This window comes from Chenopodium album, chromosome 21 (assembly GCF_948465745.1).
Source record: "Chenopodium album chromosome 21, dcCheAlbu1.1, whole genome shotgun sequence".
NCBI lineage: Eukaryota > Viridiplantae > Streptophyta > Magnoliopsida > Caryophyllales > Amaranthaceae > Chenopodium > Chenopodium album.
In genome coordinates this window covers 13,666,813-13,738,901 of record NC_137854.1, presented here as the reverse complement: position 1 = coordinate 13,738,901, position 72,089 = coordinate 13,666,813, and the positions used below count along the sequence as shown (strand labels likewise).

General features: G+C 33.4%; 3 protein-coding genes and 1 pseudogene across 3 annotated transcripts in view; 3 read left to right on the top strand and 1 right to left on the bottom strand.

Moving 5' to 3' along the window:
• Nucleotides 1-21,233: 21,233 nt before the first annotated feature.
• LOC145602955 (pentatricopeptide repeat-containing protein At3g29230 pseudogene) lies at nt 21,234-23,081 on the top strand (annotated as a pseudogene).
• Nucleotides 23,082-32,284: 9,203 nt separating this feature from the next.
• LOC145601600 (caffeoylshikimate esterase-like) lies at nt 32,285-35,542 on the top strand. The gene is made up of 8 exons (XM_081657643.1): nt 32,285-32,676; nt 32,841-32,870; nt 33,243-33,372; nt 33,468-33,614; nt 33,725-33,855; nt 34,581-34,718; nt 34,893-34,991; nt 35,068-35,542. The coding sequence occupies exons 1-8, from the start codon at nt 32,383-32,385 to the stop codon at nt 35,281-35,283; spliced, it is 1,185 nt and encodes a 394-aa protein (XP_081513769.1). The 5' UTR covers nt 32,285-32,382; the 3' UTR covers nt 35,284-35,542.
• Nucleotides 35,543-41,974: 6,432 nt separating this feature from the next.
• LOC145602262 (uncharacterized) lies at nt 41,975-62,527 on the top strand. The gene is made up of 6 exons (XM_081658446.1): nt 41,975-42,364; nt 43,895-44,027; nt 44,122-44,225; nt 45,097-45,268; nt 45,387-45,527; nt 61,745-62,527. The coding sequence occupies exons 1-6, from the start codon at nt 42,315-42,317 to the stop codon at nt 62,135-62,137; spliced, it is 993 nt and encodes a 330-aa protein (XP_081514572.1). The 5' UTR covers nt 41,975-42,314; the 3' UTR covers nt 62,138-62,527.
• Nucleotides 62,528-71,478: 8,951 nt separating this feature from the next.
• The window catches only part of LOC145603003 (uncharacterized), a 3,073-nt gene continuing 2,462 nt past the window's right edge, over nt 71,479-72,089 (bottom strand). The window contains exon 5 of the mRNA XM_081659138.1: nt 71,479-71,943. Coding sequence (XP_081515264.1) covers nt 71,598-71,943 — 346 coding nt within the window. The 3' untranslated portion in view covers nt 71,479-71,597. The remainder of the gene's footprint in view (nt 71,944-72,089) is intronic.

The window sequence follows — 72,089 nt, the reverse complement described above, 5'->3', positions numbered from 1 at the left end:
ACTTTCTCTCTCTTACATTTCCGATGTCTGACCTTTTTTTTTGTTTTTTTACAAAAGAGCTTTCAAAGAAAAAAAAACAAACTGCAACAGAAAGAAACAAACTAAAACCGAAAAAACAACAACTGTTGTCACCGAGTGCAACCTGCCAACCAGTGACCCGAAGAAACCCAGGATCGAGGAACCTTACAAATTTGACACACCAAAAAAGACTCAACAACCGCTCGCAATTCCAAAATAAGCCACCAAACCAAAATGTCCATTGAACCTGAATTCATCGGAATCAAAGAAAGAAGGGTCGCACATGCACAATCTGAATGAATTCGAATCTTCAAGAATCCTTTGCGGCCGCCTAAAGTCCCCATAAACAAGTCTGTAGCTCAGACTGTAATGCTGACCCATCAGACAAAAAGGCCCTACTTCCTCCACCCAGAACCTTCGATGAGTAAAGGTCATGGATAACCCAACCTGCCCCAACTCTACAAGTAGAGCAATCCCAAGCTCCATCGACGGTCAAATAAACCGTGGGGCATATGCAAGGTAATCCGCTCAAACACAACCATGGATCACTTAAAAGCACAGGCAAACTAGGCGAGCAGTATGTCTAACTTAATCATTAGAAGTGAACATTTCGATGATTGAAATATTCATTGTTCTTGTAGGTGACATCGCTTCGATGATCTCCAAGGGACTAAAAAAAAACCCTAAACTTGACCAATATTATTGCTTTCATATTAAAGGCAAAATCTCTCCCCCACATGTCCCAATTTCATCCTATTGCGTAATATAATGTCTTCTATAAACTTGTTTTAAATACAATAGTTAGTGGGGAGATTTAAGCTCTTTCTTCATAAAGTATATCGGAAAAGTAGAGTGGTTTTAATTTGTTTCAGAAATACTAATTACGAATAACACTTTGATCAATCTTGATAGTTTTCAAATTATATGAATTCATGTTTCACAATACTTAGGGCCTGTTCACTTCAGCTTAATTTCAGTTAGTTCAGTTCAATTTAGTTCAATTCAGTTCAGCTTCAATCAGTTCAGTTCAGTTCAGCTTCTAGTTTCCTTCTCTCATAAATTATTCATTTCAGCTCTATTCAATTCAGTTCAGCTCCAATCAGTTCAATTCAGTTCAGTTCAGCTCAGCTTAGCTTAGCTCAGCTCAGTTCAGTAAATGTGAACAGGCCCTTACTTATTCCTTGATTTCATGATGATTGCATTATAGACTTTTAACACTATTCTCATACTAACTTTGATCATGTTTTTTTTTTTTTTGAAACAAACTTTGATCATGTTTAATTACTACTCTGTAACATGTTAGAATGTATAGTGCTCCATAAGTCAATATATCATTTAAGCTAATGAGTATTGGGTTAATCCGTTGGCTTATAGTTCCTATGACTTCCATGGACCACAAATTGAGATTTGGTCATAGAAGGATAAAATTGTATCCGAAGAACAAAAGAATACACAAAAAGTAATAAGAGAAGCGTACAGACCAATTAGTTGTATCGATCGTATTCTTGAATTTGGAATGAAAAGAAGAACAATGCAATTCTCTATCTAAGACGGAGATTCTCCATCTTTTAGGCTCATTATACATTATCAATATGTATTTTGATTGACGCAACTATTATGATCAAAGACTCAAAGTATTGCATCGAAATACATATATAGTTAAAATGACGCAACTATTATGAAATAGTGAAGTACGAAGTATTATTTTGTGCCCTTTTGCCTCCTTAAACTTATTTCTTTGATATTCAGTTGAACTTGGTAAACAACGACATAACTAATCTCTTTGTGGGACAAAGTGTACAAATACGGATCGATAGTATGACTACAGTATTTGGGCCGGACCTGATGGGACTTTTCAGGCTTTTGGATGGTCTTCGGGCTACAATTGGGCTGACATATAGGGCCCACCTCAGTTAAAATCTATGCATGAATATGTTTTTACCATACACTCCCATAGTTGTGCTTCCAAAACTATTTCGTGTTCTTCAATCTTTACCTCAAAAAGATAGTTTATTGTGCCTATCAAAAAGTATGTGTTAAAAGTGCAACATAAAGAAATAATTATATGGCCTACAAAATAAACAAGCTAAGCTAGTACAAAAATTCAGGCAGATGTAATTTAGACTTTGTTCAATCTTCATACCTACAAAGTTGTGATTGTAACTGCTACCAACAATACATATTCTTCTTTGTGCCTATCATCCACCCTTACTTCTCTAAAGCTATACCATCTTCGATATTCAAGTCAAATGTAATGTTCATTCAATTTTAAAATGATTACTTGTATTAGAGTTGACAAAAGTTAACATGATATAACAATACGACGTATCAAACACAAAATAAGTGGTTTAGTAAAAGGGGGGATTTTTGAAAGTGGAGAGAAGGTACCCAAAAGCCCCACAATCAATTAAGTAGTTAAATTAGTTATTGTAGTTCATTCCCACCCGATAATATCATCAACATATTAAATTTATTTTATTGCAAATGCACGAGTCAACTACAATTGTTTACAACTTTATCTTCCCAATCATGCACTTTAGAGTTCATTGACTATCCCATAAAATACTTTATTAGTACTCGTACGTACTATGTAGGCCGATAATTTTTTTAAAAAAATGTTTTTGAGTGCTTAATCTTATAAGAAGAAACATCTAAGGAAATTTATACTTATTTTGATTGATTAAAAATGTAATAATTGTTTTATATTAAGACCAATCACATATCACATTGCCCCAACTCATCATAGTTAAGTATATACAAACATAATTTTACAAAAAGATCTTTTATACTTCAATTATAAAGTGCAATAGTTGGGTCTATCCTTTATAAATTTTAATCTTAATGACAGTATTAACAAATCAAATAAAAGTCATCACTATTATTAAGAAATATGACAACTTATTCCAAATATTCTAAAGCATTTGCACAGTGAGATAGACTATAAATTGGGACGGAGAAGATATTAATTGAAATCCAATCACACTTAAATCTTAGGGGATCGATGATATCCATGCAAGACATGAGATCGAATTTCGTCTATATCATTATTACTCTTACGACTCTCTTTACACCAATAAAAAAGATTACAGTTCATGGATACATAAATTAACAAATGCCGTACCCTATTACACTGAAGCCTAACCTAAACACAAATCAACAACATCAAAAGTGCATAATTCCAACAAAACCTGTCTTATAGCTTTAGTTTTTTTTATATGTTTAGTACCAAACTAATTTTCAAACTTCATATTGACACTGCACATTTAATAATATTAAACTAACTTTGTCTTATTTATCTCCAATTTTAGGAAACCAACTTAAGTATAAGATGCTGGCAAAGAGTACAAAGACATAATTAAGATACCCACCTTCTGACCTTTATTATGATGTTAATTGGATACACTGTATGTAGCTTTATCTTCGAGGTCATTAAGGTTTAACTATATTAAGCTTCATTAAAAACTTCAATTACAAACTGGATGTTGGAGATCCATTAAGCACTTCATTGTTGAATGTTTAAGTTTGAATTAGCATGGAATGTATTAATGACATGCATACCAGCTAAGCTCAAATCTTTAATGACATGATTTTGAGGATTTGATCTCTCAAATTAAGTTGCCTAATAATGGTTTAATTGGCAAAGATAGAAAGTGGTTGCCATGCGACCTTTGCCCTTGGAGGTATTTTTATTTTTAAAGAGATCCTAATAAATTAAAGAATCTCTTCGAATTACACTTGTCAACCCTAAAATTTTTCTATCACTAAAATGTGAAGGGATTAACAATGTGACAAAGAAATAAAGAATTGTTGTTGAAGTATATCCTACCAAATAACACATGTAAGTGTCCCACGTTGATAATAGTTGAGAGAGTCAAACATTTTATAAGGCTAAAGGGCTAAACTACCTATTGCTATATGGTTTTGGGATGGAACCTCCTTTAATCTTGTGAAGTGGACTCTCTCTATATATTGGTTTGCGAATGCAGCCTAGATCCGTATTTGACTTGGTATCAGAGCTAGGCCCATGGTTGGGACCTTTAATGGCTTGAATATATTGCTAGACCCATAGTTTGGGACCTTTAATGACATTAAGTGTTCTGCGCCAAATGAATTGGATCATGTGATCTTTGAGTTAAAAAGACCTTACATGTGAGGGGGAGTATGTATATCCTACCAAATAACACATGTAAATGTTCCACATTGATAAAAATGAAATAAACACCCACATTATCTCAAAATATAGAGACTATAAGATTTAGGGCTTATTCTCATTGACTGAACTGAACTGAATATTTTATAAGAGAAGGAAATTAGGTTCTAAACTGAACTGAACTGAACTAAACTGAATTTCAACGTAAGAGAACAGACCCTTAATAACACAAAAGAACTCGATAGGCTAAGACCCTATGATTAGGTTTAATCTCAAATACAACAAGAATGCAGAAATGCATATACAAATAATAAAGTCCAAATTGAAATTAATACAAAATGAAAGTTTTAATATGCTAGAGTTTAAATTTTACAAACAACAATGGTAATAGGGTGTCAAAATGGCCCGTGACTAAGAGGATGATCAACAATAGAGCGCCATCACTTTAAGGAGACATCATAACTCCATCCTCATTACCTTTACTTCCAGGAATGAAGCTCAGCTCAAAGTCTCAAACGATCAAATGTGTATGTATGTATGTAACCACAAACTCTTGAAGACGAAGGTTTTAAGTTTTTTGTTTTTTGTTGTATTGTACGAGCAACTGAAGCTCAATGTAGTAGATTACCAAACTTTACTCCTATTGTGTACATTATGCATAGACGGTCTTTATACTATGACTGACATCTTAAAAAGTCGGATAAGGCAAATTTTTTGAACCAAGCCAGAATTCATTGTTTGTTTTAATTTAGGCCCATTCTTTTCACTCTATTTTTGTTGAATTGAAATTATTTTTACTAATTTGCTAAACTTAAATTATTTTTACTGAACTTAAATTAATTTTACTGAACTCAAATTATTTTTGTTGAACTCAAATAATTTTTACTGATTTTCTATTATAATTCTTCTTTAAAAAAATTGAATTGTGCTGAACTGAACTTATTTATACTAAACTGAAATTATTTTTGCTGAACTGAAATTAATTAAACTGAACTGAAATTATTTTTACTTAATATTATTTTATTAAGGTGAAGAGAACAGGGCCTTAGCTAAACAGCCAAAGTCTCATTTTCAGTTAAAAATTTGGCCCATTCATCAAAAGTAGAGTTTCCTTACAAACAAAAGTAATGTTAAAGTAAAGGGCTTTTTGTCAAAAAATATTTTGTGAGAAACTACTTAGTAAAAAAAAAGTTGTAATAAGCTACCTAATAAAGGTAAAATGTTGTAATAAAAAACTGCCTAAAAAAGGTAAAATGTTGTAAAATACTACCTTTACCGAGTATTCTCTGTTAATCGACCTCACAACACTCTCAAAACTACCGCTTTCATTCCCAAAACTATCATAACTAGCTTGATATCGTCTCCACCACATCTAAACCACCTTTCAACTCCAAAACCAGGCCACCACCTCTAACCCTAAAAACCACCATCTTGAAGCACTAATCTACCCTCACTAACTCAAAATATCCTCCAACCAGTCAACCACCCCAAAAATAACATTACCGCTTTGAAAACTAACCCTCACGGTAGTTTTGGGGGTGTTATAAGGTGGATCAACATCTTAAAATTAAGTCAACGATGGATCGGAATTTCGGTCAAAGGTAGTATATTGCAAAATTTTATCTTTTATTAAGTAGATTCTTCCAACATTTTTTTATAGGTAATTTCTCACAAAATTTAGGCTTTAATAGGTAGTTTCTCACAAAATGTCCTAAAGTAAATGATAAGAGTGAGTGAGTGCCCAATTGGTTAGAAATTTTTTTTTTCGATTTCAGGAAATTCTAGGATCAATTCTCATTACTTGTTCTCATCTCTTTTAGATTTAGAAAGTTGACGCAAAATTGTCTTTTCCTAGTGTTGCATCATTTCTTTTAACTAAATATATACTAGGGCCATCGGTATTCGACTATTTTCTTAATGTATTAAGAGCCTATTCTAATTGACTGAAATGAGTTGAACTGAATTGAAAATAATTTGAAGAGAACATGGGCTAAAGAGTGGGAAACCAAGCTTGCATTATACTAGTCATTCCAAGCTCTCAGTATGGAAATTGTTATTGAAGTACTGTAATAATTGGATCTTTATGTCTTATCAAATTTATGGGGCACGTACCCTGAACGTTGACAACTTGGCAATTTGGCATGCCTCTTTATCCAGATCGAAGTTCTTCAGTTCATACAAATTCAACACATAATGCTTCGGAAAGTTGCACCAATAAAAATGCTTTAGAAAGAACTTATCGAAAATAGCTCAGAACATCTACAATTTTGTAACATTTGCACAGAAATTAATGAAGAAACAACAAAGAGCATACAAAAACTTACTAGGTGTATATGTGGTTTGCTAACAATGAGTTAGCTATATATATACAATTATTTATTTATTTATTATTGATACAGAAATTTATAGACTACACAATTACTTTATGTTAAGACATATAATTAATGTACAAATCCCAAGTAAAAATAGAATATATCTCCTAATCTCCATATGGAATCGTTTGTATGAAGAGACCAAATTAATTCTAAAATCGTTGGTTGTTCTAGCATGTACATCCTTCGTTCTCTTTTTATTAAAGCGTTGAGCATAATTTCATGCTTATTAATTCACATCCCATAATTAACATTAATAATATTTAAATACATATTTTTAATTAAAAAATAATATACATTTATATAAAATTAACAAGATTTCATAATTATGTTTTTCCTTAAAAATAAATAACAAAAGATGATAAAAAAAAGGAAAAATTGATAAAAATAATCTTAACTTTCCTCCATTCGCTCAAAATAATCCCAACTTTGGATTATTTTTAAATAATCCCAACTTTAGGGGTCATTCGCTAAAAAATGATCCCAATCGGTTATTTAACATGTTTTAACAGGTTAAGGTGACACGTGTCACTATATAATTGGCTGAAAAAAAAACTTTAAAAAAAATTTTAAAAAAAAAGAAAAAAAAAACAACTGACGGAACCTCTCCACGACCACCTTCTCCGCCACCTAGCCACGACCCCTCTCGGAACCCGCCATGTTTGTCGGCGCCTAGATGTTCCTCCCCCACCCTGGCGCCGGCGACGCCCCTCCCCTAAACCACCTAACCGCCTAAAATGCCCACGATAACCCGATCGAACCCTCAAAAAACCCTCTGCCGCCACATTAAACCCCCAAATCAGCTCTCCCCACCCTCGGAACCCTGACGACTAGGGGTTCTGAGGGTAGGGGAGGGCCGATTGGGGGTTTAATGTGGTGGCGGAGGGTTTTTTCGGGATTTCGGGTTGCCGTTTTGGGTGGTTTAGGGGAGGGTTTTAAAGGGAATTCAGGTTGCCGTTTAGGGTGGTTTAGGGGAGGGGTATCGCCAGCGCTAGGGGGGTGAATATCGCCGGCAGGGTTGGGGTCGGGCAGATCTTGGCTGGGACTGCTAGGATGGTGGTCGCCGGCCATTAAGTTTGAGTGGTTATAGGTTGTGGGATTTTTTTTTTTTAAATATTTTTTTCAGCGTATAATGTGTTGACACATGTCACTTAAAACTAAAAAAAACCTCTTTTACAGGTTAACGGTCACTTGGGACCGATATAAGCGAACGACCCCTAAAGTTCGGATTATTTAAAAATAATCCAAAGTTGGGATTAATTTGAGTGAACGGGTGAAAGTTGAGATTATTTTTGTTAATTTTTCCTACAAAAAATGTATGTAAATAGTAAAATAAGACGTTACAATTTTAAAAGAGCGAAGAAGTAAAGTAGAAGGGTAGTCCAATCTCCAATGTATAGATCAAATCTCGTCTTTTATAAAGTCCCCCCATTTAACCTAGCTTTCACGCCTTTAGGCTAATTATTCAATCTAATGATTGTTAGCTGAAATGCTACGTTATATCAATGTAAAAGAGCTGAAAATAGAAAAGTATATTTTATTAAAGGATGAAAGTAGGTTTTTAACTATATCACACGATTTATGTGGCTCGTCATTCGTCAATCAACCGCATGTTATTACATTCAATTTGTCTTTATTTGACTATAAGTGAATTGTGAAGTAGGGTGAATGTACGCAATGGAAAAATAACAACCATCATTCATACTACTATACTACGCAATAGAAGTAACACTCCGGTCGTTTCGATATTTTTCTTTTATTGAAGTCGTTGCCAATTTAATCGCAACTAGTATATATTGTGCAATAAATAAATTTTTATACTTTCTCCATTTTTTTTTAAATCGCAATATTAGGAATTTACGTTTGTTAATGCACATTTTATATCTTAATTTAAATATATTTATTATATTTCGAGATGAATCTAACAGGATTTTAGTGACTATAATTATTCCAACATATAAATCACAAAAAACAATAGGGTCTGTTCTCTTACGTTGAAATTCATTTCAGTTCAGTTCAGCTCCCAATTTCCTTCTCTTATAAAATATTCATTTCAGTTCAGTGCAGTTCGGCTCAGTTCAGTTCAGTGCAGTTCGGCTCAGTTCAGTTCACTTCAGTTCAGCTGAATTCAGTTAATGAGAACAGGCCTTAAGAATAAGTATTGCTTACAAGTTATAAGACAACTTTTTATAAACGGGCTACAAATAGTTTATTTTAAAAGTGGAGTAAATAAAGTCTCACAAACATATGTAAAAAAACTCACAGTGACATATTCCATCATCAATCATCATAAAATGTACTACGAGTACAACGCAATTATGTACCTTTGGGACTAAGTAGCTAAAAGCAGCTGATCACTTTCATAGTTTCATATCATATCCACATTATAATTTCTAAGCAAGTAAGCACTTGTACTACTGTTTTAACGCAAGTCTTCAAAAGATGAACTTCTTTCAATGATTCCGCCGCTCATAATTAACATGTCTTTTCTAGCCAATAATTCAAACAAGATATACATGATTAAATTTGCCATTATCAACTTATCAGTTATCACTCCTTGAGGTCTTTTAGTACACTTTTATAACGTTTTAGGGCCTGTTCACATTTACTTAATTTCAGTTCAGTTCAGTTCAGTTCAGCTCTAATCAGTTCAGTTCAGTTCAGTTCAGTTCAGTTCAGCTCTTAATTTCCCTCTCACATAAAATATTCATTTCAGCTCAATTCAGTTCAGTTCAGTTTAGTTCCAATCAGTTCAGTTCAGTTCAATTCAGCTCCAATCAGTTCAGTTCAGTAAATGTGAACATGCCCTTAGTTACTTGATGATGATGATGATAATTAAAAAGTTATTGGTAATGGTAAATTGGTAATAAAAAGGATGTGTTTGTATGAAAATAGGATAGTACACCAAGGTGTGCCATGTCCACGGTGCACCCGATAAATAAAAAAAAAAGGCGAAAATAACATACTTTGGTTTAACAAAGAACATACTTATATTATGTTTGACAAAAAACACGCCTTTATATGTTTGATAATATGTTCTTTTATACTTATGTTCTACTTGTATAACATATATTGATTAAACATGTTTTTTGATTTTCAATTATACAAAGTATGTTCTTTGAATTTGGCTCATATATTCTTTAAATTTGGCTCGTATGTTGCTTGAGGTAATGAGTGACGACGCACACATTGTATTTTTTTTTTTAATTATCATATATCTAAATTATTTTTTATTATCGTATGTTTTTTGAGTTTGATCAATGTGTTCTTTAAGTATGAACTATATGTGCTTTACATTATAACTTATGTAAATTTAACATATGTGATTTTGAATTTAAAATTTGAAATTTAATTTGAAAATGAAATCTTGAAATTTTTTTAGTTGAAATAATTTTTGAGAGTGAAAACTAAAATTATTATGGAAAGTTAAATTTTTAAAGAGAGAAAAACTATTTTTAGGGACATGATATCTTTGGTAAAAAAAAAAATATTTATGTTTATGTGTAATTTTTCATGAAATTTTAATAAAGTTTTATCACGTTCTTTTGTAATGTCTTTATGTTCTTTGGTAATGCATGTTCTTTGTCAAACACTATTATATTCTTTTTCAAACACCGGTATGCTCTTTCCGCCCTTTTTTGTTATATAACCAAGTGCACCATGCAGGTCAAGCATTAGTATTTGTAAGGCTTCATTCATTTCACCATACAAAAATCTTTTGTAAAAAATAATTTCCGATCAGTACTATGTAGTTTCAGTTCAATAAAAATAATTTTAGTTCAGTATAAATTGGTTACTTTAGAGTATAAATATTTCAGAGAATCAATAAAAAATACTTTAAGTTTAGCAAAATAATTTCAGTTATGTGAATAAAATTTTAGTTCAGTAAAAATAATTTTAGTTTCGTACGAATAATTCACTTCAACAAAAAACGTGAAGTAAATACGGCCTAAATTTGTTAGGTACTTTATAAGAAATAAACCTGATGATAATGAACTTTTTTTTTTAAAAAAAAAAAAATGGGTAGTATTGTTTTACTTCACCTTTTTTTGCCGGAATGAAATTATATTTACTGAACTGGAATTATTATTTATGAACTTAAATTATCTTTACTTAACTATAATTAATTTTACTACACTGAATTTATTTTTGCTGAACTGAAATTATTTTAATCGATTATCTAATATATTTTTATAAAGTTATTAATTTTTACTCAACTGAGATTATTTTTATTGAACTAAACTGAATTTGTATTTATTGAATTGAAATATTTTATTGAATTAAAATTAATTTTATATAAGGTGAAATGAACATGACCTAAGTAGATATTTTCTTCAATATTCTGTAAAACTCAGTTTTGCCTCTAAATTTAAAATGAATAAAATGGTAAGAAGGGAAATATAAATATAGTTAGGTTATGACCTTCAATAAAGATATGATGAATATTACCCCTTAAAAAAATGGTAAACATAAATTCAGCTCAATAAAAATAAAAATAATTATACATCGCTCGCACATAATTTATTTTCCTTCGTTTAATAGATATTGCACAATTGTCTGGTACATCTCTCGCACATATCGCTAGCTAGATTATTCAAACTTTTAAGGGAGACTTTCAAAAGATTATTTATAATCAAGAGAATGAATTTCAGTTGATTAACTTAAACATATTTGAAAACTTGACAACCTTTGTAATCCCGTATTCTTTATCAACAAATCAATTATAATCATATACATATTTCCATAAGAGGAATGAACAACTACATCAACTTCGATCAACAACTCCACCATAGGAGATATTTATATGAGTAAGACAGTAAAATCTATGTATGTAAGTGACTAAAATATATAATTGATAGGCAAGGATTATTTGATATGCTGAATATATTGAGAATCTTGTAAATAACCAATTGATGGATATATAGTTGTTAGTTTAAAATTTTTACTTAACTAAATTTATTTTTATCAAACTGAAATTATTTTTGCTTAACTTAAATTAACTTTATTAAACTGAAAATACTTTATATTTTTATTGAACTAAGATTATTTTAAATGATTTTTTTCATTGATGTTTCTGTGTATTTAATTTGTTTTTTTCAAATTTACCAGTTTTTACTTATTTGATCAAAAAGTTGTTTTTATTGAACTGAATTTTTTGCCAATTTGGTCTTATTTTTACTGTATTAAAATCATTTTTATAAATTGAAATTATTTTTATTAAATAGTACTTCGTATCACTTTAAGGTAATCTAATCCAATATATACAAATAAAGTAGACATTTTTGGAGAACATTTAGAGCGCCACATAAGCAAAGGTACATTTTCGACCAATTAAAAATTAGATTTCTATTTTATTTTAGAATTAAAAAATTCACTTACAACCTAAACAAAATTGACGAATAAGATTTAAGAATTTTGCCATATAGGTAAATTAACGAAAAATAATTTATTAGAATTTAATTTAATTAAAAAACCAAATATTATCTTTAAAAATCATCTTTAGATATAGGATTTATACCTACCACTATAAGATAAATTTTAATGGTGTTTACTATAGAAAATAAAAATTATTCCATAATTATAATTAAAATAAAATTTGTGATTAAATTTGTGATATTTACCATTATAAATTGACGCATCATACGACATCAACAAAATTTGGTATCAATACAAAACCAAATCAAACCAATTTTGTGTCAGTTTTATTAGGTCATCAGTGGATGGGTTATTTTTTAGCTTAATTTTTAAATTTCATGTTTAAACGTATATTTGTGATTATTGTTTACATTGCGTTTATTTGAAATACTTAATAATTAAAAATTTCTGTTTTGTTTACTAAATTTTGTTTTTACATGCAGATCTAATTTAATTAGAGAATTAAATTAGAGCAAAAATGATTGGAAAAACAAAGTACAAATTTCTTGCTTGATGGTCCTATTAGATGAGGAGGTATTTTATATTATATTTATAAATTTACATATATTAAATTTTTTAATAAATCTTTGTTTTTATTAATTTATTTTATGATTAAAATAAATTTTTGTGATTTAGATAGCTTAATCAAGTCATCATAACAAGGTGATTACGTTCATGCCTTAACTAAAGCAAACTTTGCTCAACAATTTCATTTTAAATTGATTGAAAAAACTATAAAGATTAGTTTTCTTACAAATTTTATTCTATTTATCCTTTTATATTAGATGGAAAAGACATGGTGCAAAGTTGGTGATTATATCGAAATACAAGATAAATAGTATACATGTTATGTTGCATATGTTTATGTATATTTTTTTTTAATGTTTTTATCAAAATATTTTATTAGGGGAATAAATTACATAAAATAAAATAAAAAATTATCATTAACAATTACTTTAAAAAACCGTGAGATATTAGGATTAAAATTTTTTAAAAAATTAAAAAATTTCTTATAGAATTAATGGTTTTATCTAAATATCCGATTAATAAAATGTTTTTTCCATTAAATTTTTTTAAAGTTGTACCTTCTTTAAACATTTATGTGAAATTTATGTCAAAATATTTAATTAGACAAATAATTTGTTAGAGATCAAGAATGATATATAGATTTGAGAGTTTAAATTCAAGTACGTTTAAAAAATAACAAACAAAAATTTAGGATTAAAGTTATTTTAAAAATAAAAATTATTATGTTTTCACATTAAAGATATTATCCTAATATATAATCAATGAAATATCATATTTACAATTTTGTTTTTTGAAATATATCATATTATCATCATAAAACTAACAACAATGAATAAAACACAAAACAACTATAAATAAAGTCGTATTATCAATTATATTAAAAAATTACTTTTGTAATAGACAATAACATTTTTATTAAATTATTATGTGTTTTTTTGTCTGAAATTATTTAATAGCAAATAAAATCAAATAATTATTAAAAAAAAAAAAAAAAAAAAAAAAACTTAGAGTCTATAAGAAAAAAGGGGAAAAAACTATTTCTAATACTTTTTAAATTTTTAACTACCTCCGGTCCAAATTAGGGCCTGTTCATATTTACTGAACTGAGCTGAACTGAACTGAACTGATTGGAGCTGAACTGAACTGATTGGAGCTGAACTGAACTGATTGGAGCTGAACTGAACTGAAGTGAATTGAGCTGAAATGAATATTATACGTGAGAGGGAAATTAAGAGCTGAACTGAACTAAACTAAACTGATTGGAACTGAACTGAACTGAACTGATTGAAGCTGAACTGAACTTAACTTAACTGAAATTAAGTAAATGTGAACAGGCCCTAAGAGCTGAACTGAATTGATTGGAACTAAACTGAACTGAACTGAACTGAACTGATTGGAGCTGAACTGAATTGAAATTAAGTAAACGTGAACAGACCCTTACTCACAACTTTGGGGTCTTATTTGTGAAATATAAAATATTTTAAAGTTGCGAGTAATTTGAACCGAAGGTAGTATATTATTACATTACATTCAACTTTTCCATTTTTGGTGCTATTCTTTGTATTCTTCCCACAATTGAAAATCTAGTATATTTTCCCAAATAAGGGATTGAACGTTTCCATCAAAAATTTAAAAAGATCATTGGGAGATTGTATTAATCTATGGTGATCCACGGACTCTCGGAGAGATGGAGACATAAAATTAAAAAGCATATCTTTGATCCATGATTCAACGTTATCGAAGCTTCCTTGATTTGATTTAATTTTGAATGAAACAAAATGTCTCCGTAATATAATTAAGCTTTAAGTTTTGTAACATAAACTAATTTATAGTTTATACATCTACTAGTATAATAAGGTCCTGTTCAATTCACCTTATTTTTGCCGAACTGAAATTATTTTTACTGAACTTAAATTTGCTGAACTTAAATTATTTTTACTGAACTGAAATTATTTTTACTGAATATTATTTTTTTAAGATAAAGTAAACATGGCCTAAAAGTGAAATCAAGAATAAAACATGTTATTTTGTATATATATGCATCCAGTCAAATATTCTTTCATATCCTCCAAATATTGTATATAGGCTACACACTCGTATTATGATTAATCCTCTTGGCAATTTTTTAATATATAATTTTTGTTGTCATATTATGTATAACAATTTTATTGTATCTTTATGATCTTGTATCATAAGAAGAAAAAAATTGATCTGGTCAAAAAGTGTAACTAGAATGATATAGGTGGAAAATGTAACTATGATTTCTTCTGAATTGGATCTAGATTAAAGCGTTTTTTTTTTCTTTTTAATACATCATAAAAATGTACTCATAAATTAATATAAAATTTTAGATAACCGTGTATGACACATGACTTTAGCTAGTTTTTGTGAAATAAAACTAATAGCTTACCACAGGGAAGATATAATGATATACAAAAATCTTAGGGTACCTAAATGGACTTACTTGAGTTTTTTTTTTTTTTTTTTTTTTTTTTTTTTTTTTGGTAAATTCTAATTTTAGTTGAGTATTAACAGTCAAATAATGCATAGTTATAAAAAATATACCCATTTGACTATCAACTATTCACATTACACTCTATGTTTTAACTTGTTAAGGGCATGTTCTGATTTATTAAACTGGAGTGAACTAAATTGTTTATGAGAGAAGGAAATTAGGAACTGAATAAATTGAACTGAAATGAAATTAAGTTGAAGAGAACATGCCTTGATTATATGAAAAATGATGAATTACTCGTAAATTTAATTTGGTCAAAAATATTTCCAAATCGGATGTACATTAAAATATTGTAGATCTGCTACAAAGTTACCTTACAATTTAAAATGTTCAAAAGTTACGTTGTAGTGATTGAAAGTTACCCAATATATATAAGTTACACAGATAAAAATAAAAATTATTTATGCATTATTGATAAAAGTTACCCAAAAAGCAATTAGTTACCCTAAATTCAATAAAAGTTACCTCGATGTATAGTAATATTACTGCATCGGATGTATACAAATTTTTTTTGCAATATGTTTACACTATTTTTTTTATTTGTTTATTTAATTGATATAAATTGTTCAATCAAGTGTAAAAATTATTCAGCCTTGTTCTCTTATTCAAATACTATTCAATAAAGAAAAAAAAAGTTCAGTTTATTGGGCAATTTTAATTTTTAATTAGCAAACTTTAGTATTATTAATAAACATATAAAGAAGAAAATCAGTTAAAAAAAAATAAAAATAATAATAATTAATTAGTAAAAATACTTAAAGATCAACTAAAATATTTGAATTTCTGCAAAATAAATTTTAGTTACTTAAAAATAATTTTATTACAGCAAAAATAAGGTGAAGATAACAAAAACTTAGCTAAATGACATTAAATTTTATTTTATTTTATTTTTTTATTTTTGAAGAACTTTAAATATTCGGCCAAACTAACAAGCTTACTATTGCAATCAGCTCGAAAGAAGGAAATTCCTTTTATTTGCTTATAAACTCCATATTCCTCCCTCTTTATCAAAATAAATGCCTTTTTTTTTTTTTTTTTTTTACACTATTCACATAATTTATTTTGACTATTGTTAATGATTAATCATAAGAAAACATATATATAGTCATACATATTGAAATCGTCTTAAACTCTTAATGTATAATTTCCAAATATCAGCTTTTTTTTTTTTAGTTATCGATAAGTATAGTTATTACAATCAATTATGTATTGGGATTAAATTGACATATGTATTCAATTAAATTGGAACATTTATTTTGAAGCAAAGTTAGTTAAATTATCTATGGCTTTTCCTATAGTGGAATGTAAGGCTTCGTAAGATTTACCCAAATTCTCTTTTTGGTTGGTCAATAATCCACATGTTACTACATCTTGAATTCTTGACCATAGTATATGAAATTATGAAGTACGAGTAATAAAATGATTACACACGTGGAAAAGGAAAGGTCCACCACCAGCCATCATATATTGAATGCAATCATATACCTTTCCGACTAAGTTATTTCTTGTACTTGATGCAATCATTTGTCAAAATGTCATATCATCAACTCGTGTAAACTTTCTACTAGGATTGTGCTATATATTGTTCAAAAGCACAAGTCCATTCAAAGATTTTGGTCAATTCATAAGCACTTTCTTCTAATAATTCAAGCATGTATACATGATATACATTGAATTTAATTACTTTGCTATTTTCAATCGTTATCACTATCTTTACATACTATTTCAATCATTGTTCACCAATGCAAACATTGAATTTGTTGTACACGAGATTAGTACTCCGATTTTAATTAAAATAAAAAGCAAATTTTTTAAGATATTACTCCAATCTATAAATTAAGTGAACATTTAACGAACAACACAACTCAAATCTAGTATGAAAAACATTCTACACGAGGATCATGTACGAGTAAACACATTTACCTAATGAACTGCTGCATGCATTCAAATTATCAGTTATCCAATTTTATATTAGGTCTTTACGTCACTTTTATTTATTTTGAGTTACTTTTTGATAAGTTTAGAATAGCTTTACAATAAATGTACAATATTTAATTAATTTATTTATTTTATTTAAAAAAAAAAAAAATCTTTGTGTTCATTATTCTTATCAAGCATTAAGAGTTAAGATACACTAACATCAGTACTCTTCACTTTGTAATAATATTAAATAAAAAAATAATTTTATTTCAGTAGTAAAATTAAGTTTAGTCTGTCTTATATATGGCTGGCCAAAATGTGTGGCCACTTATAAAAGAACAAAGTAACCCTCATAAGACTCTGTTCAGTTCACCTTAAAAAAAAAAAAAATTCAGTAAAAATAATTTCAGTTCAATAAAAATAATTTCAGTTTAGGAAAAAAATTTCAGTTCAGTAAAAATAAATAACTTTAAAGAAAAAAATATAATAGAGAATCAGTAAAAATAAATTTCGTTCAGCAAAGTTAATTTCAGTTCAGTAAACATTATTTCAGTTCAGCAAATTTAAGTTCAGTAAAAAAATAATTTAATTTCAGTAAAAATAAGGTAAAGTGACAAGGCCTAACACTGATCAAGTAACCCTTGTAATACTCACTGAGTAAAACCCCTATAACACTCACCGAGTAACTCTATGACACTGGCGAAGTAACCCTTTAATATTGACCTAGTAACTCCTATTATACTAATGAAATAACCTCTAAAATAGTTGGCCTATATATAAGAATTTGTGAAATAAGTTTAGTTCATTATAAATAGTTTCAGTTCAATAAAAATATTTAGTAAATTTTAAGAATAAATATAAAAAAGAATTAATAAAAATAAATTTTAATTAGTAAAAATAATTTTAGCTTAGTAAAATTATTTTAATTTCAGTTTAGTATTAATGAATTATTATCAGTAAATATTAGTAATTTCAAAGAAAAAATATAAAAGAGAATTATTAATAAAAATAAATGTTAATCAGTATTAATTTCAGTAATAATAATTTCAGTTTCGCAAAAATATTGTCAGTTCTGGAAATATAAGGTGAAGAGAACACGAGGTTCCCTCTAGGGATTCTCCTTTTGGAAGATTTTTCTAGCCTCTATTGCTAGGTTTTTTTTTTTTTCTATTTTTTTTTAAAAGGTTTTCTTTCACTCTTCTTCCTTTTCTCTCATTCTTGTTCACCTCTTTCCTCCTGGTCTCAGTTGTGAATCTTTGTAGGCATTCAACTAGTGTTGTTATCGATAATAAGCCCTAAAACTTTTCAATTGCTTTGTATAAATATATCCCATCCTTGAAATGATGATTATTATATTGTTGAATTTCTTTATTTGTTCATGTGGTGAGGGTTGAAGGTCTAGACTTTCATAATCTTTTTAAGAATCTAGAGGGACACATAGGTACTTTCACCCAAATTATACACCAGTAGATTTCTAGTCGAATTAATACTAGCTCACAATTTTTTTTTTATCAAGGCGATTGTTGATCGAATCAACAATTTACTTAATTCTAAGGTGTTATGTACTCGTGTTAAAATTATAGATTTTTGTAAAGGGAAAGGGGCCTAATTTATACTTCGTATTTGGTAGAAATTTTAAAACTTTGAAAAATAAAAATTTAGTTACTCAAACCAACTTGTAAATTTTGGACAAGGCAGACTACATTTTAGATTTGACCCACTTATTTTAAGTTTCTTCAAGTCAGTTACAAATTTTTACCTAGACTCTACGGCAGGGAAAACTGCCTGCACTCCCCACCCCTCCACGCGTGCCCCGCCCCCGTCCCTTTTCATTTATGAATTTTTTGTAAATTTTTATAATATGTTCATTTCTATATTGGTAAATGTTCATTTATAAATCATTAGATGTTCATTTTTATAATTAGGAGTTTTTGTTCAAACTAATACGAAGTACATTTTATGAATTGCATTTTAAGAATTTTTTATCAATAAAAATGAGAGCAAATTTATTTATTTATATGGATTGCTGCGTTCAAATCATTTTTATTATTAGAAGTATTGCATCATCCAATGTACATTTTTGTTTATTTGTGTTTCAACATATGTTCATTTTTGTATCATTAAATGTTCATTTCAAGAGCTATGTGTAAGTTTTATAGTAAGAAGTATAAAAATACATACGTCTTAGAATTGTATTTATATAAATAAAGAGTTGTTAAAAATAATTTCTAATATAAAACAAATTCAATTTAATTACAATAATAATGCATTTCCATATAGCTATACTATTACATGTAATTGTTTGATAAACACGAAAGTGAACATTTTCATCATCCAATGTTTATTTATGTTTAATGTTTGTTTTCAGTAGTTAACTATAGGTTTATTGTGATTGTATTTGAATATAAATGTTGTACACGTGAATTTCAATGATTTTTTTTATTCTTTTAAAGATGCTCATGAATATTTTAACTAGTGAACATATTTTAAAACGACACATATATATATACATATATATATATATACATATATATATACATATACATATACATATATACATATACATATATATATATATATATACATATACATATACATATATATACATATGTATACATATATATATGTATACATATACATATATATATACATATACATATATATATACATATGTATGGGATTATAAGTTGTACATGTGACTTTCATTGATTATCAATGTTTTGTAGTTTCATAAATAATGTTCAGTTATGTAACTATAGATGATCATATATATTTTTACATATGGTAATTTAACTGTAATTGATCAAATGCATTATTGTGACTGACCTTTATTGCTATTATATGTGTTCATTTGTCACAAGTTTAATTATCTATTAATATGTGAATGATTGTATACTAATATACAAATGAACATCTATCAAAATGGAAAAGAAAATTTATTAAATAAAAACCCACTATGAACTAGTTTAATTAATGCTTACTTTTCTCAAGATATTTTATGTTCTCTAAAACTATTTCCTTCGTACTGCAATAAAAATGAACATTCATCAAACACCTTTGATGTTCTAATAATCGTATGTTAATATGTGAAATTTTGAATGACCATGTATTATTATGTGATTGAACATTTACCAAAATAAAAACGAATATTCATCAAAATAATTCTCCACTTCAAACTATGAAAAAATGAACATTATTACACGAATGACTATAAATTATTAAATACATATGAATTGAATGAGCATTTGTATTAATTAATGAGAGTTTTTCGGAAAAAAAAAACATGTGAATGATAGTATACTAATGTAAAAATGAGCATTCATCAAAATGGAAATGAACATTCATCAAAAGAAAAATTTCACTACAAATTAATTTTATTAATACTTACATTCTTCCAGAATCTTTGTTTTCCTTTTCTGGAACTGTTTTCTTTGTTGTACAAAAAAAAATGAAGAATGTAATGATTTGATTTAATAGTTTTTGAACAAAAATTACTAAAACTATAGTAAATACTTACATGATGCATTTTCCGCATTTGGTGTTTCAATAATTGTTTTGAAATACAATCACAACAAAATTTTTTTTATTAAAACCTAGGTTTCATACTCTTTTTTGAACCAAATATGAACAAAACCACTTATTCTTTCGAATTTCAATCTTGTTTTGTTGAATTTTGTAGTGATTGAACAATTTTTATTGATAATTTGTCTCAAATTTGTAGAAATTTTGGGTTTGAAAAAGTAGATCAATGGGTTTAGAGAGAGAAAATGGGTGTAGAGAGAGAAAATGGGTAAGGAGAGAGAAAATAAAATGAAATGATGATTTGAATTTTTTTTTTTTTAATCTATAGGTGGGTTGTTGGGTTTGTTTATGTATTGTTTAGGGATGGAGGTGTAGGGATAGATAGCTACACTAGAGTCTAAGAGTATATAATTACAGATTGTGGAGAGTGAGTGAGTCATTGAAATTGCAATAAAGGCCCAAATTCAACAAGGCCCAATAAATTTGTGTTTTTACTATTGGGCCACTCTAATCACAGTATCTATTATTGATTCACTTTCTCACAACATATTCAGAATTCAGTAAGAATCTCCACCACCAACACCTCACCGGAAACCGCCACCATTACCGCCGTCCGCCGCTAGTTTTCTTCGCACCACCACCGGAAAAGCTTCTTCCTTTATTTTTATTTCATTAAAGAATTGCTCTGGCGGGAGTTCAAAAGCCACTGCACATTCTCTTAGAGCAGAAATTCATCTCTTTATTACAATCATGTAAAACAATTAATCACCTTTATCAAGTTCAAGCTCAAATTTTTGTTCATGGGTTAGATCATAGTTACTATGTAGTCCCCAAAATCATTGCTCAAAGTGCTGTGTTGAAGCATGTTAGTTATGCACGCCAACTGTTTGATAAAATGCCTGAACCAGATGATGTTATTTATAATGTTATGTTTAAAGGGTACAGTCAAAATGGGATGCACAATGAAGTTATTTCTTTGTTTGGGAAAATGATGGGATCTTGTGTTAAGCCAAGTTGTTATACTTTCCCTATGATTTTGAAGTCTTGTGGAAAGTTGTCTGCTTCGTGTGAGGGTGAGCAAGTTCATTCTGTTGTGTTGAAAAATGGGTTCAAGAGAAACCCTTTTGTGGGTAATACATTGATTGAGATGTACTCGGGTTTCGGAAACGTTCGACGAGCGTTTAAGGTGTTTGAGGAAATACCATTGAGAAATGTTGTTGGTTGGACTAATATGATCAGTGGGTTTATTTTATGTGGGGATATAAAATTAGCTAGGGAACTATTTGACTTGGCTGTTGAGAGAGATGTTGTGTTATGGAATACTATGATCTCTGGATATATTGATATTGGAGATATGGAGAATGCACATAAGCTCTTTGATATGATGCCACATAAGGATACGATGATGTGGAATACTATGTTGAATGGTTATGCAAACAGTGGGAATGTCGATGCTTGTGAAGAGTTGTTCGAAGTAATGCCAAAGAGAAATGTTTTTTCTTGGAATGCATTGATTAGTGTGTATGCAAATCATGGTTGTTTCATTGAAGTTTTGACTACTTTCAATCGGATGTTGTCTGAGGCCGAGGTGCTTCCAAATCATGTAACCTTGGCTACTGTATTGTCTGCTTGTGCACGATTGGGTGCACTTGATTTAGGAATGTGGGTGCATGTTTATGCCCAGCGCATAGGATATAAAGGACGTATTTCTGTCGAAAATGCTCTGATGGACATGTATGCAAAATGTGGACGAATAGAAATTGCTAAAGATGTGTTCAATGGCTTGATTAAAAGAGATTTGGTATCTTGGAACACCATGATTGGTGGTTTAGCAATGCATGGTCATGCCTCAGATGCCTTAGCTTTATTTGATGAGATGAAAAATTTTGGGGTACAACCTGATGGAGTCACCTTTGTGGGTGTTCTTTGTGCCTGCACTCATATTGGTTATATTAATGAGGGTCTGGCTTATTTTCAGAACATGGCTGATTATTCCATAAGCCCTCAGATTGAGCACTATGGTTGTCTGGTTGATTTATATGCCCGATCAGGTCATCTGGCGGAGGCTCTTAATTTAGTAAAAATGATGCCCATGAAGGCAGATTCTGTTATATGGTCCTGCTTGCTAGGGGCCTCTAGAGTTTACAAAAATATGGAGATAGCTAAGCTGGCTCTCGAACATCTGATTGAGCTTGAACCAGGGAATCCATCAAACTACCTTACATCATCAAACATTTATGGAGATGCTGGAAAATGGGATAATGTGTCGGAGCTTAAAGTTGCTATGAGGGATACTAGATTTCAGAAAAAGCCAGGTTATAGCATGATAGAAATTCATGACAAAGCAGTCGAATTCTATTCATCAGATCACAGGCATCCCGAGATGGTACAAATATATGTATGCTTGAGAAGTTTATCCAAGATTATACAGTCATTAGGGTTCCGACCTGAAGATATGGACCTTGAGTAGTAAGGCTTGATATAGCAGGGCATGTAATGATTGATGGGGTAAAGGAGTTTAATTTTTTCTGCCACAAATTAGCTAGTATCCGAGCTCAACTCCATTAATTTTTCTTGTAGAAACATTCATCGAGGAGATTTCAGAATACAGTATTTCATATCAGCATCGGCAAATGTCATAATGTATACATGATGGATCATTGATATTGACATTGATGATGGTAAAGTGTTTATTGATCTTGCCGTAGCATCCTGGTTAAGAAAAATTATCTGATACAGTGCCCCCATCACATCTAATGCAAAGCATACAGCAACTCTGATGTGCTAATTGCTTACTGGTTTAAATACTACATATTTTGAAGCTAAGGCATGTAACATTGGAACATATTACTTGGAAAATTCTGCTCCAGGAGGCTGAGCATCCACTGTAATTCTAACTACAATTTCTCAGTATAAAATCGATGGTCAGTTGCTAATTTCTTTGCCTGCAAGGTTTCTTGTGATTTCCAATTTTTATTAAAATGTGTCTTTGCTATTCACTGACTTTTTGTTGTGAAAAATTATCAAACATCATCTATTCAACATACCTATCACTTCATGAAGAGACCTCCCTTCTCTATCATCTCATGAGATAGCCCCTTTTCGGTCTCTTCTTTCCCACACCTTTTCATCAAGACATGCTTTATGGATAATTTAATGCCCTCAACCTCCTCTGTATATCGCTGTTCACCCTAACGACGGAGGCCTTCCCAACCATGAACCATTGTAACTCATCCTCTGCCACTTCAACAAAGACAACAATCCCTTTCCATATGCCTCTTGTATTTCCTCTAAGATGCTTTTACTTCTAAATTTCTAATCATGAAATACAAGAGGCATATGGAAAGGGATTGTTGTCCCTCCTTAAGAGAAGATCTTGTAATGTCTTAATTTCCCAACCATGAACCATCGTAACTCATGTATTTCCGAGAAAGACATTAAAAGACGATGCTTTTACTTCTAAATTTCTAATCAACAATAGCAATTTCCCTGTCTTTTCTTCTGTCCCTCCTTAAGAGAAGATCTTGTAAAAGTTACAGGCAAACACCTGCTTTTAATGTCTTCTTCCGCCCTGAATTTGAATCCATTCCCTTTCCTCAAGCCTGCATGAAATAAGCAACTCTTGTTCCATTCAATTTAAAATCATATTAATGTACGACATCTCTCCAAGTCTTTTCGATCTCATCAAAGTCTATAGTGCTACTCATCAGTATCCACCAAGTTTTCTAGACCATGTTATATATACTGTTAGTAAATAACAGGCTAGAATTCAAGACCATATATAGTGACCATAAGTCCATAACTATAACTGTGAAAATAAGACTTTACAGCCATTCATGAAGTTTAATTACATTAATGCATGTGTTTGGTGTGTGAACAATAACATTATGTAGATTAATTTTTCCAATTGCTGTTTGCTTTTGGGCTACACAGATAGCAATTGATTTTATGGCCTTTGTCATGCTCGAAGTGGACACATTGCAACTTGTCATCAAAAGGTAAGGTTTTTGTTTGTTTTTCTTTTCTTTTCTTTGCTTTCTATTTGGAAAGAAATGACGTAAAAGCTGAGGGTAACCATCGCGATTAAAAGGTCATTAGTGGCATAGTGGGCATGGGTATGGTCCTGGACTCCTGGGTGAGCTGAACGAGAGTTATCGCTTTAAAAAAAATGATCACCATTGGTCTGCAATGACCACTGGATGCATGCTTTAAGGAGGGATTAGAGCAATAAGATGTTCAGAATGGTTTAGGTTTGAGTGGAAACCTAGCTAGGACAAATACAGTTAAAGGCGCTTCTTTCAAATCCTTGCAACTGGTTTAGGGACTTATGATCTAACCTTAGATTTAGCTTATGATCTAACCTTATGATCTTTGATTATTGCAGTTGCAAGGCAGTACTAATTTTTAGAAATAGATGAGAGCATTATTTTGCACCCCACAATGTCAGATATGATAGCATAGATCATAGTACAACATGAAAGAGGCTTTTAGTGGCTACATTTGATCATACTAGAGGACATAAGAAAGGAAATAAATAATTGAGAGAATGCATAGGGAAAAAAAATTGCTGGTAAAAAAGCATAATAATATGTCCAAGAATTCGTACTAATAAACAGACAAAAGATTTATACTACGGAGTAACATATAAGAGGATGAGTTATTTCTTAGGATGGACTCTTTTCACATTGGTGTAAGGAAAGGGATATTAAAGTTAACTATGTGGTAAGTTTGTTTTACAAAACTTGTAATTGCAATTCTAGGCGACTAGGTGATGTTCCATTCATGTTCCTACAGCTAAATGGAAGGCAATGGAACATTCATAATTTCATAGCACTATGTAGCTAGTTGTTTTCACAATCATACTGACTTCATAGCTTAGCTTATAGCTTAGGTTTCTAATGGAGCTTTTTAATGGTCCTTAGTGAGTGGATACTGTCAACCTATGGACCCATATTTGCACCCCTATATAAGAAGTTGAAGACCCACTATGAAGTGAAACCTATATGGGGCGTTTGGTTTGAGGGATGAAAATAAGAGGGATAAAAAGGGATAATAAAGACAGGGGAATGATAGGTGTGACAAGGATAATTTTTTTTTTTCCCATGTTTGGTAAGTATTGGAAACAAATTAGGAATTATAAGTAATAAATTTATAAAAATACCCTTACTAACTTCTACCCTTTTTCCTTACCCTTTCAATTTCATTAAGGGGCCGTCTGGTTCGCTCAGGAGAATCGGAATGGAATGAATCCAGGGAATGAAGGAGAAAGGAATGGGTTGACCCTGATTTAGCCTAGTTGTTTGGTTGTGTCCATGAAACGGAATGAACTGTTCATTGATTCCCTTTTATGACTGTTTGGTTCAAGCTAGGAAATCAAAGTATGAGTTTTTAAATTCCTTTTTATTTTTTCCAATAATAGCCTATTATTATATGATAAACCTGTTTTTTCATGAAATAAAAATTGAAGAACTGGTTATGAAAAAAATATGATAAACCTGTATCATATTTTCTTATAATATGGAAAAAAAAAAAAATTAAGCAAAAAAAAATTAAAATACAATTCCAAATACGAAGTACATATTATATCCATATCAAATTATCAATATGTCCATATCAAATTAGAAAATTGTCGTCCTCCCCAAAAATTTTAAAAAAAAAGGTTGAATAAAGTATAACAGCAAGCTGTTGGTGTTCCCAAAAAAAAAAAAAAAAAATAAATAAATAAAATAAAAGTTGAAGAAAATACCAGTTCGTCCTCCCCAAAATTCAAAAAAAAAAAAAAAAAAAAAAAAAAAAAAAAAAATTAAAATACAAACCTTGAAGAAACAAGCAGCAGTAAACATCAATTACACACAATAGTTCAAGAATAATAATTGTAGTTTCTTCAACAATTTATGAAAAAGAACAAAAAAAGAGTTAATTCAGCTATAAAACTTGAAGAAAAAAATCAGGAGCATGAAGTCGCCGGCCGTTGTACCTTGTCCGTCGAAGGTCGTCGCCAGTGCAAGTTCTCCGGTCTCTGCTGTGGTGGCCGGAGGTCAGACTTCAGGTGACGGCTGTGAGAGTTTTTAGGGTTAAGAGAAGAGAGAGACTGATGGAGTGATGGGTAGTGAGGGGGGGAATGGGAATGGGAAAGTGTAGGGAGGGGTGGGGAATGAGAGTAGAGGGTTTTTGGGTTAAGTCAAAAATAAAAAGGGGTAAAGGGAATGATAGAAATTGATAAACAAACGACAACAAACGGAATCATTCCCATTCCCATTCCCTTTCCTGAAACCCCCCAACCAAACGCCCCTTAAGGGTAATTTGCTCTTTTAAAACCTAATTCTTAGTTTCTTACCCCTTCCTTTTATACCACTCCCTTAGTGATAGACACTGTGTGATGTAGGTACCTTGCAACGTAAAAAGAACATACTATTTGTGATACAATGTTCATTGCTTATTGTGAAATATTCTTCAAATTTTATCTTAAAATTATGGTGGATATATATAAATAAAGTCCATTACATAAAGTTGGATGTTCATTATTAATATTATAAATGTTCTATAGATTAAAAAAAAATATTAAAAAAAAGGATGTTCTTTACAAAACAACTACTACGTATATGTTTTTTACAAAACAACTGCATATTCTGTAAAAAAACAGGCTTCATGTTCTTTCCACGTTTTTTGTCAATATCAAGCAAAATACAAGCTGATGTACCTTAAAATGTTTAGTTATCGAAATGGAGGGATTAGTGGGTGTTATTATCTCTATCCCTAACCCTCTTCTAATCCCCATCCCTCTAAACAAACACTACATTTCTTCTTTTATCCCTATTTTTATCCTTGTCCCACCTCTTTTATCCCCCTAAACAAACACCTTCATACTGGTGAAGCATGGAGAATCAAATACTTAGTGATATGCGGAATATAATCCTTTTGTTTGTATTTGTTTGTCCTATTTGACTTTTTATTCACTACGAGAAAACAAGCAAATAACGACGGAAAAAATCCGTCGGAAACACCCTGGTTTCCGTCGGAAAACCTGTTTCCGACGGAATTTCCGTCGGAACTGGTTGTCGCAATACCCTTTGTCGGAAAAAGGGCTTTTTCCGACGGAATTTCCGTCGGAAACTTTATTCCGACGGAATTCAGTTCGTCGAAACCGATTTCCAGGCCCGATACAGTCCGTCGCAAGTTTCCGACGGACTTTAATCCGCCGATAAGTTGCGACGAAAATTCCGTCGGAAAATCATTTTAAAAAAACAAAAAAAAACCTCCCACCACCCCCACCACCACCCCACACCACCAGACCCCACTGCACACCGAAACACCACCACCGACACCTACACGGCTACACCAGCCCCCACACCACACCCCAGACCACCGACACCCACATGCACACCACACCCCAGACCACCGACACCCACATGCACACCACACCCCAGACCACCGACACCCACATGCACACCAGACCCCAGACCACCTTCAAACACCACCACCGACACCCACACCAGCCCCTATTCCACCTTCAAACACCACCACCGACACCACCACACTCACACCAGCCCCTTCACACCTTCAAACACCACCACCACGCCAAAAATGAACCCCAAAAACACAACTTAGCGAAAAAAAACCGAAAAAAACCCCAATAATCGAAAATCAACCCAAAAAAAACGAAAATTGAGACAATAAAATCGAATAAATACCATACAAATAATTCAAAACCACTAGATCTACAAATTGAACAAGAATTTCATAAAGAAAATTCCAAAAAACGATAATTAAACCACAAAAATTAAAGGAAATTATAATTATACAATTATCTAATAAAATTTGTAAATAATTAACATTACAATTACATAAAAACTAAACTAGATCTACAATCTAACCCAAATTAAAATAGATCTTGTGTGCTCGTCGTTCTTCTTGTGGTCTTGTTGTTGTGGTCGCCGGTGTTGTTGCAATCGGAGTTATTGTTGCACGGTGGTTGTGGTGGTGTTGTTGGTGGTGATGGCAGTGATGTTGTTGGTGGTGAAGAAAGAGAATGGAAGTGAAGTTATGGTGTTGAAGGAGAAAGAGGGCGGATGGAGGAGAGAGAAAGAGGATGGAAAGGAGGAGAGAAGGGGCGGATGGAGGAGAGAGAAAGAGAACGGATCGAAAGGAGGAGGGATGAGGAGAGAGAAAGAGAAAGAGAAATGAGGGAAAAAGAAAAGGGGCGGATAGAAGGAATTTTAGGGTTAGGAGGTAATATATATATTTTTTTTTCTTTTTTTTTTTAATTACAAGTTCCGACGGATTTTTCCGTCGAAAATTTCCGACGGAATATTTTTCCGTCGGAAATGACCTATTGCGACGGAATATTCCGTCGGAACTTCCAATTATTCCGACGAATTTATTTTCCGTCGGAAATTTCCGACGGAATTTTTAAATTCGTCGGAATTATCCGACGGAAAATAAATCCGTCGGAAATATGGATTTTTCCGACGGATTTTAAGGTCCGTCGGAACCATTCCGTCGTTATTTGACCTGATTCTTGTAGTGATTGCTTTAAACATATTGATTCAAAACATAAGTATGCTATACAAATGTTTAAGCAAAATTTTTAAAAATGCAATATTCTATAAGTATGCATTAAATAAATCCAACAAGATTTCAAGTGATTATATTATTTCTTACAGAGTTGTAAATTATATAAGGTTAAAATTATGTTTGACTCACAAGTGCGTAAATGTAGCAAACAAACAAGATAAGAGTAGTTGGGAAAATCTAGTTATTCATGTAAAATCTTGTTAAATGCATCTCAAATTCTCAATGTATAACTTATGATAAGTTTACTTACTAATATTGAAATATTTGAGGATACTTGGTTTACAATATTCATATATTCATCTAAGTTATGAGTTAAAAATGATTAAAATTCATACATTGTGTTTATTTTGTTAAAAGAATTTGCAAAATTTTAGTTGATAATTATAACCCTCAAAAACAAAGAAGATAGAAAAACCGACACTTCGCTCTGTTTCAAAACAAAAAAACCCAACCGAAACCTAGAACTCACCGGAGTTCGGGCGTCACAGTCGGTTCTCCGGCGAGTTCCCTTCCCCCTTTTTTTTTCCAATTTTCAAGCTTTCTTCTTCTAGTGTCGTTCCAGTACAGTTAAGTTGAAGCAGAACCAAGCTCCACGAAGAGCTTCAAACACTGTTTAGTGCTAACCTCTTCTCACTGGAACGTTGTTTTGTCGTCGTCGGTTTCTCAAGGAGACGAAGAAGCCTAGCGCCACCGGGAATTCTCGCCACATAGAAGAAGGATCTAGGTTTAGATCCGTGTGTTCAGGGGATGTAATTGGCGTTTTCTGGGGTCTTGGGCTAACTCTAACGCCGCCGTCAGGGGGTGCCGGAAAAAAGGAAATCGCGACTGCAATTAGTGAAGCTAGGGTTACGATTTTGTAGATTTCTTGCGCTCGGTTTTGAAATTCTCTGTTCTAGTTTTCTTCTTTAGTTGGCCACGTTCAATTCCAGAGTTGAAGGTTGGTGCTCTAGTTTGTCTCTGTAAGTCTTCGTTTTCCTTAGTTCTTCATACTTTGAAGCTAGTATGTTTGGGCTTGTTTGACATCGTTTTTTGTTTTTAGAAACCTGTTTTTTTTTAAACTAAAAATCGAAAACAAGAAGCAAGAAAAAGGTGTTTCCACTTTTCTGTTGTCAGTTTTCAAAATTATCATGATTTTAATAAGTTTGAATAATTTTTTACTCATTATGTGAAATATATTATATGGTTTCCAAAAAATAAATAACAGAAAACCACAGTGATGCCAAACGAAACCTTAGTTTTGAGTTTATGTTTCTGCTTTGTGGTTGGATGTCTCCCTTTTTGGTCTTGTTGGTTTATTTGTTTCCTTGTAATGTGTCCCTGTTTGGATTTTGGTTGGATGGCCATGGTGGGCTTGTCCAATCTTGAAAAGGTAAAGGGAAGTAAATTTGGGTTACTCTCTAGGTTTTGGAAGGAGGAAGTTATGCCTTGCCCTACACCTTTGTTTCATGTGTGAGACTTGGAGAAGTTGGTCTTCTTGTTGTTGTTAGTTTTGGCTTTCACTTCCTAGGCAGTGGATTTGCCTTGAAGAACAATTTGGATGAAAGTCATTTGTTAATGGCTCTTCGTCTTATAAGTTTGCGAGTGAAAGACAGGAAAAAGGATTGGTTTTGTTTTGTCGTTAACTGGCTCTAATTTTGTTAATTGGAGTTCTTTAATTTTACTTTTTTCAGGTCTATGATGGGTTTTGTACTCATTACATTTAAAATTTCAAATTTGTACGCTGCTACCATATTATTTGGGGTTCATAGTATGCTACCATTCATGAATTATTTTATTTTAAAAGAGAGCAAACGAATTACCTTTTATTGTGATATTTCCTTCCTTTCGTTTCTTGCTTTGAATCTATTTTTCAAGCTCTACAGGTTAAAAGGTGTTTCTACCGTGGTCAATTACCCAAGCTTCACCCTTGGTGGGAAAGGACACCAGAAATAACATGTAATGTAGGTTGCAGCTCGCTAGAATCAAGGTAGTGCTACCTACAAAGTGGTTCCAACTCTCATGGGATGACTAAGAAAGCAGATTCTTTTAAGTTGGTTTGTTCTCTTGTGTTCATAGAAGCAAGTATTGCTCATAGCTTTGTTATTGTAAAGATCTTAATAGGCCTCGTATTATTGTTTTTCCTTAAACTTTTCAACATATGCAATTGAATCCTTTGTCAAAGAAAAAATTACTCCCACTGTCCTTTTTGTTTGTCACTTTTGCCATTTTAGGTGCTCATAAATGTTTGCCATATTTCATATTTTTATAATAAAAAAGATAAACAAAAAGACTTTTATACCCTCATTTTTTTGTCCTTATTAAGTCCTCTTCCTATTTTACCCTAACATTTGACTAATTTAATGTTTTAAACTCTTGAATATCTCAATTTCTCTTTCTCATATACTTTAATTACTTTTTAAATTGGAAATATCTCTTTTCTATGAACTTTTATTACTTTATTGGTTGAAAATTTTATCTTTCCCATATACTTTCATCACTTCACATTTTCCACATTAATTCCCGTGATTTTCCTTCAAAAGTGACAAATAAAAAGAGACGGAGGGAGTATAACCCTAATTTTTTTTTTTTACGGGTACGTTACTTGTACATGTTACATACTTACTTGTCTAGAAGAACTGTTCGGTCTATTGTTTGAGTGTTTTCATTCTACTATAATGTTCTAACATTCAACTCATGCTAAACCTTAATCAAGGTGTTTCAAATCTATACCATCGATAACTTTATAGATTTGTGCTCAGTGGTCATACCAATTGCCGACTCGTGTGTTAAACGTTTTTACTCCCTCTGTTCCAAAAAGAACGACCCATTTGGGTTGATTACGCGGGTATTAAGGAAGTTAAGTAAAATAAAGTAAAAGTATATTGGAAAGATAAATTTACATGGGGTTTGTAAAAAAATAGAGAGAGAAAGTAATAAAATAACATGGAAAATCAAATTTTTATATGAGGAAGCTAATTTTGCACAAATATTGTAGCAAATTGGTGGGTGTTTTAATGCAAATGGGTCATTCTTTTTGGGATAAAGTTTTGGCCAAATGAGTCGTTTTTTTTAGGGCGGAGGGAGTACTAATTAAAATCGGCATTTTTATTTATTTATTTATTTATTTATTTTTTATTTAAGTACATCAAGTTGTCAAAAGAAAAAAAAATGTAAAAGAAACGAACACACTAGTAAAATCAACCGATTACAAGAACCACTTAAACAGTGTCAAAAGTCTCAGAACACATTCAATTTCAAATCACTGATTCAATTGCTCTTAAAGTGCCTAAAATAAGATACCAAAATAAAACCAAAAAAACAATAGTTTATACACCTGCAAATCTGGAAATATTCAGCTGACTTTTCTTCACCAACCCCATTTATCAATTATGAAACTTTCTTTCTCCTCAACACTTCGACCATCTCCTTCACCATTTTTCAATACCCATTTCACTCCTAAACATTCACTTCCAGTGTTCAAATGCCAACAATCAACAACTCAGAAACAAAATTGGCCTAATCTTAAATCAATGGGTAAGAAAAACAGAAAAAAAGGGCTTGAAGATTTAAGTGATCAACTTTATCAATTTGCGTCCTTTAATCTTGATCAAGCTCCTGCTCGTAGACAAGTCCGATCTGCTTTCATTGATTTCCATCAAAATATTGATCATGTTTTATTTAAGGTTTTTAATTCTACTTTTTATGTCAAATTCATTTTTTTTTTCTATATTTAGCTAAGTTTAATACAGTACCCATTAATTTTCTTACTATTATTGCCATTTTTTAGATGCTTTTTGAAAGTTCATTGACTTTGACTGACGTTTGACTTTTGCTTTACTTTGGGTAGCTTGCTCCTCCTGGGATCAGAACAGAGGAGGTAATTATGCTAATCTTGCATGATTTGTTTTGTTCAAGGTTTATTAATTCAGGTGAAAACAAATTATTTGAATTGTAACAAATGTAGGTCGTTGTTTTTGTTTAGGTTAAGTCACCTCAAATCGCATAAAAATCAACCATTTGTGAAAATTACTTTTATGTGATTTGGGACGATTAAATTTGTTAATGTATACAATACACCCGTTGTATGAGTATTATTTTTATACAAGATTAAACTTATTGGTGTACACAGTACACCCGTTTAGACAAGAATTTGTAAAATGGATTAACTAAAAGTGGGAAATAATGTTAAACATATTTGTTTGATTTTATGGGTTATATTGATGAGAATGCTGTTTATTTAATAATGTAGTGGTACGAATTAAATTCAAAAGGGCTGGAGATTTTTTGTAAAAGTTGGTTGCCAAAAGAAGGGGATCAAATTAAAGGTGTTGTTTGCTTTTGTCATGGGTATGGTGATACCTGCACATTTCTCTTTGAAGGTAATATAGGTTTTGAACTATATTACGACTACTATCGAATGCTTAGATGAGTTTTGTATTATTAGAGTGTATTGAGGCGAAATTCGTGTTTATAGGTATTGCGAGAAGAATTGCAGGATCTGGGTATGCAGTATATGCTGTGGACCATCCTGGTTTTGGTCTTTCTGATGGATTGCATGGTTACATTGCAAATTTCGGAGATTTAGTTGATAATGTGATTGAACAATATGCTAAAATTAAAGGTCTGTTGAGCTATATTAGTGTGCCTTGTTTTATGATGATTAGTGTATCTTTTCTCCCTTACTGTTTATTTGAATAGATGAGCTGATTGAATTCAGTTTTAATATGATAGGAAGGCCGGAGTTGCAAGGTCTGCCTCGTTTTATATTTGGGCAGTCTATGGGTGGCGCGGTTGCATTGAAAACCCATCTCAAAGAGCCTGACCAATGGGATGGAATGATTCTTGTTGCTCCTATGTGTAGGGTAAGCTAACCTCAAATCGCACCTCAACATTGTTACAATTGTCAACTGAACTCTGAAACTTGATGCTTTAACAAATTTGCACTTGATTGAATAGCATGATTGATCTTGACATATACCTGCTTATGTTTCAAACTGCATTTTCCATGTTCTCAAGAATGTTAACTTTTTGTTGGTCTAAACATGTGTACTAAGAGTATTTTGCATGTGTGAAGTCTCTGAAATCTGAACCTTCATCACTTGGCGATTTTATGGCCATAATCCTTGCAGCTCCAAAGCTTTGTTTAGATATATACTACGTATGACTGTCCTTGTGAATTGGAATGAGTCTCTTATGAATGCAAACAGGATATTTGCAGAGAACTAATTTTGTGTATGTTTAGTTATTGTAGAAGTAACCATATTTTTTCAATTATGTCTTATATCTGGAGGCTTACTGTTCTTTGATTATGTTATTGATCTAAGGTTCATGGTCTTAATGGCTTCCGAAATTTCAATGTATGACCATATGATTAAGTCACTTGTAATCTCTCTGTCGGTCTGTTCAAAAGAATGGTAAGGAATTCTGAATTTGTCAAAAGTTCCCTTAATGTGGGCTAGTAACAAACTGCATGACCCTTTGCTAAAAATTTATTAGCCTACTTGTTTTCATGATGATGTTTTAATGAATACGACATGTTCTAATTTCTGTATTGAAGATCTCTCTGACCCTTTTATTTAATTTTAAGGTTTCAGAGGAAGTGATGCCTCCTGCTTTGCTGTTGAAAGCAGCGAATCTCCTCTCGAATGTAATTCCAGAAGTCAAATTCTTTCCAACCCAAGACCTAGCAGAGCTTGCATTTAGAAACGAGAAGTACAGGAAATTGGTTTGTCTTTGATCTCTCCTTTAAAATCATTTGGGTCTAAGCAATTTGCAGAGTCTAACATTACTCAATTGAAAATTATGATTCCAACTAATTCACTATCCATTTAAGTAGACCATACAAATATACAATAGGCTACAAGTATAATTAGCCCTTTTTCTATTCTGCATTTGTTAGGCTTACTACAACATGATCTGTTACTCTGATCGTGTGCGATTGAAGACTGCTATGGAGATTTTGAAGGTCACAACGGAAATTGAGTCGAATGTGAAAAAGGTTGGTTGGACCATTATAACTTTTGATCAGATCTTCAATATACTTGTATTAACATTGCACGGGCATCAAACTGCAGGTCTGTTCTCCACTGTTGGTCATTCATGGAGCAGGAGATAAGGTGACAGATCCAAATGTGAGCAAATTTCTGTATGAGAATGCTTCTAGCAAAGATAAAACCTTGAAACTCTATGAAGGAGGCTATCATTCCATTCTTGAAGGTGAACCTGATGACGTAATTTTCACTGTTTTTGATGACATTATCAAATGGCTCGACACAAGGTGCACTGCTTGATTGAATTTGTTTCCATTCATTGCCGAAATGCTGCAAGTGTTGGGGGTAAAATCTAGTGTATCTCTGTCATTCATATAGTTTTTCCATTGTAAAATTAACATGCATTCTCATTCAAAGAAGTGAATGGATGTACAATAACTTTTTTGTGGGTATTAGTCCCTCATAATCGAAAAATAAATGGTCTGGTTGACAATGTAGAGTATGAAGGTGACTATATTATGTTAAAAAGTATTGCCTTTGGCTAATGATTCACATATTATACACTGATGCTCCCTTATTTGCTATAGGGTATGCCACGATTTCGATACTTGACCTCTTGGATAATCTACATTAACACCTTGCAGTCTCGTACGTACGTATATGCACCTAGTAACCCAAAAGATGAAGACGAGTAGATGATCCAAGGAAAAAGACATTTAAAAAATGTGTTAAATTATTAATTTATTTTTTGAGTGGTCCTAAAATTTGAACAGCAACTTTGCACATTAAATACCAAGAAATTAAAGTGAAAATCATTGACAATAACATCCACTGAACTTCCACATTTGTTGGTCCAGTAATTGAAAACGAAAGGCTAATAAGAAAACATAATCGTAATTAATGAACTACGTATTGCCAAAAAGAAATTTAATGAATTATGGAGTGGGATACGTGGTACGACTATGGACTATTAGGTTTTCTAAACTTTAAAAGGGGGAAAGTTGATACATCTATTGTACCAAAAACTTTTGTATACACCTGATTTATACTAATATTACTATACATCGAGCAGTATAAGGGTAACTTTTACCTAATTTTAGGGTAACTTTTTGCCTTTTTTGGGTAACATTATACATAATACAATTTTTATATAAATAGACAACAAGAAAAGTTTTATAATAGTAATTTAATTACATTCAATCACTAATAATTGATTTTTAGTCATTTAAAATGTGATTCTTTACTAATAATTTTTTATGCATATTAGGGTAACTTTTATTCATTTCAGAGGTAACTTTTGATCACTTTAGTCTATCTTTATAGTGGATGTACAATAATTATTGTACACCAGATTTTTTTTAAAGTTTGTGCTATTGTACATACAAATATTATCATGGGTAGATATGGCAATAGATCAAATTGGATTCGGATCGGATCAAGCTTCACCCGCATCCACCTATCATCCCAATCACTACATCCATATCCATTTGTCATCCGTTTCACCCATAATCCGTATACGTCCGTTCGTCATCCGCGGAAAAAATAGGTGGATCGGGTGACTAATCGATAATTTTTTTTTTTATTTAATGTGTAAAAAAAACCACACAAACTCTATTTTATGGAGAATCAATCCCTTTTTTGGCTCATGTAGTCCATCTATCAAGTGTTGCCAAACATAAAATCATTTCTCCAAACTCTTATGAAGAAAACCAAACTCCTCTCTTTCAATGATGATGATGTTATTCTTCTCCTATGAAAAGAATCACAACTTCATCTCCTTCCTAAAAAAAAAAAAAAAAAAAAAAAAACTCGTGCTTTAAGCAAATCCTCCCTTTAATAATAATAATAATAATAATAATAATAATAATAATAATAATAATAATAATAAACTCTTCTTTTTTATGCTTCTTTATCTTCTTTTACCATTTAAAAAGTCATTTCTTCTTTCAGTTTATCTCCTTGAAAAAATAAAATTAAAAAAACCTTCTAATACTCCACTCTCTTCAAACTCTTTCGGTGAATCACAATGCAATGCAACTCTTCTCACCTCCACTTCAATTCCTACATTGAACAAGATTTGAGATGTTATTTTTAGTTCCGGACGTCCGTCTTGCGGGGTTGTGTAAAAGATAATGATGACTATATCATTATAGTATGTGTTTATTGTGTAATCCCTTCATTTACACCTTTAGGTTGGTAGTCAAAGATATACCGAGCATCTCCAATGGTGAGCTGATTCTCAAATAAACTTGTCATGCCACATAAGATTTTAAGCTAAATTTTTGTGTAGCTATTTTGTGCCCCATTGGTTAGCTAATGGCTTGCTATTTAAATGAACTTAATTTTCTCAATTATCTTTAAAAGTTTAATTATATTAGTATATTAATCTCTAAAATTTTAGAAACTTTTTTCTCAAGCAAATTAGTTTTGCTTGGCCAAACTAATTGTATTTTTTAGCTCCATTGGTCAGATTAATACTACATAGCTAGAGACTTTTGAAAATTGCAAGCAAGTCCCTAACTATAACCATTGAAGTTGCTCCAACTCTTAGCTAATGTACCAAGTACCTTGTCAAATGCTCAAATGTATTTTGTATTATATTGCTTACTCATGTACTATATATATGCTTATGGAATCATTGCTTTTCAACATTACCTTACTATATATATGCTATAATTTAAGCTTTTCAACATTATCTTTCTCATAACTCTATCATTTCACTCTATAAATTTATAAGACTTGTTTAATTTTCTTTTTCCTTTTCACTTTCAAACATTGTTGCGTAATGAGAATCTTCCCTATTAAGTTTGAATTTTGATTATTTTTACGCATTTTCTTCTCTTTTATGTTTTTTTTAATTGTTTAAAATCTTCAATATAATAAGATTCAATAGCTAAAAATGAACAATTTGAGGTAAAGGTTTATGAATTTTCTCATTAATAATGATGCTTAAGGACCAGTTTTCTTCAGCTTCATTTCAGTTCCTAATTTCCTTCTCTCATAAACAATTCAGTTCAATACGTTAAGCTCATCCTAGTTCAATTCAGTTTAGTTCAGTTCAGCTCAGCTCAGTTTAGTAAATGAGAACAGGCCCTAGTTGTAGAATGAGCTATTATTTTTTCCAAATTTATTGAAGAAGAGCACATCCTTTTTCTCCTCATTTGTGAGCAAATAAATCCAATTAAGCTTTTCTCTTGTTTATTTGTTACTTATTTAAACTACAAACACGAATAAACAAAAATTAAGTTTCTAATTCACTCAACAACAATACCCATTTAATTAGAAATGAGCAAAATTAAAATTTCATGTTTCTAACTAATACAAATTTTGCTCATTTAACTCAAAAGAACAAATTTTACGACGTACAACTAGTTGTGTCTTGCTAAGTGTTGTATGGTGCATGAGCTACTCTAATGAAATTAACATTTTTCTCTATCCGTTTGTATCCAATCTCTAGAGAGAAAAACTGGGGGCTATTGTTTGGAGAAGATTCCTAGCAAACTACAAAATAGGAAAAGATCAATCAAAGAATATATAATTGACTTCACTCACACATAATAAGGAAACAAGTTGAAAATAGAAAGGTGCATCATCAAAGATATCAAAGAATATTTAATAAATTATAGCTCATCAATCAAGGACTTGATTGAGTCAATTAAGGAGTCATCAATTAATTAAAGATCTTATGAAGACTATGGAATCAATCAAATAAAGCTAAAATAGGAAATGGATCAATTGTTGGACGAAATATTATCCACGCAGTGGTCCCTGCTGAGTACGGACATCACGGAATCAATGCACCTTTTTGAGTAAATCGACCGCCTTACTGAGCCTTTTTGAGAAAGGCAACTTCCCTACAAAGCTCGGACCATTTGAAGACCTGTAATGAATGCTTGGGCAGCAAGCACAATCAAGCCCCATGATTGAAGGAGCGAATCAAGGAGATATCAATCACTAAGTCAACATTTCCTAAGATATGAAGATGTCAATTAATATTATCAACATTACCATAATAGCAAGGATCCTTCAATATATTTACCTTTATTAGACTTATAAGTCATGATAAATAGGAAGTTCATTGTAATAGAATGGATTCACACATTCATACTTTGTTCAATATGATTTACTACACTATTATACTAAAATCTCTAATTTATGTCGTCCTTACTGACATCAGTTCGTCCTTACTCAGAATTGCCTCTCTCATCTTGAGCCTTTGATTTATAATTATTATAGTTTTATTGTTTTATTGTTCTTAACTAATTCATTTGGAGGTTGTGTTTATTTCTTTTGGCAAATTAGATTATTAAAACCCCATAAAACCTTTAACAAATTCCTAGAAACCCTTTTCTAAGATTTGTCCCAAACATGACCTGTATTTTATACTTGGGTAATTTGAATAATTTTAGAGCAAGTTTGTAAATGATGTAAAATGTAATTAATCATCCTGCTCTGATATATTGGGGGCTATAAAAGTTTACAAGTTACCACACAGGTTCTAAAAAATTTATCTACATTTGCCATTACCATCAATTTTACAAGCTACGTGTTGAGTACGGCAGCAATCGACAATTCTACAATTTTCCTCTCTAGATAGATCTCTAGAGAGAAAAACTGGGGGTTATTGTTGGGAGAAGATTCCTAGCAAACTACAAAATAGGAAAAGATCAATCAAAGAATATATAATTGACTTCACTCACACATAATAAGGAAATAAGCTGAAAATGGAAAGATGCATCATCAAAGATATCAAAGAATATTTAATAAATTATAGCTCATCAATCAAGGACTTGATTGAGTCAATTAAGGAGTCATCAATTAATTAAAGATCTTATGAAGACTATGGAATCAATCAAATAAAGCTAAAACAGGAAATGGATCAATTATTGGACGAAATATTATCCGCGCAGTGGTCCCTGCTGAGTACGGACATCACAGAATCAATGCACCTTTTTGAGTAAATCGACCGCCTTACTGATCCTTTCTGAGAAAGGCAACTTCCCTACAAAGCTCGGACCATTTGAAGACATGTAATGAATGCTTGGGCAGCAAGCACAATCAAGCCCCATGATTGAAGGAGCGAATCAAGGAGATATCAATCACTAAGTCAACATTTCCTAAGATATGAAGATGTCAATTAATATTATCAACATTACCATAATAGCAAGGATCCTTCAATATATCAATCAATCAATATATATATTAAAACTCATGGAAAGACATGATGTTTTGCCATGTGTCGACAATTTTGCCATTTGGCATATGATGTGTCGTCGCCAAATCATACCATAGCATTAATAATTGAAAAACTCTATGCATTAACATTTATGTATTAATGTTAAGTTTAATTGATAAACTCTTCATATGCATGACAATTTCCCTTGACTGTAACTCCTTTTAATTACATAATAATAAAGTTAGTACTCCGTAAGAAATTTAACATCACTCCATTTTTATTTTGTGCATTAACTCATAAAATTGTACAGTAATCATAGAGTAAAATAATTTTGTGCATTATGGAGTAGTATATATTTTGACATCAAATTTATAAAGATTTGATTTATCATATTTTTATGATTTTAATGTAAAAAAATTATCCTCAAAAAAAAATTAAACTCATACAAGCAACAAGCTACTTAAGCTATTATATTAAATAAATAAATAAAACAACCACTTAAGCTCTTAATGACAAACAAGCCATATATATATATATATATATATATATATATATATATATATATATATATATATATATATATATATATATATATATATATATATATATATAGGGGAGGGATCTGGTGAGAATAGGTCCATATGTGAGAATTCATACTTATATGAGAACTGATTTAAAATTTAGAACATGTAAGTAAAAATTTAGAACATGCGAGTTAAAATTTAGAACATATGACTCAAATTAAAATTCTGAACATATGAGTAATAATTTAGAACATTTGTGTAAGTAATATGTTTAGAACATCTGATTTAAGAATTAGAACAAGTGATTAAAAATTTATAAAATTTGCTTTATGAAATTTTAAACATATGAGTAAAATGTAGAACATCTGATTTAAGATTATGAACATGTGAATAAAAATTTAGAACATATTGATATAGAATATAGAAAGTGTGACTAAAGAATTTAGAACATACGTGTAAAAAATAGAACATACGCTTTAAAATCTGGAACATATAATTAAAAATCTTTAAACACACGTTTTAAAATTTAGAACATATAAATTAAAATTTTGGAATAAGTTATTTAAAATTTATGACATCAAACTTAACTAATTTATGATTTAGAACATGTGAGTACTAAATTAGAACATTTGATTTAATTTAGAACACCTAAGAAAAAGTTTAGAACATTAGATTTAAAATTTGGAACATACGAGTAAAAATTTAGAACATAAAGAGTGTTCTCACATAAGAAAAATTCTCATATAAGAAAAATTCTCACGAGAGCCTCCCCCTATATATATATATATATATATATATATATATATATATATTTGATTAAAGTAATTAATTTATAATGACCCGGGGCATCACCCGGCCAATAACTAGTTTACCTTTATTAGACTTATAAGTCATGATAAATAGGATGTTCATTGTAATAGAATGGATTCACACATTATACTAAAATCTCTAATTTATGTCGTCCTTATTGACACCAGTTCGTCCTTACTCAGAATTGTCTCTCTCATCTTGAGCCTTGTTCTTTGATTTATAATTATTATAGTTCTATTGTTTTATTGCTCTTAACTAATTCATTTGGAGGTTGTGTTTATTTCTTTTGGCAAATTAGATTATTAAAACCCCATAAAACCTTTAACAAATTCCTAGAAACCCTTTTCTAAGATTTGTCCCAAACAGGACCTGTATTTTATACTTGGGTAATTTGAATAATTTTAGAGCAAGTTTGTAACTGATGTAAAATGTAATTAATCATCATGCTCCGATATATTTAGAATATTTTTTTTTATAGATGCTTTAAAATACTTTTTTTTAATTTAATTTTATTTTAATTTTTTTTATATTATAATATTGGGTTGATTGAATTAAACCAAAATTCAAACCATAAATGGTAATATGGTATAGACACTCTCTTTATTACTCTTTTGTTAATTACTACGTAGGAGATTAAACTTGGAAAATTGAGTTGGTAATCTGGCTCCGGCCAACCCCTCGGCATTGAATTGGTGGTTATTGCCAGTCACCTCTTCAATCAAAATTCAACCGATCCACGGACAAATTTTGCAATAAAATTAGCAAAAATCAAAGCTTTCCTAAACTTCCAAAGGGTTTGTACTATTTCTGATTTCAATTCAATGTCAGTCTTGAATCAGCTCTTCAATCGGGGTGTTCTCGGCACTAGATGGTAAGTTGATTATTCACCCTTCTTAAATTCACCAAATTATGCTTTTGTATTTCAATTGTTGGTAGATTATATAATTTTGATCTTGTAATAACTTTTTATTAGTTCTTATTGATTTGGGTTTTACTTAAAAAATTGGTCTTTGAATTGGTTTATTGCGAATGTTAATTCTTTGATTTCTGTCTAATTGTTTTAAACTGTACTGTGGTTACTGCTGTTGCTACTAATTAGAAGATTGGATTACTTATTCATGGAAGATTGCAATTTTGTAATTTCAGTTTAATAATGTAATCATATTTTGATGAAGTAAATTATTATCATTATTATTATTATTATTATTTTTTACATGGTAAGATACGGGGGGGTGCCCCTCCTATCACAGGAGGGGTGGGGTGAGGATCGTACCCAGGTCGCTCTTGGGGAGATGGAGGGACAAACCGTCCCTCAACTCCATGATCCTCATTTTGATGAAGTAAACGGATAAATTATGAAAATGAACATAATGGAGGACCATTTTTAATATTATTGACTTGTAATGCTGCTCTTTGCTATGATCACTGAAGTTGCACTTGACAAATGTGGCATTTGCGTTTCAATTGGGTATTGATGGAAGAATATTTGCCATCACAAGGAAACATTTCATAACCCCTTTAAACCGTAGATAGGGTCCTCAGAAACATTGGTTCTATGCAAATGGAAATCGTAATGACTATACTTTGCTATGATGTGATGGTATGTGAAAACAATGTCTTATGAATATATATTGATGTTGTATGTCTTGATTGAAGAAGGAGAAAGTGCAGCTAAGGTGACTCTGATTTCTGAAGCGACTTTTGTTTCCACCATCACTTTGAGTAGCAAATTGCCGGTTCAAATTCTGGTCACACTATTAGGAGAACAGTTATTTCCATTCATTGGGAGAAGTTTTTAAGATTTTTTTAACTATAATGAGTTATGGGAGAAATAATGAAAGAGGAGAGGTAAAAAGATATCAGAAAAATGCTTATGTGAAGGATAGAGCAAGGAAGACACTAGGATAAAAAAAAAAAAAAAAAAAAAAAAAAAAACAGAATAACAGATTATATTATTTTAAAGTGATCTAAGTAGAATTTAGTTATGATATCAAGATTACTAATTTTCTCTCCTTTTGTTGCTTTCATTTATATTTCCTTTCCTCTTTTCACTTGCAACTTACCACATGGTCTCGTAATTTAATGAAGAGAATTGAGAGGATAAATGGACATAATAATTGAACTAATTTAAACCTTAATGACCTGATCCTTTCTAATCGGTAGTGGGGTTGTTAAATAATATGTCCGTTTACCCCCTCCAATATCTTCCTTAAATTGGGTGCACATGGGGGTGTGCAGTGTGCTATGCATATAAAATGGAAGTGTTTGATTTGTGGAAGTATTTTCTGGCATCCTGTCAATATAATAGACTTTATAATTGTATAATTGCACTTTGTTTAATTGAGTGTTTTTTAGTTGTATAAATGTTTGATCAATGACTATGCTGATATCTATTTTGTAGCAAAACCTGCTTAAATTTGGCAATCTCCCGTATCAAATTGCTGCAAAACAGAAGAGATGCGCAACTCAAGCAGATGCGCAAGGAGATAGCCCAGTTTTTGCTGACTGGCCAAGAGGCCATTGCCAGAATCCGGGTAATTGCTCCTGGCTTGTAGTATCCTATTTTTCCTAGATTGATGCAAACTGTTTGAGATATAATAGTCTCAATGAAATCCTTTCTTTCCTAAGGTGGAGCATGTTATACGAGAACAAAACACATGGGAGGCATATGAGATTTTGGAAATGTTCTGTGAATTTGTTCTTGCACGTGTGCCCGTTCTTGAAAGTCAGAGGTAATTCACCTAAAATGTCCCATCAATTTTTATTTATTTATTAATTTTTTAATGCTCGATGGATAGTTATTGGATTAACAAATGAATATAGGCTCTATCTTATCAATTGTTTCTTGACTGTTCTCAAAGGATTCTTGACTATACATCACTGTAATTGCAGTTAATATCTATCACAATGATAAACAACTATTTTTTTCCATGACCTTCTCTTTCTAACTTTTGTCGCTCACCCCTAAGCCCTAACACGTCGCTGCCTAATTTGTGCTATTGGCAACTCTAGGGAAGTAGAAATAGGAGAGCACTCATCCTACCTATGTCGTTCTTTCTTTAATAAGTTAAATTCCCACCTTTAGGACATTGGAAAACATTGGCTGAGTTGTTCCAACCAGAAAATCGAGGTTTGTTAATAAATGATTGTCCAATAATAAGAAGGAATACTCGTCTTTCTTCTAAACAAGATGTATTAAACTCATAATTCATTAGATACTTTCTTTGTATTAATTTCAACTAAGTATCGTAAGTACATTGCTCTCGGTTGTTCATTTAGTCGATAATCAGTAATTCTTTGATAAACGATCACTATTGAACTTGATTAATCCTATTTTTGTCGTTCACCATCAATTGAATCACTCAGTCTCAACGCATTTCCTTAGAGAAAGACTCCTTGTAGGTATTTAACAGTACATCATTGAAGATCCGCGTGTATCTTTTATTCCCGGAAGAGCATCATTGAGAAAACTCTACATTTTCTTTTTATGTGCTTCTGATCCTTACATTAACTTATCTCATTTATAGAAAGAAAGATTGTGTAGCATAAATTATTTCCTGTAAGAGTATTAGAAGTACTTATAATTGCAAATATGGGTTGTAGGCAATGTCCTTCAGAGTTGCAGGAGGCTATAGCAAGCATAATTTTTGCAGCTCCCAGGTGCTCCGATTTGCCAGACCTCCTGCAAGTTAAAAACTTGTTCACTTCAAAATATGGAAAGGAATTTATTTCAGCTGTCTCTGAACTCCGGCCTGATACTAGTGTTAACCGTACAGTTGAGAAATTCTTGTCTTTGCGTTACAATTTTTCTTGGTGGTTATGTGGCAGATTTCCAATGTTCCTGTTCTAGCACTTATGTTTCACCTTTGGATTCTTTGGCCTTTCCATTATAGATAATTGAGAAACTTTCCGTTAATGCTCCATCTGCACAATTAAAACTCAAGCTGCTGAAGGAAATTGCAAAAGAGTTTAATGTCAACTGGGACTCTTCAGAAACTGAAGTAGAATTCCAGAAGAAACATGACGATCTCCTGGTGTGTTTTCTTTCCTTTCTTATTGTTTCTTCTGCACTATAGCTTTATTGCACTTCTTGCTTATCATCTAGACATCTAATGGCTCTATGCCTAAATGATGTAATTTTATGAGAAAATCTAGAATCTTGAAAGGGGCTTAGGCATTGGATAAAGTGGACTTGCTATTGTTTCTGATGTTTCTGTTTGGAACTCCCTCTTTAGGGTTACGTGAGTTACTGTGAATCAAACCAGATCTAATTGTAAAGGAAAGGTGACAATAGCCTTGAACCCTTCTTAATACCCTATAAACATTGCTTTCTTGGCTCTTTTATCAAGCTTGCTATCCTTGTCATGATAATAAGTTAGCACCTAAAGACTTTAAGGTGCGTCAGCATGTTCCCTTGACCACATCAATAAGGTTGCGTCAGCATGTTCCCTTGACCACATCAATAAGGTGCGTCTCCATCTAAATAAGAATATGGGGATTGATCCGCTAATTAAGAATGTGGGGATTGGTCCGCTATATTACAAGTTGTAGCAATTGACTGTACCCACCATTCAATTAGAGCACATACACCTTGCCTTCTCAAGTAATGTATTAACCAGTCTTTTTGGGATTCCGTTTTATTGAGATGTGTTTCTGATTGTTCATTGTCTCACAAATGCCTTTCTTAAATTCTTATCACAAAATTATTTGAAAGCTCCCTTGGTGTATTTTGTACTATTATCAAATTATACAAGTTTTATCTTTTGACTTGTAGTGTTCTCAACCATTGCTCTCTATTGCTTTAAGTATTGAATACCTTGGTCTTGTTTAAGAAAATAAATCCTAGCACACCTATAATAATTGTCAACAAAAGTAACAAAATATCTTGAACCACCCTTAGGAGCAAATTTTGCCTAACCCTAACATTCGGATGCACCCACTCTATTATTTCTCTGCTTTTGTGCTTACTTGTAGAAAATTTCACTTTGGGATATTGTGGCTTCTTCATGCTCTTTAACAAACCATGACCACTAAGCAATGATGAAACCTTTTCTCGCATATGCCTAAAGGCGCATGTGCCGTATCTTTTATATTTGGTCTTTATTTCCACCGATTCCAACAGCTAAATCACATGTAATAGTGTCCTCCAAAGAGGAAAAAGATTACCGTGACGAATCTTTTTCATCACTACCAAGGAAATTTTTATAACACCGTTTGCTAAGACTATTTTGCATCCATTTTTCTCTAATAAGTTGGTAAGTATGCTTTTTCTTGCAATGTCTCTTACATCCTTCAACAATATTATTGTTCCATCATGCATCTTCCCTTAGATGGTACCTAATAATCTTATCGTCTTACAAGCATGATTGTTTCCCATTAAACAATGCCACCATCTAAACTTAGGTAAGTTATAAACTATTTCTTGTTTGGGCATGTATGGTGTGATGTTCTGAATTGAAATGCCTTCCTCCATCTTGCATGTGTACAATTTGAAATTTATTTAGGTTCAATTTGTTTGAGTTTTCCTCAAGAATTTGGACTCTTATTTTTCCACCCAGAAGCTCTTCGATAAACAAGAAAGCAATTTCCCTCTAAGGCATTGGGTTGTGGACGCTCTTGAAGATGTAATTCTTCCTAATCCTCCTCCTTCATATCCTTGGATTTTTGTTCTCGAGATGGCAATGGATCGGATTTGGATATGGTGGAGCTTCACCTGCATCCATCCATTATTTTAATTGCTCCATCCACATCCATCCGTCATCCGCTTCACCTATCATCCATATCCGTCCGTCCATCATCCGCAGATGAAACGGGTGGAGCGGATGACAAATGGATGAGTATTAAAGTGAAAAAAATTCACATAAACTTTAATTTTCGGTTATTTATATAATAATTCTTTTATTTTATTAATAAAAATGAAACAATAACAACATATTGTTTGAAAAATTAATTTGCAACAAAAAATACAAGTTATTTTCTTGAACATTACATATTTTATTATTAAAATTCTTTAATTAAAAATTTAATATATGTTAAACGGGTGGGTGGATAGTTAGCGGGTGAAAAAATTATCATCCACATCCGATCCGATCCATCATCCACTTCATCCGTCACCCACTTCTCATCCATTTAATTCGGGTTTTCGTCCATTTATTAAAAGCGGTTGGAGCGGGTTAGCGGACATCCACTTAATATTTCCATCTTTACTTCTAGCTGATGCTTTATGCAACTTTTGTGAAATAAGCTTATTTTCTTACTACCTCTTTTACTTTTTAGTTGTGACATATACTTGTACTAAATATGAAAAGCCTTTTTAAGTAAATTTTTTAAAGTGAAATTTACCAACATACCTTTATTTGATCTTTCCCAAATTTAATTAATGCATTAAATAAAAAGTTATTAAATTTTTAAATAAGGGAAAATTGCCTGGGTTTGGCATGTAAGACGGAGATTCGTGGGTGCACCAGTTCGACGAGTGGAAGAGTGGGACCATGGAGGGGTTAAACGAGGTAAGAGAGACCGAAAATGACTTGGTTGGAAAGAGTTAAAGAAGAATATGAGGATGAAGCATTGGATCGTAAGGGATGGATGAGGAAGATTTTTGTCGATGATTATACAGAATAATAAAATTTGGTTCATGTATCGACCCCACTTATTGGATTAAGGTTTTGATTGATTGAATCATCATTTTACTTCTCATCAAGATTTCGTCTCCCTTTCTTCATCTTCTCCAACCACCACTAATCTTCTCTTACCACCACCACACTTTGACCACCACCAATCTCCCCTCTCTCTCTTCACTGCCATGGATAAAGAAAGAGAGAGAAACTCCAATCACCACCCCAACAAAACTCCATTCACCACCCCAACAAAACTCCATTTCGCCCTCTCTCATCCTTCTGCCACGGATGACCATCGCCGCCCACCCTTTCCTTGTGGAGCAATGCTCCTTTCTCTCTCTTCCCTTTCTTTTGTTTCATCACTACAATTAAAGCTAGGTTTTAGTGGTCAAGTTTGAACATTTACAATTTTCATGGTCAAATTCGACCAACTTAAGCCCTAATTTGCATTTTAATTTTTGTTTATTTTTTAGGGTTGGTTTTTTTTTTTTTTTTTTTTTTTTGGATGGGGGTGGAATTTTTTAGGTGATTGTGAGATGATTTTGAGGAAGGTTGATTTGGTTTTGGGTTGTTGGGAAGGTGTTGGTGTTGGTGGGGTTTTGAATAGTTGGTGGTGGTGAGCCGGTGGGATAAGGAGGGTGGTCGGGTAATTGGTGGTGCCATGGTGGTGACTGGTGAACTGGTGGGATAAGAGGGGGGGTTTGCTTGGTCCGCTTCCGTGCCTAACGGCCCCGCAAAGAAGCCGCAGTTTTGCCAATAATGTTTGAATAACTCGATGTGAAGACAACCTTCTTAAATGGTGATTTGGATGAGGAAATCTATATGTATAAACATGAGGGATTTACGGTTGAGGTTAAAGAGAATCAGGTTTGTCGCTTAAGGAAATCAATTTATGGGTGATTTGATTTTTTTATGTTAAAACAAGGATTTTCTGGAAGTAAATTCGATTTTTGTGTATACATTCACAAACTTCGTGGAGGTGATTATATTTATCTCTTATTGTATATGGACGACATGCTTATTGCTTCTAAGAACAAGGTGGAGATAAAAAGGTTAAAAAGTCAACGTGGTGAAGAATTTGAAACTAAAGACTTGGGTGTTGTATAGAAAATACTAGGTATGGAGAATTGGAGATTGGAATAGAGATCAAACCGGAAATTGTTCTTGAGCTAAAAAGGCTACATTGAGGGGGTTATTAGAAGGTTTGAGATGAAAAGTGCTAAGTCAATGGTGTCTTCATTGGCTCCACATTTTAGGCTCTCTCGTAAACAAACTCCCACTATAGCAGAAGATAAGGCATACATGGATAATGTACCTTATGCCTTATGCTGGTGTTGTTGGTAGATTAACGTACGCCGTGGTGTGTACACGTCCAGCAAGCAGTGAGTGTTATCATCAGTACGTTCATGGCAAACCTAGGTAAAGCACATTGAAATGGATTTTACGGTACAAAAAAGGTACCATTGACAGTTTGACTCATGTTTATGCTTTAGTGGAGATACATGTCAAATAAGCGGCTTTGTTGACTTGGATTACTGCTAGTTATGTGTTTAAAATAAATGGTGCTCCAGTAAGTTGGCGATCAATTTTACAGGCTAATAGTGGCTCTATTTATGAAAGAAGCCGAGTTTATGGCTATAGCAGAAGGAGTGTGAATCTAAATTGTGATAGCCAAAGTGCTATTCGCTTGGCAAAGAACTAGGTTCATCATAAGGTATCATTTTGTTCGGGATGTCATAGAGAAAGAAAGTATTTCTCTTGTGAAAGTGCATACAAATGAGAACCCTTGCAAACATGATAACCAAAGTTATGTCAGGAAGCAAGTTCCAACATTGTTTGGAATTACTTAACACTGTCTCGTGAAAAGTATTAACATATTAAAATAAGTGGAACTACGATTGATTGGTTTGATTTAGGCCAAGGGTGCGTAGGCAGTCATTGTCAAAATGGTGCAACCGGATACGAATATCTAAAATTCGGTCGTCCAAATTTGAATGTTTTCAAATTATAATGAACGAGGTGGAGAATTGTGGGAGTTTATGACTATATGGCTATAATAAACCATATAACTTATTTCTCTAAAAATTGAGAGATAATTTTTTTAGGAGAGGAAAATGGATATGATAGCAAAATAAAACGTATACATTTTGCAAACATGTTACGTTGTTTGTTTAGTTAAATAGTTTAAGTCATTCTTGTTATTATATAATGCTTAGGCTGTAATGTCGATCTATGTTACTCGGACTCGGGTACCCATGTCCGACACGGGTTCGTATCCAAGTGTCCGACTCGGCTATTTTGTGAAAAAATTCTATGATTTTCAACCAAAATGAAGTGTCCATGTGTCATACCCATGTCCGAGGGTCGAGAGTCCGACACGGGTAGTTGAGGTAAAATGAAGAGTCCGAGTAACATAGATGTCGATGAATTATTCAAACATTATTCACGTCATAAAAGGTTTGGTTTAAGAAAGTTTACTTTCTTACATTTATCATTTCTTTCACAGTGATTGTTTGTTTATCCGAAAATATTATTTATTTGTAAGGTATAGTTTTATATAATCTAGTACGAGTAGAAGCCATATTTCCGCTGCGAGAGCTCTAAACAAATTATTAGAGTTCGCAACAGAAATGCGAGTTCATATATATTTTACCTCACAAATAATATAATATTTTGGAATTAAATGTACAACTACTATTTAGGAAATAAATATATTATATTCGAAAATAAATTATCTTAAATTATATCCAACCATTAACGTGAATTTATGAATTGATTGCATGTTTTACCAGAAAGCATTTATGTAATTAATTACATACTATTTAAGGAATAATAATTATTTGTCCCTAATCTAAACCCAATTGGAAAAATTGCCCAGAATAATCCGAACTTTGCCTTATACGCTAAAAATAATCCCACCTTCTGTTTATTAATTATAATCCGACCCGTAAGGTCAATCCTCTTTTAATGGTCTTAAGTGACCTATAACAGGTTGAGTAGGTAAATTTGTTTATTAGGTTTAATTTACACGTGTCACCACATGATTGATAAAAAAATAAGTTTTGATTTTAATTTTGTTTAAAGAAATGATGATTAGTAATTAACAGTAATTAACTATTTTTAACTTTTTTCTCAACAGAAAAATTGTTGGTGGATTCAGCAGCTAGTGGATTGTTTTGTAAATACTATTTTTTTTAATTTTCTTTAAAAAAAAAATTTAAATTTAAATTTTTTATCAATCACAAGCCGCCACGTGTCACGGTGTCAGGTAACATGTCATAACAAGTTACATGACCGGTTGGGACCATTTTCATCCGATGGACATTAAAGGTCAGATTAATAAAAATAATAAAAAAAATAATCGAAAGGTGGGATTATTTTGGGTGTGTAAGGCAAATGTTAGATTATTCTAGGCAGTTTTTCCAAACCAATTATGTGCATTGTTTCATTCACAAATGTTTCCTACATTTGCTGCTTTCAAGATCAAAAGATGGCAAATACCATTTTCACAATTTTCTCCTTTTTCTCACAATTTGTAAAACCTTTTGTTATTTTTTTGTCCATCTTACAAGGTCTCTCTTATGTCCACACACTCCAAATCTTACTTTTACATGCTTCCTCCCATATAATTTGGCTGCATTGCTTGCATGTGCTACACATGTGTCACTTGACATACCAAGTGCAGCTTCACATAAACCCTATGATAACCGCCTCTCGTGATGATCCCCAGTGCACGTAATTTCTCACCATCTCTTGTATTTGCCTTTATAGAATTGCTCTTTGCCTATGACCGCCAACACTGCATACTCTTTCGTTCTACAAAAGCCATATCCTTGAAACTCAATGATCAATAATTCAACTTCCATCTTCCCTTGGATGGCCTAACACAATGAACTTTTGCTGTTTTTCCCATCGTTATGCCCATAAGAATCAGTTGCAAGAGCACTAATAGCATATACAATTCCTGGAATCGTAATCAAAACTTGTTGCAATAGGTTCACAAAATGAGAACAGGAACCGAATGTTGTTGAACAGGTACGTAGAAAATGAGAACATTTCGGTTCTGATTTATGGTACCTTATCTGTTAATATATTTCGTACTTTTTTGCTAAATTATTTCAAAAAAATTTGGAGGGTCAGAAATTACAACTCTTACAACTTGCGAATACTACAAACCAAAACTAGTTGTTTAAAGATTATACTTTTTTGTATAAATATTATTTTCATTTATTAGTTTTACAAATTGGGCTTAAATTGATGAATGATTTAGGTTTAAGTGATACTTTTATATAGGGTACTCTACAGGTTTCGGTTTCGAAAGATTGAGAAACTGGAACTTGGGAACCTGAACCTCTTGTACAGCAGTTCCTAACAGGCTAATGTTGGCTATTGTTGTCTGTTATTATTCTTCAAGCTCTGAAGTGCGGCTGCATGTTTAAAGATTGGTCTTCTGCCATTACACAATTAATGTATTCGTTTCAATACAAAACAAAATCAAGCTTTATAACCAGTAGTTTCTTCTTATTCTTCATCTAGGATCTCCTTGAAAATATACAAACACAAACATGGTTTAAGAAAGCTCCATTTACTTCCATTCTTAGTTCATCTCCCGGAGAAATGCTCCCTTCTTGCCATCATCAAACTCCCAAGGAAACCTTATCCCCCCCTAAAGGTGCTTCAGAGCATGAAAGCGATGAGACTAAGGCTGGCAAATGGATCACGTTGGGTCGGGTTAGTGTTTGGGTCAGCTGATTTCGGGTCAGCTACCCCCCAACCCACCCTAACCTGATCCATTTAAGTTTCGGGTAGAGAAAACCAACATGAACTTGATATTTTCGGGTTCGGGTCAATCCGAAAGTAACTTGAATTCCTGATTTTTTATCAGGGTTTAAATTGGGTTTAAATCAGGTTATTTTGACCTGAATATAACCTGATATTAGCCGGGTTCGGGTCAACCCAAATCTAACCTGATTTGACTTGATTTTTAAATTAAGTTATTTAGCAAGTCTAATTAAAGGTTATACAAAAATATAGTATACTAATTGGATTAGGAAAAATTGGTATTAATAATCTAACTTTAACTCATTCGCTTTTAATAATCCCAACTTTTGATTATTATTAAATAATCCCAACTTTAGTGGGTGTTTGCTTTTATTGGTCCCAAATGACCGACTAAAGTAGGGTTTTTTTTTTTAATTTATTTATTTTTTTTCTTATTTTTTTTTGGGGGTTTTAATTGATACTTGTAAGTAGGATATTAGTCAAAAAAAAAAAAAAAAAAAGAGGAAAAAATTAAAACAAGTTCCCAGCCACCATCTCTTTCCACCGACCTCCAACAGCCCCACCCTGCTGCACCACCATAAACCACCTAACCTTCTCAACCAACCACCACCTTGAAACCAACACACACACACCCCCCCCCCCCCCCCAGCTGACCACCAGAAACCCTACCTTCCATCCCACCACCGAACCATTGCATCTAAAGTAAGTAAATTTTGGATTTCAAGAGAGATAAAATGAGTTTTTCTCCCCATCCTTCTGTTAAAAGCTTCCCCTTACAAACTTCATTTGATATTCAAGAAATATAGTGAGAAAAAGAGGAGACGATCTATGCAATTCGATTTCAATCATCGCAGCCCAACAATGGCGCAACTAGGGGTGAGCATGGGACGGGTACCCGAACCGTTAGTACTAACGGTTCGGGTACCCGATAACCAATATCACTAACAGTGATATCCATGACCCGAACCGATAAGTTCGGGTACTCGAATTTTCGGAATGGTTATCGGGTATCCAATAAAGTATCCAATTGTGATAATTAAACTTAAAAAATTAGTTATTATGATATTTTTTTATCACTTATTAAAACAATACCACATATTTTGACCAAACTATTAATAACATTACTAATTATTGATATTATATAGTGATTATGAAGTAATGTAAGAGTTTAAATATTGACAAGATAGATTTAAGTAGGAAAAAAAAAACAAAATAATTGCTTATTGGAACGGAACGGGTAATCGTTAATTTTAAAATGATACCCAAAAACCATACCCGATAACAAATTATCGGAACGGGTATCCGAACCGTTATGGTTATCGGATCGGGTACCCTAATTTTCGAAACGGTAACGGAACGGGTTTTTGGGTTTTCCGTTTTTAGGGTAGTTTTGCTCAACCCTCCGCGCAACCAGTGATTAAGAAAGATGACGATCGAGGGGTTAATTTGCTCCAATTTTGGTTCAATTAAATTTTGTAGGATTTTCTTTGTGGGGTTTTCGGTGGTGGGATGAAAGATGGTGGGGTTTCCAGTGGTAGGCTACGGTAGAAGGAGCGTTTTCGGGGTGGGTGGCTGAGGAGGGGCGGTGGTTTTAGGGGGGTTGCCGCAGGTGGTGGGGGCTTGGGATGAAACTGAGAACCTGGCAGTAGGGTTTTTTTTTTTTTTTTTTTTTTTTTTTTTTTTTTTTTTGGGTTATTTTTTTTTTCAATTTTTTTTAGTTCAATTACCTGTTATAATAGGTAAAACTACCGGTTGGGACTAATAAAAGTAAATACCCCCTAAAGTTGGGATTATTCAATAATAATCGAAAGTTGGGATTATTAAAAACAAATGGGCAAAAGTTGGGATTATTAAAAGCAATTTTTCCAATAAATTACAACCCAGAATTCAAAAGCAAGCAATGTTTTTAATTTTTTATACAAACTTTATACAACATAGTTCTCAAACAATGTACATTTTTGGAGAATTGAAGCAGGGGCGATGTTTGTGGCATGTGAGGATCCAAATCTGCTAAAAACAATTAAAGCAAACTTCAATAATAAAGGACTCAATCCCTACAATAGAATAATATAACAAACACAAATAACAATTAAAACAAAAAATTCAATATCGTATAAATTATGGTTTGGTTAACAATTAAAACAACATCAAAATTAGGCTTTGAACAGCATAGAAAAACATCAACAACAGACATGCAAGACCATATAAAAGAAATTAAAACAAAAATTATTTGAACATGACCGTATAATTTAGTAAAACCGTATAATCAATATCAACAAAACAATTAAACAACAATAGAATTTAACATCAATTTTCAGCATGTTAAAAATCTAAATAAAAAAATCGTATTAGTATAATAGAAAAATTCGAAATAGCAATTACCTTGAAGGTTGAATTGGTGAATCTTTAAACACTTACGCTTTGTTTGCCCTCTGTCCCTTTTCTTCTGTTTGTTTGCCACCCTCTTCTGTCGGGAGAACAAAAAAAGGAGCAAGTTTGTGTGAGGAACTCACTACCCGTCCCCTGTATATATGCAACACAAAGACAAACACACAAGCAAAACACACACTGACATACATAAGCAAGGAAATAGGATCGAAAGGTTGATGATTGATTGAAAGATAAACGGTAGCTTCAGCCTACCACTCTCCAAAGTACCTTAAGGATAATACTCTCCAATACAACTGTCTCATCTCATGCCTCTCTTACTTAGACAACATTCTTATATATACAACTCTAGACTATGCTGCTACTTAATTACATTTGTCTCTTCTACTGCTACTTTACTACTCTGCTCCACTACCACAACTTGGTGTTGCTCTCCCTCCCTTCTCAGAATTCTACAGACCTCAACTACTTTTTGCAACGACGTGGTGGTTCAATTAAGAGAATTAAGGCAAATGGTTGTAATTTGATAGATAAGCAAAAGCTTGGAAAATGTAAGTGACAATGGCTTTAGGCCATTACTCTCCAATTACACAATACAACTTTCTGGATGCCTCTTCCTAATTAGCTATTACAATTTATACTACTACTACAATGTAAGAAATGGCAAAACACAGCCTTAACTAATAAGAGTATGGTTCTTGTCTTCTTTCCCCTTTTGCATAGTAGGAACAAATAGCTAAAGGTGCCTTTTCTCCCCTGCTGAACGGTCCCAGTGCTTGTTGTTGCTGTTGTGTTGTCCTTGCTGATGTTTTCTGCGCCTGTGGTAAGTGAGTGTCACGGGGGGTGGGAATGGGTTCATTGCAACCCTCCCCCCCCCCCCCCCCCCCCCAAGAGAGCCACCTTGTCCTCAAGGTGGAAGGATGGAAATTGCTCCTTGATGCTGACCACGTCCTCCCAAGTAGACTCAAAGGTTGGCACCCCTTGCCACTTGATCAAGACTTCCTTTCCCGTGCCACGCCCAGCTCATGTCAAGCACGTCCTCCGGTTCTATCAATTCTAACTCCGGTGTGAGCTGGGATGGGATCGTGGGTGAGCTTGGAATGTCGCCAAGAGCCTTTTTAAGTTGAGACACATGAAACACTGGATGTATGCGCAATCATTGGGCAATGCTAACTTGTAGGCAACCTTCCCCACACGCTGCTCCACCTCAAAGGGTCCGTAGAAGCGTGCTGCTAGCTTCTCGAATGGTTTCTTGGCCAAGGACTTTTGACGGTAAGGTTGTAGCTTTAGAAACACATAATCCCCTACTTCGTACTCAACCTCCCTCCGCTTTGCATCCTCGGATCGCCTCATGATTTGTTGTGCTCGCACTAAATTTAATTTCAGCTCATCTAATATTAAGTCCCTCTCTCGCAAGACTTCCTCAACCATATCTACTGATGTTTGCTTTGTTCCCACTCGAAGTAATTTAGGAGGGTCTCTCCCATAAACCACCTTGAATGGAGACATAAGGGTGGAGGAATGCGAGGCCGTATTGTAAGAATACTCAGCCCATGGAAGCCACCTTGCCCATGCCTTGGGTTGCCCTCCCGCTAAACACCGCAAGTAAGTTTCGAGCCTCTTATTCACCACCTCGGTTTGACCGTCGGTTTGGGGGTGATAAGATGTGCTCTTCTTCAAGTCAGTGCCCTGCATTCTAAAAAGTTCCTTCCAAAACACACTCACAAAAACTCGGTCTCGATCGGAGACTATACTACTTGGGACCCCGTGCAACCACCAACCTCCTTGACGAATATTTCCGCCACCGAATAAGTCGTGAATGGGTGTTTGATACCAATGAAGTGGGCGTACTTCGATAGCCGATCCACAACTACCAAAATCGTGTCTACCCCCTTCGAGCGAGGCAACCCCTCAATAAAATCCATACTAATGTCCTCCCAAATTCTCACCGGAATCGGCAGGGGTTGGAGTAAACCGGCCGGAGACTATTGAGAGTGCTTGTTTCGTTGGCAAACCCCGCAATTTCGCACGTATTCAGCCACCTCCTTCCTCATTCCTGGCCAAAACAGCTCGGCTCCCATTCTCAAGTATGTTTTTATGTCCCCTGTATGTCCTCCTTCTGGTGAATCGTGGTAGGATTTAAGCAATACAACCTTCCATCTCGAATCACGGGGTATCACTAGCCGTCCCTTGTAAAGCAGTTGCTGATTTTCCACGGTGTACCCTGGAATCATCTCCTCCTTGTCGACTTGCGCTCTCAATTTCCCGATCTCCTCATCCTCCAAAATTTCCCTCTTTAAGCAATCCCAATCACTCTGGTGCGTCGCAACCAAGGGCTGTAGCAGCACTGAATTCCCATCTTCACCTCGCCGCGACAAGGCGTCGGCCACCTTGTTCGCAACCCCGGGCTTATATTGCAATTCAAAATCGAAACCAATTAATTTCCGCACCCATTTCTGATATCCCATCCCAATTTCACGTTGCTCGGTGATGTACTTGAGGCTTTGTTGGTCGCTCCGTATTACAAATCGTCGACCCAAGAGATAGTGCTTCCATTTTTGGACCGATAGACAAACGGCCATTAATTCCTTCTCATAAATCGATTTGCTTCTTCCATTTGGTCCTAGAACCTTGCTGAAAAATGCCACCGGCCGCCCTTCCTGCATAAGCACCGCTCCGAGGCCAAAACCCGAAGCATCGGATTCCACTACAAAGGTCTTGGTGAAATCCGGCATAACTAAGACCGGCGCCGAGCTCATGGCCACCTTCAACCTTCGAAACGCCTCCTCCGCCGTTTCATTCCACCCAAAATTATCTCTCTTCAATTTGTTAGTGAGAGGATGAGCAATGTGAGCATATTGCTTAAAAAACTTTTGATAATATCCAGTAAGTCCAAGGAAGCCCCTTAATTCCTTGATGGACCTTGGAGTGGGCCAATCCAACATGGACTTAATTTTACTCAAATCTTGAGATCATGTGGCCCAAATATGCCACCACATTCTTACCAAACTCACATTTCTTTTGATTAGCATGCAATGAGTGATTTCTAAGTATAGATAAAACAATTCTCAAGTGATCAATATGATCCTCACGGTTAGCACTATAAATGAGAATATCATCAAAAAATACAAGCACAAATTTTCGAAGGAAGGGACGGAATACCTCATTCATCAAGGATTGGAAAGTAGCCGGAGCATTTGTAAGGTCGAAAGGCATTACTAGGAGTAGTGCCCCTCATGGGTTCGAAAGGCCGTCTTATGAGTGTCTTCCGGCTTAACAAGGATTTGATGGTAGCCGGCCTTGAGGTCAAGTTTGGAGAAGACTTGAGCCAAGTAGTTCGTCAATCACCGGGATTGGGTATTTATCGGGAACCGTCTCCTTGTTCAATGCTCGGTAATCAACACAAAACCTCCAAGACCCGTCCTTCTTCACCAACAAAACCGGGCTCGAAAATGGGCTAGTCGAAGGCCTTATAATACCCGCTTGAAGCATCTCACCGATGAGCTTCTCGATCTCATCTTTTTGAAATTGGGGGTAGCGGTACGGTCTAACACTAACCGGGTTGCTCCCCTCCTTGAGGAGTATAGAGCGTTCATGCCCCGTAGTTGGTGGTAAACCTTTTGGACTGTCAAAAACTTCAGCAAACTCCTTCAATACCCCTTGAAAAAAATCAGGTGGCCCATCTTCATTAGGCCCATTTCCCTTTGGGCTACACTCTTCAGCTTCCACCAAATTCATTTCCACTAGCAATCCACTTTCTCCTTTCTTTAGTGTCTTAAGCATGGCTTTAAGCGTGACCCCCAACTTCGTCAAACTTGGATCCCCTCTAATCACCACGGTTTTCCCGTTCAAGTTTAAGCTCATTTCTTGTAGCTTCCAATTAGTAATCACGGTCCCTAGCTTTTCAAGCCATTGTACCCCCAAAATCACATCAGAATTACCCAACGTAAAGGGCAAAAATTCTTCCTCGATCTCAATCCCGTCTCCTAGCTCTAATCTCACTTCCTTCCATTGCCCTTTGCCCTTGATATTCTCTCCGTTTCCTAGAGAAACACCAAAACTCGTGTCACCGGTAATGGTCAAACCGAGGCTTTCAATAGTTTGCAACGAAATGAAATTATGGGTGGCGCCGGGGTCGATCATCACGACTACTGGCTGCCCTTTAATTGTCCCCTTAAGCCTCATTGTTTTAGGATTGGACAATCCTACAATCGAACACATTGATACCGAGGCCGAGGTACCTTCTTCCCCCTCCAACGGTGCCTCCATGGACGTAAACTCCCCTCCATTCTCCTCCTCTTCTTCCTCAACCAAGAGCACGCTAAGGTCTTTAGCCGTGCATATGTGAGTCGGACCGGTCCACCTACCATCACATTTGAAACATAGTCCTTTAGCTCGTTTCTCCTGCATTTCCCGCTCCGTCAAACGCCTCACATTGCCACTAAACTGAGAAGAATTGGGGTGGGTTCGGGTTGGTGTGTGGTTCGGGTTCTTATGATTGTGGGTGGGGTAATTGGTCAAGGCTTGTGATCCTTGTAAACTGGGATTGGATTGATAGGTGTGGGCAGGGTTGGACTTAGTGGGGACGAAGGTTTGGGTTGGCTGTGAATTATAGGAATGGGACTAAGCCAGTTCCCAAAAGGGTTGAGGCTGGGCTCCTATTGAAGTAAGAGTACGGCCCGGGCTTAGTGAAAGCTCCGCCCGTATTTTTGGATTCGCTACCCCGATTACGCTCCTCGACCCGCACCGCCAAATCCATCGCCTCATCCAGGGTTAACAGATTCAACATCCGGATCTCCGCCTTCACTACCTCCTTCAGCCCGCCTTCAAAATTTTTTCCGGTATGTCAGGGAGAGGTGCGGCCTTCTCAATAAACACTCTCCGATACTCCACCACGGTTGTCACCTGATGCACCGCCAGCCACTGCTCGTGCAACGACCCGGCGTTCACCGGCCGGAACTGGTTCAAGATCCGCAACTTAAAGTCCTCCCACAGCAGCACCACTCGGCGGCGTTGCTCCCATTGGTACCACCTCAGCGCATCCCCGTCCAACGCCACCACCGCCGCCTGTATCTTCTCCGGCTCGGAGAGCTGGTAAAATTGAAAAAATTGTTCGCTCCTTAAAATCCACCCGTCTGGGTCGGATCCTTGAAAGGTGGGCATATCAAGCTTGCGAAGCTTCCAGTTACTCCGGTGGTCATTGTGGTTTTGTTGATGGCGGAGTCCACTTCCCAATCTGGTGTCCCAATTTTCAAAGCGAAGGCCATTGAAGCCACCCGCCCCTATTGGTGAGTTCCTGGTACCCTCTGCCGCCGTGCGGCGAGCCTTGGTATCCGCCGTACGGCTGCGGTTGCTCCACTTCTTCGTCAGTCCCCTTGTTTTGCTCCGGTTGCTTTCCCAAGGCTTTGATGGCGTCTCTGATCTCACCCATAAATCTCTCTTGCTTGCTCGTCATGAGGGCGTTTTGTTGATTTTGCCTCATCGCGAAATCGATCGATTCTTCCTTCAATTACTTGTCTCACGTTGTCAATGTCGATATTCTGTTTCTTCAACAAAGCCTGCTGAAGCGAACCTTCTCCGTCCCCTAGTTTCTGACATATCTCTTCCACCCTCTCTTCGAGAGCGGCTACCCGCTCCGGCATCACCGTTAAGGGCGTCGGAGGCATTATGCTCTGATACCAATTGCAACGACGTGGTGGTTCAATTAAGAGAATTAAGGCAAATGGTTGTAATTTGATAGATAAGCAAAAGCTTGGAAAATGTAAGTGACAATGGCTTTAGGCCATTACTCTCCAATAACACGATACAACTTTCTGGATGCCTCTTCCTAATTAGCTATTACAATTTATACTACTACTACAATGTAAGAAATGGCAAAACACAGCCTTAATTAATAAGCGTACGGTTCTTGTCTTCTTTCCCCTTTTGCATAGTAGGAACAAATAGCTAAAGGTGCCTTGTCTCCCCTGCTCAACGGTCCTCTGTTTCTCCTCCTAGTGGCCACTGCTTGTTGTTGCTGTTGTGTTGTCCTTGCTGATGTTTTCTGCGCCTGTGGTAAGTGAGTGTCACGGGGGGTGGGAATGGGTTCATTGCACTTTTGTCCTCATGTGATGGAAGTGTTTGATTGTTGGCTGCTTTCCCCCTTCTCTGATAGTACAGCTTGATTGGTGGCTTAGGCTTGAGTAATGGGCCGTAACTTGAGTCCATTACAATTTGGATTCTCAAGTTCTCTCCTGTGTCTATGCACATGTAACCACTGAACCAGCAACCAACATGATATGCTAGTTCTGTGAACACTTTAGTAAGAAGTACAATATAACAATCTTTTGCCCTGTATTATCTTGCACACTTGTTTTCTATGGGTTGTCCAAAGTTGAACGCACTTATTACCCTTTTAAGTAAACTTTCTGTTATGTTTTGTTATTTCTATCTAACTACACAGTTTTCTTCAACTTTTACAGGATGGTCGGCGGACAATACATGTAGATCCTTCACTTTCTGCGCCTCCTATCCAGGCGCTGCATCGTAATTCTTCGCCATCTAATGTAGCACAGCCTGTTACGCCTCCAATTTCAACTGACCAAGCAAGTATTCGAGCTCCCAAAACGCCTAGTCATAATGGCAACCGAGTTGTATTGAACTCCAACGGGACAAAAGCATCAAACCGAAATAACGCAGGGGAAAGTTCTGTTAGTGACAGTAATAAGGATACAGGATTAAATTCTTCTGACATCTTAGAGAAAGCCAGAGTAGCCATTACCTCAGCAGAGCGTGCTTCAGCTGCAGCCAGAGCAGCTGCACAATTGGTGAATGTTAATTTTGGATCAATGAAGGTAGAAGAAGGGAAATCTTGAACGAGTGTACATAATTATATTGAGTTCTATTGTAGTTTTGTGTCTTATTGCAACTAGCGAGCCACTCTCTGGAGCTGCACATGTGAATGGTCCGTCTTTTCTGGTATGAAGGTTGCTGTCTGATTTATTCTCTTTTGCATGGTTGCACAAGGCTTATGTATTTAGTAGCTAGTTCATGTCCTTCATGAATATTGACACCTTGGATTTGCAGGAGAAGTTTGTTGTGCAGTTATTTGTACTTAAAATTGAAAGCTTTCTCATTAGTTTGATCAGCGAGCTTGCTTCTTCAGTGCAGGACAATGTAGAGAAGATTATGTGTATTTCATTCTTTAATAAGCATCCTTAAAGTTTACATAACAAACAAGCTTGGTGGAGAACTCATTTTTTTAACTTTAAGGTGGTAAGTTTGAGCTCCACTATCTTCATTTGCTTGGGAGTAGGGGATACCCTTACCTTCCCCATCTACGTTAGGATATTTCAGCTACAAATAAGCTCAAAAATAGTTCCAATAAAGTTAGGATATTTCAGCTACAAATAAGCTCAAAAATAAATCAAACAAAATAAGTTCGGAAAATTAAAATTAACTATGTTTAGACAAAAATAAATTAAGCTAATATTAAAATAAGTTTAAACAAAATAATTTAGATAATTAAACGAACCAAATAGAGCCTTAATAAAGGCGTAAAGTGTTTGGGTATTAAGCAATTTAGGGAGCATAATTGGATTTAAAGCCCAAAACTCCATGAAAGTGCAATTGCGAGAGTTTGTATCGACTTAGGGCATGTTCTGATTTACTGAGCTCAACTGAACTAAACTACATTAATTGGAGCTGAACTGAACTGAACTGAATAGAGCTGAAATGAAATTGTTTACGAGGGAAGGGAATTAGGAACTGAACTGATCGGAGCTGAACTTAACTGAAATTAAGTTGAAGAGAACAAGCCCTTACACTAGTTACTTTATTCTTTTTTAGGGGACTTTTTGTGCCCTTCAAGCATGCTTATGGTCTAAATCAGTTAGTTTAACTCTACTAAGTTTAGCTAAGTTAGATGAGATAAATGTAGAGCTGATAAATTAAGATAAAGTTAGGGAGCATAAGTTCAAATAAATTTTTTGAGGAAAGTTATTTTGGGTTAATCTTCATTAATTTAGTTTAAAGAAATTATGATTAATTCAAATGTGATAAGTTTAGGATAAGTCCATATAACATAGAATAGGATAGGAGAATAAGGAAAACTTAGGTAGAATAACCTCTGCATTAGTAAGACATGGTCCTAAAGCAATGACTTGGTGCCTGCTGGGAAAGTGATCACAACATCTTTCATCAACAGAAATGAATAGAAAACACCTACAAAACTCCACTTGAATAGTTCTTTTTGAATCAATCAACAAATGTATGTATTTGGGCCAGATAATTGTGAAAGTGACAAAACCTTTTACTATACAATTACATTTTTATTACAAAACCAATCAACAATAAGTCGATAAGTTAGCCCTTAGGGTTTACATATGTTTTTGCTTCTATGTTATCAAATATTTGCTTAATTTTAGTAATTTTTCCTTTTTTTGAGGAAAAACATATAAATTACATACTAAGATATTTTATTACGAAGTAGTTGAAATCTAGAATAAATTTTATGAATTTCTTAATTATGCATCATTTGTATATATATCAATCCAAAAGAAAAGAAACTAGGCCTCTTAATCTCTAGATCCTCTGTTCTATTATCATATTCTTAAAACTACGTAAGTATTATATTTAATGTTTAGTGCATGTAAAACTCCTGTAATGTTTTCCATTGATCAATATTTTTACGAATTACACTATACAATAGATCTAATTGTGTTAGAAAATCTATCAAAATAAGATAATAGTTACTTGTATTAATTAAGTAAATTGAAAACATATTCTATATCCATGAGTACTTGAGTAGAATATTTGAGAAATATGGAGTGCTAGAATTCATTGTCATAATTCAATATTCTGATGTTCAAATGCATATGTACGTGTAAGAGTAACCACACCACCCTAATCATCAATGACTGTATTTGAACTTTATATGATCTTCAACATCGTTAAGGAGCACTACCAAATAAAATGTCATGGACCACCTAATACGTAAGTCATAAACCTCGAAAATTGAGCAAAAATCACATAGAGCTAGCATCAACAAACTATGCATTCAAAAAATGATGTATTATGAATAAGTTCAGGGGAAAAAAAAGTCGAAGAAACAAGTATAAGTCTAAAAGGAAAAGTGCCAAAGAAATATAACATGTACCCTACTTTCCTAAACAGGCTAGTATTGTTTAAACCAATGAATTGTTCAACCCTGCAAATAAAAAACATTTCATACGTTAATTTTATATGTTAGTGATATTTGTGATAATATATGGTTGGTTGCGCATGCTTTCAGAATTTATTACGCACACATGCAGGTGTGATAGTGTACCCTCACCTTCATCTATACATCGTCCTATACTTAAGAGTTAAGACTAACATCAAAGTATTTTTACATAAAAATCGCCATTTTCAACATCATTGTCATGCAACTATCCAAACCCACTTCTGATTCATGAAATGTAACACTTGTTAATGAAAAACATAAAAACTTCAGCTTAAAGCTCTGAATACCACTCAAACAAGTACTTTTTGTGCATTTGAGAGAGTGGGGTTCCATGTAAGAAAAAGATGTGTCAATGGAGCGGGGAGGATTGGAGGAAATTCATGATGTGAATAATGAGGAGATGCGAGGACAATATGATAGTTTTAAATGTTAATGATATTATATATAGCCAGTTTTGATCTAACCATTAACTTAACCTTTTAGTTGATCGAGTTCTATTATTTCCTCCGTTACATAATACTCGCAACAAAGGAATATTTTATATCTCACAAATAATACCCCTTTGTTGCGAGTAATTCGTAACGGAGGAAGTATATATATGAAGATGCATGCATGATAATATATATGTAAAGCTAAATTTGAGACTACTTGAACTCTAACTATATTAATTTAAACTAGCTAGTTTGAAAACATGAATTGAACATTAAAGATAATTGTGAGGGAAAAAAGGGTTGGAGAGCTATTTTATGGATACAACAATGTCTAACATGCATTAGTACGATTTATGCAATGATTAGGTTTATAGTCTGTCTTATTGGTAATTAGCTGATAGCTAATTGATATATATAAATGGTTGTGTTAAGTAATCTAACTAGCTTGCTTGTTTTATTAGCTAGTTGTGTAAAAGTATGTAACAATATTGCTAATAATTGTTAGCTATTCAATGAATGTAATAACTAAAAAAACTAAGTGATCAATAAACTAATTTAATTAATTAAAGTTTTTTTTTTAATTATTAAATTAGTAATGACAAAGAGTGTGAAAGCTTTGATATTTATAACAAAATTGCGGCTTAGCTTGTTATTATAATTTATTGGTGTGTCAAGGTTATAAAATAGCCACGTCGGGAGAAAAAAAAAAAAAAAAAAAAATACACACACACACATTAAAGAGGGGGTGAAGTTAATTGAATTCCGGTGTTTTAATGGAGCTTGATAATAATAATAATAATGAGAGTACAAATGTACAATCATCCAAGTAGAGTAGACCGCGTGATCTGCAGTTTTGAACCAATATTGGTCTTTTTGAGATGAACAGTCGCTTTCATGCATCTTCAATTATGCATGTTTTCACAGGGTTTAACTCCTCTTCATCCACTTGCTATAATTTATGTGCTATGCTGCCCGTCTTCAAATTTTAATCATCTTGAATAATGGTTTATGTAGCGTTTTATTAGAAACATACTTGTATATATTTCACATAAATAAACATATTGATGGAATACTTGAATAATCTTTTCATCATTTGTGTTGCGATCATTCGATTCATCATACTACGTACACCAAACATGTAGAAATGGATATTCACTTGAACGCGAAAAAGGAGCCCTTGGAGTAGTTTGATCTATCGTTTCTTCAAGTCCCTTCACGACATCAATTTGTCGATAATTTCACAAGCTAAGTGGCCTAGCTTTTACATACTTATAATAGGAGTGGAGGCGATAGCCTGGAGCTCCAGTATATAAATTGATCATGGGTTTCAACCAAAAGGTTTAAGCTAATGGTTGAAGGTCATGATCGATTTATAAGCAGTTTTTTTTCAATTTGAACATATTTTATGAAAACCACTCATCATTCTAATCTTGTCATTAATTAGCTTAGAAAGTAAAAGTCGCTAAAATTCAAAATTGTATTAAGTACAAGTTTGTCTAAAAATAATTGGTTTGACCGACCTAAACACTAAAACAAGAGTAATGATGAGGATAAGTGAGACATAATATTTGGGATCTGCATAGGATTTTGCACCAAATTAGTTGTTGTTTTCAAATGTAATGATATAGTACATAAACAATAACAATACAAACAACATAATGCCACAAAGAGTGATACATGATTGCCATCATATCATTATTTATCTCATCAGGTATCACTTCTCGTTCTCGGATTTGGATCCTCTATATAGGGTGGTCCATATTTTATATATGTATTTGCCTGAGAGATATTTAGCAGTGCCTACCTAAACATATATACACTTCTATCACTTTTAGTTCACAATTTGTAACCTGATATCTGCATTTATTGTTGCCTAGCAACCACACACATTATTGATATCATTGTCTCTATTTCAAATGGATGGAATCGATGGCTTGCTCGGTTCAACTCGGGTTCTAGTCAGGTTCGGTTCGAACAATGCTTGTTTAGTACTCGAAGTTTGTTCTCGGGTTCAAATTGACCTAGCGAGTTACAAAAAACTACTACCGTACACATGAGGCATACGTAATTCAACACCATGCAAATTCCAACAATACTAATAATAGCGTGCAGGAAAGTCGATCTTAATCTTGTGTTTCATGAAGGCTTTGTTTGGTTTGAAATAAAACATTTTCGATATAATGTTTGTTGATTTATCATGGAGAATATAATTTCAAGGAAAACAACGTACAATTGTGAATAAGTTTTCATTTGTTTGATTCCTTTTAATAAAAGTACGTTAGAGAGAAATTGAAAATAAATTGCAAATAAATTTTTATTTACTTGTTTCTTACAAGAAAAGTTAACTTGTTAAGAGTATATTGGTGAAGATGGATGAGAAGGAGATAATTAAGGAAGAGGAAGAGTAAAATGTGGCTTCCCTTCTTTTTTAAATGAATAATTTATTTTCCATTATTATGAAAGTAATTTTTTACAATTATGAAAATTGTTATCTACCCCCTTCACAAACAAAAATGAAAAATTCACTTCCATGAAAACATTTTAAATCAAATCACTCTAACTATTATGGTAATTAATTTATAAGGTCAATAACAATATGGTTTAGTTTAACCCAATAAAATCTCCGGTTGTTACAAGACTTACAACTCAAATAAACTCAGGTTATGATCGCAAAACAAGTAGCCATTAATATAGTTAACTTTATGTCCTCTTTACATATAGAATGAAGCTTTATAAGCCTATATCAATTAATAATGAATTAATATAATAAAGGAGTAGAGCAAACTCTTTTCATTCTTAAATACTCGATCACAACAAAATGACTTTATACTACATATCTTAGTGATAAAGGTATAATTAGTTTCTTATTGTTATGTTAAGGTTGTGAGATCAAACTCTAATATGATCAATTTAAAAGCGAATAATTTTACAATATCTTCATTCTCCTTGTTCCGATCTCAAAGAGTTTAGCCTGTAAACCAATGCAATTAAGATCTTATAGTACCATGAAGAGTTTCTGTCTAGTATGCACCTCTCCGATCCTTGGCATTAAAAAAAAATTAAGCAATAAAAAAAATGTAAGACCCAACTAGCACATAGTTTGAAGAGTTTTGTTTAAAAGCTATGGAGTAGATGAATAAATTCTTACCCTGACACGTTCTTTATATTAAAGAAATAGCATGACACATTTTATAATCGTGTCAATGACATGTAATTCTAATTGTTTTATCTAGACAAATAGATTAATGTATATACAAAGCCAAATTGGTGGACCAAACTACTTAATAAGTAAAAATGTTTGAGGATAGAATGTTAAATCGATTTGATGTTAACATGCCAATTTTTTTTTTCTTGTACAGTCTAAAGTTTTATATAAATGGGATCATATTATTAAATTTATTTAAAATAACAGTGCTATTAGTAAGCTTCAAGGTAAATCAATTAGAGTCCTTAATCAACCACAATATTATTTATTTAAATCACTTGACCAATGTAAGCTGAGTTAAGCGTGTTATGTTGAACTTATTTTAATAACTTATTATTAACAAATTTAGGCCCTGTTCTCTTCACCTTAAAAAAATAATATTAAGTAAAAATAATTTCAGTTCAGTAAAAATAAGTTCAGTTCAGTAAAATTAATTTCAGTTCAGTAAAAATAAGTTCAGTTCAGTAAAATTCAGTTTTCTTAAAGAAGAATTATAATAGAACACTACTAAAATTCGGCTAAATTGCGACCGTTTTTCTACGACCGTCTGAAAAACGGTCGCAAATTATGAAATTTGCGACCGTTTTTTATGCGGTCGCAATATTACGACCGCTTTGACAACGGTCGCAAATTTGCGACCATATTGCGACCGTTTTTAGCTTTTAAGACGGTCGCTGGCATGTTTGAACAATTAAAAATAATTCTTAATTAAATTAAATCGTTTGCGACCGTCAAAGACGGTCGTAATTGTCATAATCTGCGACCGTCTAAGAGACGGTCGTAAATATTATAATCTGCGACCGTCAAAGAGACGGTCGTAAATGTCATAATCTGCGACCGCCTCTAAAACGGTCGCAGATTTCTAATTTTGCGACCGTTTTAACAGTCGCAATTGCTTTTTTTTTTTTTAATTTTTAAAATAGGGTATAAAAGGGATTCCAACTTCCAACTCACACTAACCCTAATCTTTTTACACAGCCGCTGTCTTCCTTCATTTTCCTTATCTCTTCTCTTTCCTTCTCTTCCTTCTCACGTTCCTCCTCTCTCTAATTCATTGTCCTCATTCACTCTCATATCCTATTTTCTGACTTTCATTGCCGAGAAACCAAACAAAGAAACTAAATTTCCTCCTATTCTCCCTCCCGTATTCTTTCCTCTTCTCCTTTTCGTTCTTTTTCCTTAGGATTTTCGCTCCATCTCTGTTTCTTTGTTTCTTCTTCATCTTATCTTTTTCTTAGGATTTCTGTCAACTAATGAAGTGTGGTGTTGTATTCTCGTCAAAGTTTGGTATTAATGGTCAAATTCGACCATAAAAATTCCAGATCTGGAGTATTATGGTCGAATTTGACCATATAAACCTAAAGAGGAAGAAGTTTTGTGAGAGGTATGTGCTTTTTCTCTGAATTTTTATTATATTTTTGTTTATTTTCAATTTTTGTTGTTTTATTTTGTTCTCTTATTTCCATGATTGTTCAATTTTTTTCCGATTTTTGTTTGTGTTTTTGTTTGAGTTTTGGTTCGATTTTTGTGTGATTTTCGACTTTTGGTTTGAATTTTTGTTGATTTTGTTCGAATAGTGGTTCGATTTTTGTCGAAATTGTGTGATTGTTCGAATTTTGTGGGTTTTTTTGAGTAGAATTTTTGAAATATTGCTTAGTGTTTGTGGGTTTGATTTGTGTTCGTATTTTTTGTTGATTTTTTGTTTAATTTTTGTCCATTTTATTTGTGGGTTAAATTATTTTGAGTAATTTATGTTGCTTTTTTTGTTTCCGATTTTTTGTTTGATTTTTGTAAATTTGTTCGAAATTAATTATATGGGTTGTTTTTGTTGGTTTAATCGGATGTTTGTTAGTTAAATTTCTGGGTTAATTTTTTTTTGATAAATTTATGTTTTTCTGGGTTAAGGGTGGGTGTTGTGGTGAATATTTGTGGCTGAAGGTGGGCGAAGGAGATGGTTAGGGGTAGAGGGCGGCGGCCAGTGGTTGTTTAGGGTGGGCAGTGGTGGTTTGGGTGGGATTTAGTTTCGGTGGATCTGGGTCAAGGGTGGGTGGGTGATGGGACTGTTTTCACTTTTTTTTTTTGTTTTTTTTAAAATTTTTTGCGACCGCTTATGACGGTCGCTAATTTCAAGATCTGCGACCGTTTCATAAAGCGGTTGCAATTATTAATATTTGCGACCGTTTCTTAACGGTCGCAAAAAATCTGCGACCGCCAAACGGTCGTAATTTTGTTTTTTTGCGACCAGGAGAATAACGACCTCATGTTGCGACCGTTGACGGTCGCAATGATGTTTTGCGACCGTTTTTGCTAGTTTCTGCGACCGTTTGAGGCGGTCGCAATTTGGCCGAATTTTAGTAGTGGAAAGTAAAAATAATTTCAGTTCAGTAAAAATAATTTAAGTTCAGTAAAAATAATTTCAGTTCAGTAAAATTAAGTTCAGTTCAGAAAAAATAATTTCAGTTCAGCAAAATTAAGGTGAATCAAACAGGGCCTTAGAAGGGAAAAAAAAAATAGTTCATACTTTGTTCTTTTAATATTGCAGTATTAAGGAGAAGTATACTTTTCAATGAATAATATAAACTCAAATATCTAAATGTAAATGTAACAAATGATAAAAATCTATAAAACATATACTCGTATATAAATTAAAAGATTATAATGTTGACATGAATTTAATAAGACCTGTCATTACTCATACGAAGTATACCATACATATATTACATATGTGATTTAAATAAGACTGAGTGAATAGTGTAAAAAAAGTTGCAATTCAAAAAGTGCAAAAGAAATATGATTCTGGTTGCCTTGTTTCATTCATTCATTCATTCATTTATTCATTTTGGCTTCCCATACCTATGGTTTGAAAACGATTTCATTGTAAATGTCCAAAACAATTAGTAATCCATAATGATGTAAACAGATTCAACCACCACACATATTAGCAATACTTGTGGTGAATAAAGCAAAAAATATAGCAATAAGTATCTCCTAAAATAGCCATGCAAAACAAAAAAAAAAAAATAATAAAATAGAGAGAGAGTCTCAAAAAAAAAGTATAGTAAGAGAAACAGTAAGTAACAAGAAAGGAAGAAGAGAAGTTAGAATAGGAAACATTCAGTTCATATCCAACTGGTTGTTTACCTGCAATAACACAAACTCTAGTTTCTTTTATCTTTTGTTCCAGTTAAGTTCAATTCCCTCCTTTCCATAAACCTCCAATTCCCTACCAAACAAACTATCCCTTATTCTCTCTCCTCTGCCCCTCCTTCTGTTTACTGCTCCTCTTCTGAAAGAGAGACACTGCTTCTCTTTGTGAGCTCAACCCTACTTTTTCCCAATACTTCCAAAACCTTTTTTTAACATTAAAAAAAACTTGTCATTTTTATCATACCCTTTTTTTTTTTTTTTTTTTTGCATGGCCCTCACTAATAATCTTAATTAAGAGGGTTATATCATATTGATATTTGGTTAAGTAATTAATATGGACTTGTTAGTCCATCTTCTTGGTCTAGACCGTTGCGCCCGCCTGGTGGTCCGGTGAGCCCTGGTATGCTTACTGGTGCTCCAATGCAAGTGTAGTTTGTAGGGGATGATCCGGTGAGTGCATGACCATGTGCCATGTAATAGTCCCCTGATGGAAGTATACGTGGCGGTTGTGTCGTGGTGTACAAGCATGGTTGTTGTTGCTGATGATATTGGTGTGGTGGTTGTAGAACTGTCGATGAGGCGCCACCGGAGAACATTAGTGGTCTTGTTGGGTAGACTTGTTGTGGTGGAGGTGGTGGTTGTTGGTGATACATTGCACTTGGTGACACATAAGACCTAGCCAAAAAAATTAGTCAGTGTAAGTTTAACTTTAATTGTTTTAGAAATGCCAGGTTACGTTTGTGCCACTAGCTAGATGACATGCAAAATATTACTCCGTACTAACCTTAGATTTTGTGAATTTTTTTTGTCGCTCTTGATTT

What these genes read in the sequence shown, in the direction of transcription:
- LOC145601600 (XM_081657643.1), top strand. Translation starts at nt 32,383, where the DNA reads ATGAAACTTTCTTTCTCCTCAACACTTCGACCATCTCCTTCACCATTT. An exon ending in ACGAGAAGTACAGGAAATTG is followed by an intron (nt 34,719 to 34,892) that starts GTTTGTCTTTGA and finishes TGCATTTGTTAG; the next exon opens with GCTTACTACAACATGATCTG. An exon ending in TTGAGTCGAATGTGAAAAAG is followed by an intron (nt 34,992 to 35,067) that starts GTTGGTTGGACC and finishes ATCAAACTGCAG; the next exon opens with GTCTGTTCTCCACTGTTGGT.
- LOC145602262 (XM_081658446.1), top strand. Translation starts at nt 42,315, where the DNA reads ATGTCAGTCTTGAATCAGCTCTTCAATCGGGGTGTTCTCGGCACTAGA. An exon ending in GGTGTTCTCGGCACTAGATG is followed by an intron (nt 42,365 to 43,894) that starts GTAAGTTGATTA and finishes TCTATTTTGTAG; the next exon opens with CAAAACCTGCTTAAATTTGG. An exon ending in AGGCCATTGCCAGAATCCGG is followed by an intron (nt 44,028 to 44,121) that starts GTAATTGCTCCT and finishes TTCTTTCCTAAG; the next exon opens with GTGGAGCATGTTATACGAGA.